Source organism: Lactuca saligna, chromosome 9, assembly GCF_052625555.1.
Source record: "Lactuca saligna cultivar CGN05327 chromosome 9, ASM5262555v1, whole genome shotgun sequence".
Classification (NCBI taxonomy): Eukaryota; Viridiplantae; Streptophyta; class Magnoliopsida; order Asterales; family Asteraceae; genus Lactuca; species Lactuca saligna.
The window spans coordinates 13,891,148-13,963,236 of NC_136425.1; the positions used below are offsets into that span (position 1 = coordinate 13,891,148).

Consider the following 72,089-nt stretch of genomic DNA (forward strand, 5'->3'; position numbering starts at 1 on the left):
AGGCTCACAACCTGTAGGTGTTTGTGAACTACATGTTCATTTGTGTACTCCATCCCTCTCATGGTTGCCTTAAGGACATGTATGGCTGAGGAATCCCCTTAGCAATAGTGTCCATCCCGATGATGATCCATAGGCTAGGTCCCTTGTGATATGTGTTTAGGGACGTAAAGTGAGGATAATGGGAACGGGTAATCAGGGTTATTGTTGGTTGATGAAATTAATAAATTTATTATTGGTCGATGAAATTAATAAATTTATTATTATTTGTGGGTTGAAACCCTATATGCTCACCAGACTCCCAAGTCTGACCCACTCAGCTTTTTATATTACAGGTGATGGACCCAGGGCATAGTTTGGATGATGAAGAGGGATTTTTGGATTATAGGTCAGTAGTTGTAAATAATTGTTGTAAGGCTTATGATGTATTGTTTATGCTTTTGGACTGTATTGGAACATGACATCCTAAGGTTTTGATATATAATGAAAATACATATTTCTTTAAGAAATGTTTTGATAAATTTTTATCATGTTTTTTTTTGGGGACAAATTCTGCAACATCTTTTAAAATGTGGGGATATCACAGTTGGTATCAGAGCATTAGTTTAAGATAACTAAAAATTTGTAGAATTTCTAGACTTAAACTTAGAATGCTAAGTGATGATTGTGAGATGAGTGTTTACCAGATTTAGACACGAGTACTAGTATATTTTAGGAAAAATGCCTAAAATTCTTTTATGTGCTAAATGCTATATGTTTGTCATATATGATATTATTTATTCGGATCTATGGTCTATTGTCGACCGGATCTGGAAACCTTATGTGTTCAGGATTCTAAGCGTATGACTACAATATTAGAACTAGCATGTAACGTTTCAGAGTGATAAGGAGAATTTAATATCTATCGTGGATAAAGATCTAAACTCACCTTATTTGGTGTATAGATTATGATGGCAAGAACTCGAAGTGGAGTTGGAAATGCAAACATAAATCAACAACCTCAACCCCAAGTGATGGAGCAGATGCCAATAGCATAAGCTGCACCATAACCAATCACAATGGCTAGAGTGCAAGGCATGATTCAAGCCATGATGGCTAAACAAAGGGAGGAAATGAGACAATTGTTGTTGAACAACAAGAATGAATCTCCAATGCCTGTTGAACAACCGGAATTAAATGACGGTCAGTCAGAGGAAGGAAATTATAGTAGTTCTGTTGGTCAAACTGAACTACTTATGGATAGGAGGAATAATCAAGAGGAAGGATTCGAGAGAAATGGATGCAAGTACAAATATTTTATGACTTTCAAGCCATCAACTTTCACTGGAAAAGAAGATCCCGTTGGAGTAATGGATTGGATCTCAGAAATGGAATTGGCCTTCATGAAATGTGGTTGTCAAGGCAAGTTACAAACCATATTTGCAGTGCGTCAGTTCAGAGGTGGTGTTGTTCACTGGTGGAACACTCTGAGGAAGACCCTAAGCCCTATTGAGTCATTGCAACTGACTTGGGTAGAGTTCTTGGTGCATTTCAAGCGCAAGTACTGCTCGGCCAAAATTGCTTGAGCTAGAGAACCAATTTCTGACATTAAAGAAGGGAAGTATGACCATCGATGAATACACCAATAACTTCACAGATAAAATGGATCTTGCTTTGCATATTGTCCCAGACGAGCTGACGAAAATCGACAAGTACGCAAAGGGACTTCCATGGGAGTATGCGGTGCCAGTGCGTTAGGCACTTACTCTGGAAGCAACTATCTGGGTTGTCAAGTCTGTTGAAGATATGATCAAGGGAAGAGCCACCAACAAGGTTAAAGTTTGTGAGAAGAGAAAGTTTGAAGGAACTTCAGGTTCCAACAAGAAGAACAAGTTCTCGAAGTATGGTTCGAGGAAATTCGGAGGAGGATTCGAAGCGAAATGGTGTGACAAGTGTAAGAAGAAACATGTTGGGAGATGTAGCAAGGAAGTCACTTGTTACAAATGTGGAAAGCCTAAGCATTATGCCAATGAATGCACCTTCAATAAGAAAGTTTGTTATGGGTGCAATGAAGAGGGGCACATTTTGACGGACTGTTCGAAGAAGAAAGAGGCAGTAAAGCCCAATCTTCCACCAAAAACAAAAATCAGAGCTTTCCAAATGAAATTCGAAGCCGCAAAGAATGCAACAGATGTCGCTTCAAGTACCTTTCTTGTAAATGGATTGTGTGCCAATTTATTGTTTGATTCCGAAGCGAATTACTCCTTTATGTCACATAAACTTGGTAAAAGACTAGCATTGCCTATATAAAAGCTTGATGATGCCCTAATTATAGAAGTTGCTAGTGGAAAATTCATACTTGTTGGCGATTATATTAAGAACATTGTCATCGACCTGAATGGAAACGAATTCCAAGAGAAGTTGTTACCCATTGAGTTAAATGGTTTCGACATCGTTCTGGGAATGGATTGGCTTAGCGCCAATGATGCTGAAATAATGTGCAAGAAAAAGATAGTAAGGGTAAACCCGCCTGGAAAAGAGTCATTTATGGTGTACAGAGACAAGCACAAAGTGAATTCTAGAATCATTTCCCTAATGAAAGCTAGAAAACTCTTATCTAAAGGATGCACCTTATACTTAGCATTCATGATCGATGCTAAGAAGGAGAAAAAGGATATACAAAGTATACCGGTGGTGTGTGACTATCCGGAAGTCTTTCCTGAAAATATTCATGGATTGCCCCCTGATAGACAAGTGGAGTTTAGAATAGACTTGTTACCGGGAACAACACCAATAGAAAAAGCATTATATTGATTAACACCAATAGAGATGAAGGAGCTTATGACATAACTTCAGGAATTATTGGACAACGATTTCATTAGACCTAGTTCATCATCCTGGGAAGCTCCGGTGTTATTCGTAAAGAAGAAAGATGGGAGCATGAGAATGTGCATAGATTACAGAGAGTTGAAAAAGGCAACAATAAAGAGCAAGTACCCATTGCCAAGGATTGATGACCTGTTTGATCAGTTACAAGGTTCGAGTTATTTATCGAAGATCGATCTTAGGTCAGGATATCATCAACTAAAGGTGAGCGAGAAGGATATTGAGAAGACTACGTTCATAATAAGATATGGACACTATGAATTTTTGGTTATGTCATTTGGACTAACCAATGCTCCAGCAACCTTCATGGATTTTATGAATAGGGTTTGTAAATTATTCCTTGATTTACTTGAAAAGCCAGGAAGAGCATGGCAAACACTTGCGAGCAGTGTTAGAAGTATTAAAGAAGGATAAATTGTATGCAATGTTCTCTAAATGTGATTTTTGGATTCAAGAAGTCCAATTTTTGGGTCATATGGTTAACCAAGAAGGGATTATTGTTGACCCAGCTAAGATTGAAGCTATAACAAAGTGGGAACAACCAAAGAGTCCTACAGAGATCCGAAGCTTTCTAGGATTAGCCGGATATTATCGAATATTTATCCAAGGCTTTTCTTCGATAGCTGCTCCATTGACAGCTTTGACCCACAATGGAGCTACTTATACTTGGAGTGGAAAGCAAAAGGAAGCCTTTGAGAAGTTAAAGAAGAAATTATGTGAAGCACTGATTCTTTCTTTTCCCGAAGGAATTAAAGACTTTGCAGTTTATAGTGATGCATCTGGAGTTGGGTTAGGTTGTGTTCTGACCCAAAGAGATAAGGTGATAGCATATGCATCGATGTAATTAAAAGAACATGAAAAGAACTACGTCACTCATGTTCTGGAGTTGGCAGCAGTAGTATTCACCCTAAAGATATGGAAGCATTATCTATATGACACAAAATGAAAACTTTTCACTGATCATAAGAGTCTTCAATATCTCTTTAATCAGAAAGAATTGAACATGAGGGAACGGCACTAGCTAGAGTTACTCAAGGACTACGAATGTGAGATACTTTACCACCCTGGTAAAGAAAATGTTGTCGATGATGCTCTTAGTCAGAGGGTAAACCTTGAAAAGAAAAGGGCAAGAGCGTTGAGAATTGAAGTTGTCTCGACAATTGTGCAAAGTATAAAGAAACCTCAGGAGGAAGATTCAGAGAAAAATGACCAAAAGGAAGAACGTTTGGGCAAAACGTTAGTGTTCGATACAAACAACCAAGGGTTGAAGGTATTCTGAGACATGATTTGGGTACCTAAAATAGGAGGAATAACAGATCTTCTGATGGACGAAGCTTACAAGACCATGTACTCAATTCATCCCGGCAGCACAAAAATGTATAGGGATCTGAAACCCTACTACTGGTGGCTAACAATGAAGCTCTATGTTGCAAAGTATGTGGCCGAGTGTTTGACATGTGCGAGGGTTAAAGCGCAACATCAGAAACCATATGGGAGTTTAGAACCTTTACCTGTACCCATGGGTAAATGGGAAGACATCACTATGGATTTTGTAACTAAACTGCCCAAAACAAAGAACATTCACGACATGATTTGAGTGGTCGTTGATCGATTCACAAAAAGTGCATATTTCATAGCCGCTAGTGAGAAGTGGTCTATGGAAAAGCTTGCAAAGGTTTACGTGAAAGAGATAGTGAAAGTTCATGGTGTTCCTTTAATGATTGTATCAGATCGTGATAGTCGTTTCACATCAAGATTTTGGAGAAGTATACAAGAGGAATTAGGTACAAAATTGTGTCTAAGTACATCTTACCATCCACAAACCGATGGTCAGATTGAACGAACGATTCAAACATTGGAGGATATGCTAAGAGCATGTACCCTGGAATTCCAAGGTAATTGGGATGAACATTTACCTTTGGTAGAATTTCCCTATAATAATAGTTTCCTTTCAAGCATCAAGGTGGCACCTTATCAAGCTTTGTATGGACAAATGTGTCGAACGTTGTTGTGTTGGATTGAAGCTGGGGAAAAGCAGTTTATAGGACCCGAGATAGTTCATCAGACTACTGAAAAGTTGAAAGTGATTAGGGAAAGGATGTTAGCAGCTCAGGATCATCAAAAGAGCTATCCTGACAAGAAAAGAAAATCGATAACATTCGAAGTTGGTGATTCGGTTTTACTTAAAGTCTCGTCGTGGAAGGGACTTATAAGATTTGGTAATAAGGGAAAGTTGAGTCCAAGATTTATTGGACCATTTAAAGTTCTTCAGAGGATTGGGAACCAAGCTTACAAGCTAGAATTACCATAATAACTAGATGGTATTCATAACACTTTCCATGTGTGTTATTTGATGAAGTTCACAAGAGATGTTCCCGACATAATTCCAATTTCCGAATTAAGGTTGGATGAAAGCAAGAGGTTAATTAAAGAATCGGAGGCAAACGTTGACCGTAAGACTATGAAGTTGCGATGCAAGATGGTAGATTTAGTGCTTGTGCGATGGAAACATACGAATGAGCCAAATCTCACATGGGAAACGGAGAGTGACATGATGAGTCGCTATCCGCATTTGTTTGATGATGTATGATTCCGGGGACGAAATCATCCTAAGGGTGAGAGAATTGTAACGCCCGTGTTTCTAGGCTAGGCACTAAAGATGATGTAATAGTCTAGGCCAACCTTTGTAACTTGTTTTGCAGTAATAAAGATTATTATTTGATTATTATGTGTTTTATGCTTAATTAATATAATTTAATGAGTTAAGGATAAAAATAAGCGTCAAAAATAAATGTTAGATAAAGCCGATAACTATGAAGAAAGTTTTAGTGGTTGAAATAAGGATTTCGTAGATATAAAGAATACCGAAATCTGAGTTATAACGAAGAAGTTATGACCTGTCAAAGTTTCGCGACAGAACTAGCATGACGCTGTGTGATGTAAAAAGTGAATTTACAAAAAAGTTATTTTTAGCCTTAGCAATCTAAACGAAAGTCGCAGTATTCATTAAACCAGGAGCATGCATAAAAAGAATATCCAAATTTGACTTCGTATGAGAAAGTTATGATTTTTCTAAGTTTCAGATAAGTAGTAGACAACTAAAAACTCGAATTTTAGATCTGCTAATTTTTAGCCGACACAACCTAAACGAGAATCGAAGGTCTCGTCAATAGTAGTGCAACGGTAAAAAGACAGACGAAAATGAATGTCAGATGAAGAAGTTATGAATTTTTAGCGGATTTTCCTGTTTCGGTATGTTAAAAATAATAATATTAAAAATAATGTCAAAATTAACCGACAAAGTCTAAACGAAAGTTGTAGAGTATAATATCACCTACGCGTGCATATAAAGAACCTCAAAAACAGAACTTGTATGCGAAAGTTATGAATTTTTGAAGGTTTCGGCACAAAAACCGAGAAAAACACAAAATCCGAGGAATTTCGCATGGCCAGGGTTCGGCCACATCGCCCTCACATGCAAGCCTGCCCCGTGTCCGATACTGGTGAGTCATTCGAAGTCGTGGCACGTCCAAAGCCAGTTGTCGATGTGTTTTCAACGCGTGTCGCCGACTCCTCGCATCTGAAGCGTGGCCTTGTTCGGATACGATGCGTGTCCTCGATAGGATTCGGTTCCCTTCAAATGATGTAGGTGGAAATTTTTGAATGAAGATGAAATGGATACATATAAACAATTGAAACTCACGTCAAAGTATCTAATATTAGGGAATTCGATTATAGGGATTTTTCCTAAGAACGTATTGTGGGACAAGTCTACCCTTTCATATTTAATATTCGAAGAGAAGAAATAAAACATATTCAAATAAAAAAGTCCTTGATAGGAAATTCAAACTTAAGTCTAGAGACTTTAGGGAATCAAGATGACACAAGAGCCTTGAATGGTATTTTGTCACTAGGTCTAATATCACGAAGTCTAAAAATGATACTTGTGTCATCTGCATTACATTAGATCATTCACATGAATTGCAACTTTTAATCGAATCAATATCGTGCCATTTCATCTTTGATCCAGGTGGAACAAGAGCAAAAACAACCCTCTAATGCTTTCTTTTTTTACTCTAAGTTGGCATAAGCCTATGATGCGTTCTTGTCTGACTCCAAGTTGGCAGAAGCCTCTAATGCGTTCTTGTCTGACTCCAAGTTGGAAGCAAAAAACACAAGGGATACAAAGATAACTAGGGGTAAAAGGAATTGAACATAGCATATCCTCATGAGAAACTTTCCGAATATATGAAGTTGTGGAGATTCAGGTTAAGCAACGATAATTCCTGGTTCACAAGTCACAACACATCAAAAGGATATTCATATAATAGTTGGTTCAAAAAACGTAAAGCTTATATAAGAACTGCACACACAAAAATAAGATCTAGATATAATATCGACACAAAGTTATCAATTATGTCTTTAATTATGTTAGGAATTTGAAAGGACATGAAACTATACTTGGATCACTTCTAACATGATAGGAGATATAGTAAATCAAATAGCACTGATTGAAAAGAAAATAGACAAACCGGGTAGCATTCCTTTAATTAAAAGATTGGTTGTTAATTATCTATATATTATAGTAACCAAAATCAAAATTTCCTAATAACATATTATTTATAGATTGATCGTATAATTGACAATGCTTGTAACCAATGTAGTGTACCAGTGAAAATTTGTCGGTAACATATTAAGTTTATAACTTACAAGGCATAATTCTTTGGTTGTTCAAAGTATATACTTAGAGAATCTTCATGTAGTTGAGTTAAAATATTTTGAACAATTAATGCATGAAGATAATCTTATATAATACAAATTAATGCTTAACTTTTAAATATTTTCTTATCTAGTTAAACTTCGAATGCAAACATCAATCCATATGGGTGGTGATGCTCATTATAGGAGGTAGATGGTGGTCGATGATGTGAAATAATTATGCACACGTTTTATCCAACTAATTTTAACCAACTATTAGTCCTAAGGCAGTGTACCTAGTCAAAAACAGAATAACACAAATAATCGGGTATCAAACACAAGAAACATAATGATTAGTTAGTTTTATCTACTAATTACATAAATTACTATTTAGTTATTTAATAAAAGAAATGGGTTTTTTCTTTATTTTTGCAAGACTATAAACTTAATTAATCAAATTAAAACTAATTATCAACTAATTAAATAAAAAGAAAAACTAAAAGCAAGAAACACAAAAGATGATTTTAACCAAGATAAATGAGACTTTCGTTTAGATTCGATATACTTGCTATTATGGATGATTTAATGGAAGTCCAATGGATTAATGCTTCGTTGGTTACAGATTCCTAAGATGACCAGGTTAATGCTCACTAACCTAATCATTTAGCAAATAAGTTCATTCATTTGGTGATCAGGCGGATACACTAACAAATTGACTAGTGTTCGGTTCAAGTTATATTGGACTTATAATGGATTGATCAATTTGGTTCATTAATTCAATTCAATATATGATCGGTCCTCATATATTAGCTACTACATTTACTTAGCCACTTTTCTATTTAACCTTAGGTTTTGGTCAAAACACTAATCCTACAATTTTGCAATTCACAATATCATAAGATTCAAGTTGATCAAGAATGTAAGGTCATGCAAACTTAATTATACTCAGCAGTAAACAGAAAAGTAGTTCTCCTAGGAAAATAGAGGCTCTTTAATAAGCTAAAATAATAAATAACCAACTTTGCCTAATCCAATCCATAAATTAACTCATAAATAAGCAAGAAATCTATTCTAAACGAAAGTTAGGGTATTTAGCCCATAACTTCAGCAAATAAACATGTAAAAACGAAATTCAACTTGTAAGCCATGATCAAACACAAGAAGAATAAGTAAATATAAGAAGTTTTGCCTCAAATATCTAAAATTCAAGTTTCTAATCGATCTTCTACAACTCCAAGCTTCCAAGTACGTTCATGGCCTCCAAAAGTCGACTAAAACTCCAGAAACAGTTGGTTTTCCAGAGGAATATGTCTTCTATACATACTTTTCTCGAAGTCAGTCCACCATGTCGTGGCAAGTCCACCATGACGTGGTCTTCGGGTTTTATCATGTAATCCGCAAGTCATCGAGATTCATCGGGAAAATTCAAAACGCCACGTCGTGGTAATGCCACCATGAGGTGGTAAGGAGACTTTTCTTCATTTTAGCCTTGATCCAAGTTCCTAGCTTCTAGCTTCCATTTTGCTCCCGATCATGTCTTTTGCTTCTACATCACAACATATAATAGATTAAGTAACTTTTGTTCTATAATGAGCACATATATATATATATATATATATATATATATATATATATATATCGATATGCACAAATCAAAATACCCCACACTTAATCTTTGTTTGCCCCCAAGCAAACAGATTTTTAACTTACCAATATTGCATAAAACAATCCATTTAAAACCTAGCCATTATCCCAAGACCGCAATGCATGTATTTGTGTCTATAATTCCTAAAAACTTTCCATTCCTAAATACTCACAATCCTTATGAACCTTCACCCCTTAGCTTATACGACACTCATTTTTGTAACCCTCCGTATCCATCCTCAGAAATCTTTCTTAACCCCAATGTATTTTTGGTTAAACTACCAAGCATACATATATTCTAGAAAGAATTAGAACTTTGATACCACAATGGAGCTCTTTGAATTCATCTCTTATTTGATATTTGCTTTTTAATTTCTTTGAATCCACCACCTTCTTGTTTGATTTTTAGTATCTTCAATTTTTGATTCCTCAAAATTTTTGATCTTTTGATTTTCATAATTTGATAGCTCCAAAATTCGTTCAACTTTTGTAATTTCTCTCTTTTTTTTTATCTCCTTTTTTCACTCAAATCCTACATGTTTATGCAAGGAGCTTAACTTCAACCTTTATTGGTTATAGGTATTAGTTTAAGTGCAATGACTACATAAGCTCTCCTAGATGAATTTTCAGATACACGGTGCAAAACTTGTTACATCGTACAAACTACCAGATTATCTTTCATATCTCATGACTTTTCACTAGGAACAGGAAGACACAAATACACTATAACATGTGTTGGCTCGGGTAAACATTTGGGCTCTCATCGGATCATCTCACACAATACTAGCAAAAAAATTAACTGCTATATTTTCCTAAATTAAACTATTATTTCAAGTTTATGTGAATGCATATTGTAAAAATTAGCAATTTTATGATAATGCAATTTTTGTCAAAAATCAAATGATTGTACTTTAATGTAATCAACCCCCTACCCCCACACTTATTTGATGCAATTTCCCTATTACATGCAATGCAAAACATAAAAGAAAAAGGAAGAAAAAAGAACTGACTCCCCCGGGATAGAAGTTGCAAGGTCGATCATGTTACTTGTGTGTCGAGTAGCTCCCCAATATGTGGAAATATAGAAGTTTTTTTACTGATATGGAACTTGTCTTTAAGAGTTGGACATTTTGTACTTCATTAGGTGTAGGAAAAGTACTCTGGAAATTGAACTTGAGACCGTCACCACGTCGTGGTTACGTAGACCACGTCGTGTTATGAATTCGAAAAATAGAATACGTACGTTGTAACGACACCACGTCGGGGTATGTGTAAAAAATGTGAAATTTCATTCCAATAGTAGATTTCTTTAATAAACTTTGGTCACTAATGATAATATAAACTTCTAAAAATGTGACTCTTCAGCTCTTATGATCAAATAAATGTTCTCTATGCTCAAATTCGTCTCTCTCGTTGTATTCTTAACCCCTCACTTAAATTCATCAAAGTCTCTCGAAATATACTTCTATCATGAAACTCGAACTTTTGGGAAATCTAGACACAATAAACGATAATAACATGGAAACAAACCAAACAAAGTACTTAAATCCTAAAATTACCATAATCCTAGAAAATAGAAAATTAAACAAACCAAGAAAAAAAACAAATAAAAGTGTCTTAAAAACCACTCAAACAACCAAAAATAAAAAGGATAATTCATTCGTCGTCATTTTCTCTTCCACCTCCAACGACTCCTCCATCTTGTTCCGCCCAAAGTTCATCCCAAGTTGGGATGTATGGGTAGGAAACCGGATACCCACTCGAACGTTGAATGTTCATATGTTGCATCATAATATCGACGTGTATATTGGTGTACTCAACGCCTCTTCCCAAATTATCTTGATATCAATGCATGGCAACATGGAAAGGATCCATCGGTAAGTCATCTTTGGTAGGAATCATGGGGGGTTCTTCTTCCACGTTGTTGGGTCTTTGTCTTACTCTCCTCCCTGATCGGTCTCTTTGATTGTCATTCGACATTAAGAAGTTTCCAAACCCATTGTCAACCCCTATATTGGCTTGTTTGAAAAGTAGGGGACTAAAAGTTTTACCCCTTTCCATAGTTAGCATAAAGGCTTCCCTTTTTGGAAAACCCCAAAATACTTGGCTAATCGAGTGATCAACATTCCACAATACAAAGGTGTCCCCCAACGATCCTTCCTTGCTCGGTTGGCTAGAAAATCAGCCATATGGCAAGGAATATACACAAGTACCCCCGGAGAAATAAGGCTCCACATATAGAAGACATCCAGACTTGGGACATTGTCCCCCTTCTGCCTTTGGTTGATAGTATTTTTAATTAACCAGTGCAAAAGGCAATGGATGGGAGACCATATATCACTTTTCTGAGCAGTTCCCGATTGATAGACCCCATTGGCGATTGTGGGCTAGTAATTGGTTTCCTTGAAATCTTCACTTAAATTGAGGCGTTGAGCAATAAATTCAATGTACTATTCAGTGTGCACTTCTGATGGTAAATAGAGCTCTGTCCTCAATGCAAAATCTGCCAAACTCAACTCCCTTCGTTCCTCTCCTAGACAAAAAAAGTGATATTTTTCTATCATGAAGTACTTTCTTCTTGTGGAAATAAACAGTAGCCAATAATTCCACACATAACTCCTTGTAAACAGGTTCTTGAATCCGGAAAAGTCATCTCCAACCCATGAAAACAAATTGGCCTTGCACCTCGTCAAAAGCCTTAGTTAAGTATGGTTCAAGCGAATCCGATAACCCGAATTCTTCCATCCAAGCCCAGTTAATTTCAGTCAGGATATGCACTTTTATTTCGATCAGCCAAGCTAACTTATCATTCCATTGAATTATAACTTTCAGTATGACAACATTTGGAAATGAATACCAAGGAAAGTCGGCATAACTTCCTTGGGCTTGATTCATGTGACCCCTACCCTACATGATATGTACAAGAAATAGATAACACCATTCCAAACAACCAATTTAGGATTAGGAAGAAAATCAGTTAAAATAATAAGCAAAAACAAGCACCACAACGAGTCCACGACATCTCATCGTGGTCGACGAACTGTCGTACAGTAAACAAAAAATCGAATGAATTTCAAGCTATCTTAACTCAAATCAAGTTCAAGGATTTGCTTAAGCTAACAAAATACATGTTTTAGTGAATGATTCATGGCAAAAATGACCATAATTAATTCCAAATCGAATCAAATTAGGACCCCTAAGTTACCAAATACTCTAAATTATAGTTCACATCAATGAATTCCTGCCATAGATGCAGTAATATGCAATTATTAGGACTTAAAAACATGTAAAAATCATACATTTTTCCTTTGAAAAACTTGAAATTAGAAGAAGAATGGAGTAGGAACTCGTAAGGTAGCAAACACGAAGTGATTGGAATGGAAGTAAAAAAGAGAAAGTAATATTTTTAGGTTAAAATCCCTAAAAATTGATTGTGTTTAAAAAGTCACCACGTCGTGGTTTAGGCACCACGTCGTGGTCTACGAGTGAAATTTGTTCTGTTGTAAACTCTAAAGATATCACGTCATGGTAAATAAAGTAATTTAATTCTGGATCAATTTTCATAAAAACTTCCACCCCATACTTATTCCATGCTTGTCCTCTCAACAAGATCCAAAAAGAAATTCAAAGAAGTGAGAAATCAACAAAATAAAATAAAATAATCAAATAAAAGAAAAGGAAAGAAAAATGAAAACTCTAAATCACAAGTTGCCTCCTGCAAACACTTCTTTTTGGAGAGTCGTGAGTCGGACTCCTTGCCGCTCTACCTTGTGGCGGCTACTGTCAATTTCATGATTTCTCTTTCATTTTCCTCAATTTGCATTGCTTCTTCGTAATGCTTTACTCTATGTCTATTAACCTTGAAAGTAGTGTCATCTCTTGCGATTAACTATATAGCTCAGTGTGGAAATATTTGCTTCAAAATAAACGGACTATTCCATCGTGTCTATGATTTCCCAGGAAAAATTTTCATTCTTGAGTTGAAAAGGAGAACTTTTTGCCCTTCTTGGATATCCTTACGCCCTCTCAACCTAGCATCATGCCATATCTTTGTTTTTTCCTGGTAGATCAAAGAGCTTGTGTAAGCTTCATTTCTTAATTCCTCTAGGGTATTTATTTGCATTAGACGATTGGTTCGTAATTCGGCCAACTCAAAATTGCAAGTCTTCAAAGCCCAATATGCCTTGTGTTCAATTTCAACCGGCAAATGAAAATTCTTTCCAAATAATAACCTATAAGGTGTAGTACCAATAGGTGTTTTAAAGGCAGTTCGAAATTCCCACAATGCATCATCTAGTTTTTCGAACCACTTCTTCTTGTTGCTACCAACCGATCATTCAAGAATCTTTTTTAACACCCAATTTTTGACTTCGGTTTGCCCACTTGTTTGCGGATTGTAGGGTGTTGAAAATATATGGTGTATACCATATTTTTGTAACACTTTGGCTAGTTGTTCATTTGCAAAGTGAGTTTCACGATCGCTTATTAGCGCCTTTGGCACACCGAAATTATAAAACAATATTTTTAAGAATTTCACTACCACACGAACATCATTTGTTGGTAAGGCTTGTACTTCCATCCATTTTGAGACATAGTCAACTGCCACTAGTATGTAATTATTCCCTCGAAAAGTCAAAAATGGTCCCATAAAATCGATACCCCAAACATCAAATACTTCACAAACTTGGATGTTATTTTAGGGCATCTCACTTCAGGAAGAAATGTTTCCCGATCATTGGCACGAGTCACATTCTTTAACAAATTTGGTGGCCAATAGAATTCCGAATCAAATACTTTCTTTGCCGTGTAATGTGCTCCGTGATGTCCTTCGGTGGGTCCGTTATGATACTGCTTCAAAATTTCCAAACTTTCTTTCTGGAATATACATCTTCTAATCACACCATCCGCACAGCTTCTAAAGAGATATGGTTCATCCCAAAAGTAGAATTTGACTTATGAAAATAATTTCTACTTTTGTTGATGAGTCAATCGATTTCAAAGATAATCACGAGCCAAATAGTTTGCTATATCAGCATACCATGGCTTCTCCCCTGTGATCACCATTAGATATTTTTCGGGAAATCGTCCCCAATATTGTGTTCTTCCAATTTTTCCATTTCCAGGTTTTCCAGTCTCAAGAGGTGATCAGCCACCACATTTTCCATACCCAGTTTATCCTAATCTCGATGTCAAATTATTGCAAGAGTAGTACCCATTGGATCAATGTTGGCTTAGCATCATGCTTAGCAAATAGATACTTAAGAACATAATGGTTAGTAAAGACAATAGTTTTGGACAAAACTAAATAAGGGAGGAATTTGTCAAAAGCATAAACAATAGCTAGAAGTTCTTTTTCGATGGTAGTATAATTTTCTTAGTTCGAGTTTAGTGTCTTACTTGCATAATATATAGGTAGAAAATGTTTATCAACCCTTCGTCCGAGGACCGCTCCTATCGTGAAATCACTAGCATCGCACATGAGCTCAAATAGGATGTTCCAATTTGAGGCGATCATGATCAAGATATTGGTTCATTTTTCTTTCAATAACTGAAAGGCTTCAAGACATTCGTTTGGGGATTTGAATGTGGCACCTTTCAAAAGAAGTTGGGTTAATGGCCTTGTAATTTTTGAAAAATCTTTTATAAATCGACGGTGAAATCCCGCATGGCCTAGAAAACTTCTTACCCCTTTTACGTTTGTTGGAGGTGACAAATTAGCTATAGTGTCAACCTTTGCACGGTCCACCTCTATCCCCGATTTGGAGACTTTATGTCCCAAGACAATCCCTTCTTTAACCATGAAATGGTACTTCTCCCAATTTAAGACCAAGTTGGTCTTTTCACATCTAACAAGCATCAAGTTGAGGTTAGACAAGCAATCATCAAAAGAAGACCCAGAAACAGAAAAATCGTCCATGAAGACTTCCATGAACTTTTCAACCATGTCGTGGAAAATAGTCATCGTGCATCTTTGGAATGTGTTTGATGTGTTGCATAACCCGAATGACATCCAACGATGAGCAAAATTCTCACTTGGGCAAGTGAACATGGTCTTTTTTGGTCTTAAGGATCAATATGGATCTGAAAATATCCTGAAAAACCACCTAAAAAGCAATAATAAAGTTGACCGGATAATATTCAGAGCATTTGATCAATAAAGGGTAAAGGAAAATGGTCTTTTCAAGTGGTATCTTTTAGCTCGTAATAATCGATGCACACATGCCAACCGGTTACCGTTTTCATAGTAATAACCTCGTTCTCTTTGTTTGTCACCACCGTCATGCCTCCTTTTTTAGGAACCACATGCACTAGACATACCCATTGGCTATTCGATATTGAGTAAATAATTTCGGCATTCAAGAGTTTAACTACCTCTTTCTTGACTACTTCTTGCATGTTCGGGTTTAATCTCATTTGGCGTTGCACCATTGGTTTAGCTTCCTTTTCCAAATTATTTTATGTGAACATTATGAGGGACTAATTCCCTTGATATCGTTGATCTTCCATGCGATGGCATTCTTTCGTTTCTTGAGTACTTCAACTAGGCTTTCCTTTTCTTGTTGTATGAGATCAACTGCTATGATGCCTGGCTTTTGTTCATTTTCTTCCAAGAATGCATATTTTAGATGTTCGGGCAAAGCTTTTAACTCGATTTTTGGTTTTTGTTCAGTGATCACGAGATGGGCATTTTGCCACGTCGTGGTGTCACAGTTTTTTTGTAAGGTCGAGTAAATTCAGAATACCACGGCATGGTGTTATTACCACGTCGTGGCAGGTCTTTAATTTCCTTTTCAGTTTATTGTACTCACTCTCTTCAAGTAGCTTCTCTAAATCTTGCAACTCATGTTCACCATCAAAATCACCTTCTTGTAGAACCATGTAACCCCTGTTTCCTTTTCCTTCCATCCTCAAGCTCTTTCTCCAAATTTTAATAAAACATATCTACCGAAAAAGCCATGTCATCACTTATTCTTGAATGTTTTATTGCTCTATTAACCCTAAAATTTACCGCTTCTTTTCCAACTTGAAGAGTGGGTTTGGATTCTCTTATATCTACCAAGGTGCGAGTGGTGCTCAAAAAGGTCCTTCCAAGAATAATTGGCACTTTATTGTCTTCCTCCATATCTAGAACAATGAAATCTGCGGGAAAAAAAAAAACTTGTCAATTTTAACTAATAAATCTTCACATATTTCTCTTGGAAAGGCCACCATTTTGTTTGTTAAGTGGATGGCCATGCGAATCGGTCTTGGTTCTAGGAGGTCAAGCTTCTTGAAGAATGAATAAGGTATTAAGTTGACACTTGCTCCTGAATCCGCTAGAGCATAACTTGTGACTAGATTTCTGAATTCACATGGAAGTGTTAAACTACCCAGATCACCCATCTTCTTTGGTAGCATGTTCAACATAACAACTGAGCAGGTCTCCTTTAGTATAAATTTAGACACCTCTCCCGTCTTCTTTAGGTTTGTTAAGAGATCCTTAAGGAACATCGTGTACTTTGGCATTTGAGTTAAGGCTTTAATAAACGGAATATTGATTTGAAGGGATTTGATATGCTCTAGGAACTTCTAGTAGACTTCATGTAACATCTCAATGGCGAGGTACTTCTAATTTCAGCCTTATAATTTAATTATGTTGCATTTCAGTCCCTAAGAAGAAGAAAGTGTTCGTTGGAAGCCCTAGTAACATTTTTGTAATTTGACTCGAATGGGATGTAATGTCCGTAGATCCGGGCTAGTCAATTTAGAGGCAATATGGGTCGAAAATGACTTTTCGACAAAAGATTATTAAGAATAAATAATCTCAACCAAGTTTTAGTATATGTTACAAGGTTCCCGTACATATAAAGAGCGTCAAAATCCGAGTTATAACGAAGAAGTTATGACCCGTCGAAGTTTCGTGACGGAACCGACACGATACCGGGAGGCGTAAATAGCGAATTTACGATAGAGCGAGATTTAGCCTTAGTGATCTAAACGAAATTCGTAGTATATGTTAAACCGATAGTGTGCATAAAAAGAACATCCACGTATGAGGAAGTTATGATTTTTCTAAGATTTAGCATAGCAGTGCACAACCCGAAATCTGAATTTTAGATCGGTCGATTTTTAGCCAAAATAATCTAAACGATAAATGAAGATATCGTTAATAGGAGTTAAACAATAAAAATACAGTCAAAAATGGAGCTCGTATGCGAAAGATATGGACGAAGCTGAGTCCCTACTCTTCGAGCGTTGCGAATTCGATACAGTTTTGTAAATCTGAGATAGAGTGATAATTAGCCAACGAGGTCTAAATTAAAGTTGAAGATCTCATTAATAGGAACTCAACGGTAAAAATACAGACAAAAACGGAGCTCATATGCGAAAGTTATGGACGAAGCTTAGTCTCTACTTTTCGAGCGCGGCGAATTCGATACAGTTTTGTAAATCCGAGATAGAATGAGAATTAGCCAACGAGGTCTAAATGAAAGTTGAAGATCTCATTAATAGGAACTCAACGGTAAAAAGACAGAAAAAAACGGAGCTCGTATGCAAAAGTTACGGACGAAGCTTGGAGACTACTTTACTATACAATTCCTATAAATAAGAGATGAACTCTTCATAATTTCCTCACACCTTCAAACCTTTCTTTCTCTCTCTAACCTCCCTAAACCCCTCCCAAGTCTAGGGAACCTCCCTATCACGAGAAGAAATCCCCGGAGAGCCCGACGGCTCCGAAAAGAAAAACTTTCGGCTCGGAAACGCTGCTCCAACGAAGTCCGGTTTTTAATAAAAACCCGTTGTAAGTGAGTTACGCCTATACTATATTTAATATAGCTTTTATTTAATTATAGTAACATTATTAGGACCTTAAAATAATTATTTGGGCTATTATTATGAGTTATATTGAGTGTTATTTAACGCTTATATAATAATAATAATAGCTAGACTATTAATTAGTCGCGATTAACGTTAAAACTAAACTCTAGTGGTATTAATACTAGGTTTTGGTCAAGGAAAAATTGTTTTAAGAAGTAACGAAGTGATGTCCGAGTGCTGAGTCACCACCTTACCAGGTGAGTGCATAGTTACTTTCAGCTTACACATAGATATGAAGTATTTTACATAAATTACGTGCTATGTGTGCATATTATCAGAATACTGTATATGTATTTTATATCTACAAAATGTGTTGGGTAAAACATGGGTAGATGTAATAGTTGTTGTGTGACAAAATAAAATAATGAGAGGCCTCGTTATAGATGTTATTGATGATTCAGTCATCTAGCGGAGTATAGATGACGACCAAGGACTATTCTAGACAGTGCAGTGGAACACTAGCAGGCTCGCAACCTGTAGGTGTTTATTTGAACTGTGTGTTTATTTGAACTGTGTGCTCACCAGATGTATTCCATCCCCCACATGGTTTCTTTAAGGACATTTATTGCTGAGGAATCCCCTTAGCAGTAGTATCCATCCCGATGATAGTCCTTAGACTAGGTCCCTTGTGTTAGATGTTTTAGGGACGTAAAGTGAGGATAACGGGAACGGGTAATCGGGTTTGTTTAGTTTGATAAAGTTAATAAACTTATTTATTGTGGGTTGAAAACCCTATGTGCTCACCAGGCTTCCAAGCCTGACCCACTCAGTTTCTTGTATTATAGGTAGTGGCGCATGAGTATAGATGTGATGTATTGGGATGAGAGATTAATGGATTTTAGGCCTATAAATACGGAATAATGTAGTAAGGCCTATATTGTATTATTTTTGCTTATGATCTATATCGTACATGACATCCCGAGTCTTTTTAATGAAATACATTTCTACGGAAAGGCTTTTGATAAATCTTTATCATATATTGTTTTGGGACAAATTCCGCAACACTTTTATTTAAAATATTACTCTGATTTTTAAACAAAGCATAAACAAAATCGGTCTTTTCTGGTCGTGAAAATGGGGATGTCACATGGGAGTACGTTGGGCATACATCAACATACGTTGGCGTACTTGCCAGGTTTGGAAACCCCTATTTTTAGGGTTTAGCTCATATATAAGCATCATTATAACCACATTTCCCCTCACCTCATCAGCCTCCATCCATCTTGAGACATTTTGCAACCCTAATTCACCTTGAGAAGCCATTTCTAGCCTAAAAATGTGTATTTGTGTGCTTAGAAGAAGAAGGAAGAAAGCCAAGCTCATCTTGAAAGAGTGAAGCACTTTGGATCTGGGACTTCTTCTTCATTTGCAACCATTCTAAGGTAAAAAGCTTTCAACTTTATATTTCAATCATATAGATCTAGAAATGGGGGTTTTAGTGATGCTTTTGGTCTCAAAATGTTATATCTTAAGCATGGCATGTTATTGATGTTTTAAGCTGTCCTTTCAGTCCCTTGGAAGCGTCCTAAGTCATAAAAATAAAGTCTTAATGGTTAGTTTTGCTCCATGCATCTTTTAGAAGGCCTTAATGGAATTTTTGGTTAGTTAAGTCATAAATTTGGAGAATTTATGACTCCTAGGAGGATTTTAGCCATGGATCTGAAGTTTGGACATAAGAGCTTAAGCCATTAAGCTCCTAATTCAATTTTTGGTCTTGCGAGGGTACACCCCGCGTACGAGGTCAACCACCCCGATAGTGGTCAACCTGCAAGGCTTCGTATACAACAAGTGTACCTCAGAAGTACGCCCCACGTATGTACCTTGAGCTGGCTTGGTCGAGTTGACTCGATTAGGTTAACTCGGTTGGGTTGACTCGGTTGACCTAGTTGGTTTGACTAGTTGACTTTGACTAAGTTTTACCTTGAGGGTATTTTGGGATTTTTATAGAAATTGGTCATTGGTGGGAATAAGTGTCATTTAGAAAGCTAAGATTCGGATTCGGGACCTCATCAACTTCTATTCAATTTGTGAGGTGAGTTTCATCACTATACCTACGGGTCGAAGGCACCAAGCCCAGCCCTTTGGATTTGATATCCATTTATGTATGCTATAGTGTTATAGTGATCTGTTAGATCGGTATCCTGGTATATAGGATGTCGTTATACCTAGTGATCAGTTGATTTGTCTGTTGTCTGCTGGTTGATTATATGTTTATCTATTATATATATATATATATATATATATATATATATGTGTGTGTGTGTGTGTGTGTGTGTGTGTGTGCACATATTTGGTTGGTGGTTGAAGGTTTACTGTTTTGTGCGTGAGCCAACAGATCGAGGGCATTCCAACCCGATGGTTGAGTAGGCCCAAGGGTATTCCATCCTGAGGATGATAGGACCCATTGTGTATTTACTCTAAGACAAAACTGTAAAATTGGTCCTTGTGGTTTGTAAAAAACTTTGGATAAGGTCCAAAAAGTTTTCAACTTGCATGGAAGGTCCAAAATTATGAATTTTCCATGATTTTAGTCCGAAAAAACTTATAAAGACGATTATACCCTTCTATTTTATTTTATTTTTTGTATTTTTTTATAATTATTCTAATACCATTTTAACTTAAAAAATAAAAAGAAAAAGAAATGTATCCCCCACCCACCCATACGTTCTCTCTCTCTCTCTCTCTCTCTCTCTCTCTCTCCCTCTCTCTCTCTCTCTCTCTCTCTCTCTCTTTTTCGTCTTCTCCAACACACGAACCTACAACTTGGAAATAGCATTCCATCATCAAAACTGCAAAACCCCACCCACATAATTCCTGGTATGTTCACATAATTCATCTCCAAATCATTTGTAAAGTCATGTAGAACTAGGATGAATCCAATTTCTTTCAAGAATAAGTTGTTTCAATTGAGTACACTACAACTTTTTGAAATCAACAAGAGAGTGGTGTAGAATGGGAAACAAACTATGATTGAGATCATCGTTTCTAAGAATTCGTGGCAAGATTGCTTCACGAAGGGGTTCAACTAATCATCTTCTCTGGGCGTTTGAAGATCTGGGTTTTCAATTTTTTTCTCGATTTGTTATGATTGTGTTCAGTTTAAAGCATCTTCCATTTGGGGTTTCCATAATTTCACAACAATAAGATGGTTTGCATAGAAATTAAGGTTTGGATTGACTCAAAATGTATCGAGATTTTGAAGGATACAACATTAAAAAGAGGGTTTAGTTGTGATTCCACTATTGCTCCATGTTTTCATCCTTCTGTTTTCGATCCCACCACCGCTATATGTCGGAGCTTCCTCCACCTCTACATGTCTGGAGCTATCGTCGGAGATGGAGAGTTCGTCAGTGGGTCTTGAATCTAGAGATGAAACCCTAGTAATAGTCAGAGAAGCACAACTCACTGGCACGAAGAGCGAAGAAGGGGAATTCGTCGATAGGTCTTTAATCGTCGAAGCTGGAGAAATTATATCTAAGGTTTAGCAAAACTGGATTTTTTTGCAAAGTTCTCTAATGAAAATACACTATTAGTGTGTGTGTGTGTGTGTGTGAGAGAGAGAGAGAGAGACATAAGAGAGATAGAGTTTTACCCATTTTCTTTATATTATTATTATTGAAATGTTAATAAAATGTAAAAAAAAAATGTAAAAGGAAATAAATAAGGGTATAACCATCTTTTCAAGTTTTTTTTAGACTAAAAACACGGAAATTTCTTGATTTCTGAACCTTCCATGCAAGTTAAAAGCATTTTGGACCCTATCAAATATTTTTTACAAACCATAAAGACCAATTTTACAATTTTGTCTTTACTCTAACCCAAACAAATTATATATCTTTTTCATTAAAATAAAAAAAAAATAAAAAAATAAAAAAAAAATCATGAAAATTAGTGTTATTTTCTTAGGACATCTCAAAAATGAAATAATCTATCTACCTCTACCTCTCTAATAAATGAATCCTTAAAATCCACTTGGCATCTTTCCAAAGCTTATAATTGACACGTGTCAACTTCCTACGTTACCAGGATTTCTTTTCCCGCTCAAAGTGAATAATCCCATAAAATCATAACAAAAAATTATCAACATAATCCCGATAAATCGGGAATTATCTTCTTTCAGATTTGACTTGGATAGCGGACCTTCCATGATTATCTTTGATCACATCTTTTTCTGCGATTAAAAATATTCTACTACCCACAAACCTTCCTGCATTAATTTTAATAGTTTAATCCTCGGGTTTAACCCTACCATTGATGATTTGGTTGTAGGATTTAAAATGGTCATTTAAGGTCGGTCTTGACACCCCCCTCTACTGGTGATGAAGGTTCCATATTTAAATTTCCATGTTAGTTGATTTAATTTGTCTAAGTTTGTTTTAATAAGTATTATTGAAATCGTCTTAATATATGTTTTTGCAACTAATTTCTAACTTTGGTGCATGTGTGATCCACACAGTGGATTTACGTTTTAAGGTTTCTACTGCTCATCTATTTTTTGATGCAGGATAAGTGTTTAATTTTATGTATCTATTGAGTTATACTCGTTGTTTCATTATTTCCATTAAATACTTGCATGATATCTTTGAAGGAAAGAAGATGATGAAATTGTGAAATTTGCATGAATTATATAACAATATAATGTTAATGGTGAACATAATTTTTTTTTCCAGCTATAAATCGTTTGCTAATGAAACCATTTTTGTGTTCATTTAAATTTCCAAATTAGGGTAGACGATTATGTGCATACGACATATATGCTGAGATTGGTTTCACCTTATATGTTTATAAAATATGTGAATATAGTCATTTTCTAAAACTCGACATAGAACTTTAAAGATCTTTCCTTTTCGTTTTTTTTTTTTTTCATTTAGGTTTGATGGGTTGAAAGACGATGAAAATGAAAAGTGGTTAATCTTTTTATAAGTTTTAAAATAGTTGTGATGATTTGGACCAACAATTGACATGGTTTTTATGATTCTTTATCCAGTCTTCTTTGTATATATTCAATTGATCATGAAGTACCTTATCTACAATTTGCTGATATGTTAACTGCAAGATAAAGATGAGTCAACTTTGAGTGGAGAACTTGGATACAAATTGAAGGGGACTAGATAATTCTTATGATTGTTAATGTCTTAACTCAATGGTGATGGCTCCAACTATTGAAGGTCCTATATTTGGTGCTTACAAGATTTGGACGTCTAGAAATTAACATCTATATTTATAATGAACATGACCTGGATACCATAATGAGCAGTTTGTTTTGTTGAACTTGGGTTATCATTTTCATCGTATTTGGTTCAAGGGTATTAGAGATTTGTGATTTTATATATCTTTTTTTTCATTTTATTGGAAAATTTAACAGAAAGTGGATTTGTGGTTTTTAATATGAGTTCTTTTTGTAGGTGATATTCTGAAGACAAATGGAAATAAAACTCATCCGATCGATGAGTTTGAATTCAAGAAAAATGGATTTATGAAATTCAGGTTAGTTGCATTATTTTGGTTTGAATTACTTAATTTATTCATTGATAACTTTCAAAAATACCATATTAGATCAGATATGTTTGTGAACTCCATCTGAGATGGTGATGTTGTAATAGGTCCACTATTTTTCCTATTATTTCATATTCCCGTTATTTGTTTTTGTTTTTTTCTTGAATCGTGAAGCTTTATTCTTTATTAAATTAAGAAACTTAAAGAAAGAGGTAAACTTTGATCGTGTACTTAGTTCCATTATTGCTTATGTTGTCAAATTAGCTTGCTAAATTAATTTGCCTATGTTGTTATGGTTACTTCGTGTGCCAAAAGCGAGTTCTGTCAAACACTCAAATTCACATTCTTTTGCTTTGTTCTTCCCAATTTTGAATTTATGATCAAAGTTTATATATATTTCTTGAAGTGTGACTTTTCCTAATTGGTTTTTTGGTAAAGAGGACAAAACCGTATGGGAATTTATTGAAATTTTATTTAATTTTTATGTCATAATTTATTAAATGGACCATTTATGTAATGTTGTTTTCCCACATGAACCAGTTTTGTAACCGTTTACTACCACAAGGACCCTTTATGTAATAAATTCCTATGGCAGGATGCATTTCGATAACAGTTTTTTAAATGATTATCTTTTTTATAATGGCAAAAGGGTTTAGAGAAAAACCTTCAATTAGTAACGAGTTGTAATATGTTACTTTTCCAATTTCAAGTATGTACAATGTAATATTCCAGTGAACTGTTCTCATTTGCATATTCTTTATAAAGACAACAAGATAACAATCTATAGCCGTTAATTTATTTTCCATGAAGACAACAAGATAATTTTATGCTTTTCCATGATTCACTATGTTTGATTTTTTCCGGATTATACAATATTATATTTCATTATATAACATTATAAGTTTTTTTCATTATTCTATATGTAAAGAACGCCGTTCTTATCTTCAAACCATTTTGTATATAAATTTAAAGCAACAATTATAAAGTTACTCACAAATTATCTAAATTTGAAAGTTAATATTGGTTTTAAAATCATTTATTAATAATTATGGTTTTAAAGTATCAATATTCTTTTACTTTGTTAACCGTGGTTTCCACGGGTTATAACCTAGTTAAGATATTTAACCCTCAATAAGCTAAAGTGCATCGCATAAAAGAACGCAAATTTTAACTAAATAAAAATGTTAAATTACTCACTAATTCTATCAAATATTCAATAATTTTTTAAAAAATAGTGAATACAGGAGTATAAAATCGTGAGCGGCAGGATTCGAACATGCGCGGGCAAAGCCCACATGATTTCTAGTCATGCCCGATAACCACTCCGGCACGCTCACATTGACGATGTTAATCTCATTTAACGATTACTAAACTGTGTTACTCTAAAATTATAAACAAGTAACAGAAAAAACGTGATATATACTTGCAAACGACTTTAATGCTGGTGGCCAGTGGGTGTGAACAACATGTTATCACACCCCAAAGTTGTCACCTCACCAGCCATGTCAATTGTGTTATAATACAAATTGGAGGAAATTGACAACATGTTATAACATAAAGTGGTGATGGTGTTCCAATATTATAAAATGGTGTTAAGAGGAGAGACATAGAAAGATAAATATGTGCAACCAATGAGAGGAAAGAAAGACTCCCATTACTTTAAAATTATAAACAAGTTACAGAAAAAACGTGATATATACTTGCAAACGACTTTAATGCTGGTGGCCAGTGGGTGTGAACAATATATTATCACACCCCAAAGTTGTCACCTCACCAGCCATGTCAAAATTGTGTTATAATACAAATTGGAGGAAATTGACAACATGTTATAACATAAAGTGGTGATGGTGTTCCAATGTTATAAGATGGTGTTAAGAGGAGAGACATAGAAAGATAAATATGTGCAACCAATGAAAGGAAAGAAAGACTCCCATTACAATATGGTATCACGATAACATCTCTTAACATAACACCAAATAATATTAGAAGAAGGGGACGGTATTCCTTGTGTTATGACACCGTTATTTGATGCCACATAGGCATAACACCTCTCCCCCGTTGCCCAGTCTATGCACCTTAAACGAGTCAATATCGTATGTAAGGTCCATATCCATTCTTTGGCTATTTTACAACATGACGAAATGATATGGATTAAAATCAGCCACATTACATTTGTTTTTTTACCTTATATTGGTTAAAACCATCTTATATTCATTTGCTTTCTTATTAGTGTTTAAAGAGAAGAGGGTAACACGAAAAGTGGGCAACATTTAAATCTTTGTTCATTTCAAAGTTAACCACAATATATAAAATAAACCATACAAGAAGAAGAAGAAGAAATGAAAAGTTTTCAAAATGAAGAAAGACTAATGAATCTCAATCACAAGAAGTAACAGAAAGAGCAACCCTTAAATCATTTGAAGTCCCACAAATATACATCCTATGAGTCTCAATCTCCCCCTGTTGATGACTCCATTGATTCCCACTCCCACTGCCACGTGGAGCATAGTAGCTACTATCCACTCTATCACGCAATGAGAACACAATCTCCCTTAACATGGGTTCGTGCCCATTCAATAAATTCCCCATGCTCAACACCTTCCTCCATGACTGGTTAGCCGAAGGCTGCACAAACATACCCGTTACAACATCTCTCTCGTTCCCCCTCACTTCTTGCTTCTTTCTCACTTCATGAGAAACCAACCCTACTTTCCCCATTTTTGGTGCGTATAAATTGTAGAATTCATTGAAAATGGTTTGTGAAAGTCGAGGCGCGTTTAGGAATTTGCGATGAAGGGAAGCTGCAAGTGTTAGCAGCTTCTCCACGTGTTCGAATACAACACAGAGCCGTTTTACATCTTGGATTATTTCCATATCACCCGGTAGCTTGTTTGCTGCCAATGCATAAAAATGACTATTTTACCCTTGTGTCTAAAAATTTTGTAAATGAGACATCATTACACTTTACACATTACCTTGCAAAGGCTTCAACGCAGAAGCAATGGTGAAGTATAATTGGTCGATTTTTATTGTCATGTTCTTTAACCCACCGAAGCTAGTCTGGTTAAGAGTGTCAGCTGCAGCTCTGAAAGCAGTACACACCATCTGCTCCAGTAACTGATGCGGTCTTACTGTTTCCAGATAATGAAGTATCTTTTTATAGATATTGGATGATGTATGTTAGTTTCATTGATCATGGAGGGTAAAAAAAAATGTAAATGTATAATGTAGTAGTACCTTTTCTCCTTCTCTAATTGGATCCATAAATGGTTTTTGTTCTGAAGCTGGTAGAGGAGGGGCATCATTCCAAATTTTGCGCCATGAATTTCCGGATTCTGACATTCTCTCTGAAAGTTTTCCTTGAGGTGGCCATTTGTCTCCTGAGGGCCCACAACTCTTATCATCTTCCCAATCTTTTGGAGAATGCCATCGAATGAAGTCTTCAAAAACAGCTTCTGGATTTGCTGCTTTAAATGCTGACATATCTTTTTTTTTTTTTTAAATAAAATCATCAAACAACAAAAAGTTAGGGAAATCATCAGAGAAAAAAAAAACCATTTTATGTGGTACCTGAAGATAAGATGTCCTTCTCCAACTGCCCAGAGAAGCTCTGACAAAAATTATACACAACTTTCAGCAAGGAGATTTATTTTGTATAATATCATATATATGTGAATGTGACAACGTACAAAAGAATTGCCCAAGACTTCAACTGCATGGAGCCTTTCTTCATGCATGTCTTCTGTCATAATTGGTGGATCCTATGATTTAAATAAAATAAAATAAAAAAAGACTGTCAATTTATTCATTGTGGAGATTAAAAAAAGAAAAAAGAAAGATAGCATGTGAAAATCAGATGAACCTGAGTAAATGGAGCATGCATGTTGTCATGTGATTTCAAAAGCATCAAGGATTCCACCACACCTGCTGATCCCCTCCTCTTACCCGATGTCATACAAGTTGGGGTGCTACAAAAGACATAACAAGAAAATGTAAAATAAAAAATAAAAAAGATGGGAACTAACATGCAACAAATGAAAAGAACTTCATATACCAATAATGGTGTACATTAATGTTCAATAAATAAATAAAAAAAACCAAGGAGCTCTCACTTGCTTATTTCACCTGTCACTTTCCTTCACTAAACCTTCTTCCTTTGCTCCTGATGGATAAGAAAAGTCTTCATTAGCCTGCACTTCAGACAAATAAACCATTAACACAAAATACAAATCACAATCTCTTATCTTACAAACAAAAAAAAATGTCAACCCACCTCAACACTAGGAGTATCACTACTGTTGTCACTGGTACTATCTTGTTCACGTTTTTTCTCAATACATATTGCAAGCTGTGAAGCAAATATTGAAAAAAAAAAAAAAAATGAAAGTTTATAAAAATAATGATATAAAAAAATAAGAACAAAACAATTACCATTTGCAGCTTTTGGTGAACTAAACAAGTTGATAGATCAATTGCAGCTTTGGTTGGCATTCGTGGCAATGGTTGTGACTCTTCCCAACACCAACGTACTTCTCTAATAAACTCTATCCATAGTACAGAAATGGCTGAACAACATAAATGATAAAATAACATCAAACTTTTTTAGTATTAATAAAAATATTTGATTCAGTATTTTAAATTTTCAAGATTATTATACCACGTATGTTGCAGTCTCCAAACCATAATGAGTGTAAACAAAATTGAGCAAACAGAGTTTCCAAAGGAGCCCCCTTAATAAGTCTAGAACTCTTGTGTCTCCCTTCACCTTCAGGTGAAATGAGTTCAGGTCCTGTAGTGTAATCAAAACATTTTATATTAATTTTTATTTTTAATCTTTTTCATTTTCTTTCTACAACATGTATTTTACTATTTACCATCATGACAAAGATCTTTAAGCACACGATCAAGAACTGTTGGTGGAGGAATTACTGCAGATGACCTCAATTTGTCGGATCCTGATGTTTCAACTGTACAAACAGAAAAGTCAGGATTCAGGAAACACACACACAGAGAAAGAGACAGATAAGTATCAGACCTGACACGAAATCTTCCATGAATTTAACATCCAAGGACATGGCTAATGCATCAATCAGAAGGCGAAGTTGTGAAGCAAATCCAACCATGTTTCCAGTATAATCACCAGTGCTATAAGACAGAATTGTGTCATTTCAATTTCATACAAACATATGTTGAAACTTTAAATTTAACAAACATAATTCCAATTCCTTACAGATAAGAAGAGAATTCGGGAACAATGAACCAATTTTGAGCATCATGAATAGAAGCATTTTCAAGTTCAGCCATCTCCATGGAGCTTTCCACCATTTTCTCTCCCCACATAGCAACCAGTTCAAAAGCTGCACACATTCTATGCAATTATAAGTAACCAAAAAAAAAAAAAAATAGTTACATTTCCCCATTATACACAAATATATTATTTTACCTTTTACAGGGTCTTCTGCAGTGTACCACTCGCTCCAAGGACAATCATCATCCCATTGTAGTTTGTTTCTATTATCACCTCCATTATCACCTCCAGATTCAGTAATCTCAGACTCAGAATTTAGCACTTCATTGTCTTCATCATAAGGAAGAGTCTTGTATGTTAATTTCATGGTGAAATGGACTTTGAAGAAATGTGTCGAAAGGTCTGATGATGAAAAGGCCTACAGCATTTATGATTCAGTTAGAGAATATTCTTTAAAGAAAACAGAATGAGGGAAGTGACTTACAAATTTAGATACAAACAGCTCATATAATCCCTCCAAATGCATGAGTTTTACAGGAACTTGAGTGGAAATAAGATCTCCTTCAAATCTTCGAGTAAATACTGTTCCCATGTTTTGGATACCAATATAAGCTTTTCTAGAAGGATCATGCACTGGGACAAATGCTGGCCACAAACTAAAATTGTTCCATTGTTCAACAATCAGAAATTCAGAACTCAAATGTAATGTAATTAAAAGAAAAAAGAATAAGTGAATCCCACCTAGAACAATTTGAGAAGGCTATAGCAACTGCACTTAGAAGCTTGCTAGCCTCTGGTGAATCAAGAATAACACCACTGGCACTTTGGGGTGCAATTACCTGTTTACAATTGAAAACATAAGTGCCTTTATATTTAATTATTTAACAGTATGATATGAACATTAAGATGATGAGCCAAAGATACCATGAATTCTTTCACACCAAAAGACAATTGCAGCTCATGTAAACTGGAACTCCAATCTACAGCCTTTCCTGATTGATATAATGCAACAACGAATATGATGATATTTGCAAAGAGTGCATGGTGAAATTGAAAGTGAAACCTGGAGAGGTGTTTAAAGTATACCAGCATTACTGATTTCAAAGTAGTACTCCATGCAATAGTTTTTCATGGCATATTTCAGCTCGGATTTCACTTTATACAAATTCTTCAGCTCTCCCAATGAAACAGCTCCCTTTTCCTATAGAAAGAGTGTACAAAAGATATATCAATGGTGATTGATTTTCTTTCCAAGATGCAATTAACAAATAATTAAACTTTGTATTGAATACTGGTATAATGTTTCCATCCATTAGTAAAACAAATATGCATACCAACAAGTTTTTGGGACCACTTGACAGCCATTGTCGACAAACAGCCTCAATTTCAGAAATAAACCTACAAATAACAAATTTAGTAAAATTAATGATGATGTGTATATAAAGCTCTATTGGATATGAATATGCATTAAAGTATTAGGAGAGATATATGTAATACCTTTCCCATGAAGAGGCTAGGGTAAAGTCATCAAAATGTTCAAACTGCATGGTAATAAACAATCAAGGAAAAGTTATTTCTACTTGGAAGGACTCTCTGAAAATGTTCTTTATAATACACTTTCTTACTTTGCTTCAAATATTTAAAAGAATGCACAGATAACTATCCAGCCTAATATATCAAACACAAACTAACCAAATTTGTAATCCTTTGAGCATGAATTTGAACACTTCCCATCAATAAAATTTGATATAAAACATCAAAGTTGCTTATATGGTTTTTATAAAACATCACTGACACACTTCATTATCCCTTTCCTTGTTTCCAATAAGAAACAACAGATAACTATGCTTTGATTCTTTATGTCAGACAGATACTTTCCAAAAGAAAATTTGATTTTGATAGCACTTTACTACGTAGATTCTTCTTCTATATGTAGTTAATAACAGTGCATAACGTAACCCTTGATTTTTATTCTCAGAACTTCACAATCCGATAATTTTTTAGTATATTGGCCAGTTTAGTCACCAGAATCGAAGTGTACCTCTTCTTCTTCTTCGATGTCGTCTTCCTTCTCATGCTTTTTCTTGCTCGATGATGCCATTAAATGCCTAAGATCAACGTCCTGTTGTAATTACACAGCGACATCAAACAAGATTATGTTAAAATTAAAATCAAACAAATCCCAAATCACATTCTAACGACCAAGATATCAAAACAACGAGGTGAGCATAAATAGATCATAGAAACTGACCTAATTATAAAACGCATGGATTAGTAGATTAGCAATTCAACATGTAAAACCAGTAATATGAATGGATGAAAAACCTAGTGAATTACGATTCAACTCCAACGAGTAGTAAATTACGAATAAACTCCCACTAGAGATAGTTGATGATGATGAAAACGATCAACGGGAAGAGAGACGAGATCTGGTGTTTGACATAAAGGTGCAAAATTAACGTCCGTTTTGGGTTTTGGTCGACACCCAAATTTTCTGTAAAAAAATAAAAATAATCGTGAGCGGCAGGATTCGAACCTGCGCGGGCAAAGCCCACATGATTTCTAGTCATGCCCGATAACCACTCCGGCACGCTCACATTGATGTGACATTTTTCAACAAAACAAATTATTAAATTACTTTTACTGATGCATGGTGTAAAATAACAACCTATTTTGTCCAATTTTCGTAATAAATAGTAGGTTGCTTGCTTTACTTGCTAGTTTTCTTTTATTGTTTGTTTGATGATAACTAATTTCTTGATCGAAATCTTTTTTTCCTTTTACATGATCAAAGACTAATATATTTAGTTGTTTATGGTCTCCGGTCTTAAAGGAAATTTGATCAAAGTTTAAGGTTTATAGAAATCCTCTCATATGGCTAAGCCCTAGGAATATTTGATGAAAAATATCTTTGTCTTTTAATTTTGTTTTGGAACTCTCAAATTGCCGTGTTTTGTACCATGAGGTGTTTGAGAGTTATTGTGTTTTTGCTAATATATTTTGATTTTCTTGAACAATATTGAATAGATATGTATGTAAAAAGAGTTTTGTAGAATGACCTTGTTTTAGTAAAAAAATAATAATAAACTAACTAGAAATGAGGCCCGTGCGTTGCACGGGTCGGATCTTTTCTTATTGGTTTTAGCGGGTCACGAAAGTAGGATGCTATAATGTCATTCAAATACAATACAGCTGAATAGATTGAAGAGTATAATGTCCTAATGTAAAAAAATGAAAGTAATCAAATAAATTAGTGCACGTTGTTGCTTTTTGTATTTAACATTTTTAGCTGATAGTAAAAACATTTCGAGTCGAAATCCTATTCCTCATAACTTGAATAAAGTCACCTAAAAAAACATATTTTCTATTATTATCGTATTGATATTTTCGTTGGATGCAATTGTGCATACTAATAAAAAGGTTACAATATCTACTTTTATCCATCAAGAATATGTTATTAAAAAAACGAAATTTTTGGGATTATTTTTCCCAATTGCCATTTTTTTAAATCAAAGCTAATGTTGTTGGTTTTGTCAACTTGAAGCCCACACGGCAGAAATAACTACAGCAAAAACAATAATTATTTAGGGAAAATTATAGAATATAAAGGACAATGCCTATACCGGTATCAAAATTTAAGTACATTGTTATTTTTGTAGAGACATGTAAGTACGTTATTGTTTCATTAATTACCACATTATAGATTGTCTTGAGTTTTAGAAGCTTCTTGGGCGGTATATAACTGACAACAAAACTCTGCTAACTACTCCTATGTGTAAACTGTAAAAAATTACATACATAATATTTATAATCATCATAAGAATTTGAAAAACATAATGAAAAATACCAATATTGTATACTATATCCATGAAGGGTGGTTGTGTGTTTGACATGAGGTTATTTATCATCATACGAATCCATCTGAGAATATAAAAGAAAATATAACAACAAATTATCATCATGAATATTGTATGATATGATTTAAGAAAATGACTTCCAAATGTGCTTTTTACCTCAACATGAGTTATAGCTATATTATGGTTTTCTGTTTGTTAAAGTAAAAAAAAGATATAAACTTTATCATAGGCCCAAGATTTAAAAGAAAATGTCTGAGAGGGGTATTTGTATAATTTACTGTACTTGGTAGACTGTTTTTTTGACATTTTGTTTGGCATTGAGGGATAACAAGTACTTAAATGGATTTACGAAAAGAGTGTCGATATTAAATGCGACATTATATATAAAAAAAGTTGAAGAATCAATTGAATGACATGAATTAGAGGGTGTTTTGGATTGCTTGTTTAAAATGTTTATTAGCTTAATGCGGGATAATACCAGTAATATTTATTTCGGTGTGGTGTCATAAATTTTAACTTATTAGAAACTTCTTATAAATAGGGAAAGCTAAATTACAATTTTTTATGCAAAATATCCATAACAAATCCATAAATCATCAACTACAAACGGATTTTGTTGAAAAGATTTGGAATCAATTTGGAGACGAAGAAAATGAGTATTAATATTGTAATATTGGTTTTGTGATTCATGTTTTTGTTTTTGTGATGTTTTAATATTTAAATATTCAATAAAGTAAAATAAATTTCATATTTATTATTTTGTTATTTTATATTTAAAATATTATTATATTTGTAAATTATTAAATTTATGTTTCTTTATTATTGAGTATTTAATATTTAATATTTAATATATATGTCAAAATAAATAAAATAACTGTTGATGTAGCAATGATGATTATTTTAGAAAGATGAGTGATGTGGTATTGATGTAGAAGTAATTATAAAACCTGATGTGACATGTTTGAAATATAAATAATATTTTATTGATGTGGATGGTTTAAAAATTAAAATTAACAATGTTCATTAGTTTATTCTAAAATTAGATATTTCTTTAGAAAGAATCTATTATAATTAAAAACTCCTCAATATCGTTCAACTACTAACACTCATTTACTTGGATTTAAAATTATGAAATTGTTCCTTCTATTTCATTCTCCCAATTAAAGGTTTAAAAGCTCAACCTAAAAATAGCAATTGTTACAACACTAATGTTGAGATAATTACAAAGCTTTACATGACACAAATAAAAAGTTAATAACATTATACTGATATAGACGGTCTATTAGGTATTAGGTATGTATTCAACTTGCATGACGATTTAAAATAGGTTCGAAAGAACACTTTGCTTCGTATATTAGTTTTCTATAATACAATTATAAAATATAAAAATAGTTACTATGAACAAATGAACAATAACAAGTGTTCATTACATTATAATCCACCAACTTTTCAACTTTTCAATGTATATCGGCAATTTACCAAGACAATATTATATTACAAAAAATTACTAGGTTAAAGTCAAGTCGTAAACTTAGTGTGTTTTTGATGATATGTTTTTGGAACCAATTATCTTAATAGCTTTTGATTTGATATGTTTAGTTTTAAGTATCAAAACGTTTAACAAAGTTGATTACAATACATACATATGAAATCAAGGTCATTGCACACGTTCATGGTCCGCAATGGCAGTCCCGATCAACGGAAGTACGACAATCGCCGTGAGCAAAAGATCAAGTAAATGTAAAAGAGTTAATTAGCTAATATAGTGTAACTTTATATAAATTAAATAAAAGTTTGTTATAAAATAAATTTTTCAAAAGTCTCAATTTATACATGGTTATTTAAAAAAAATCTATTGTTAACAAATTATAAGAAAATAAAAAAATCTATTGTTAACATAAATTAAAAAAAAAAAAAAATTATTGTTAACAAATTAAAAGAAAATAAAAAAATCTATTGTTAACAAATTATAAGTCTTATAAATTATGATAATAATAAAAATTAAAAATGGTTTTTACTTGATCAAGGGTTAACCTTAACTTAACCCCACTAAACGACGACAAAAACCGGTTTAGTTAATGGCGTTCCACGGGCTAAAGCTAAGGTCTTCTGTCCTCCACCGCCTTCCTCCAACTCTACAATCACCCGTTAAAAAATGAAACCTTTCTCTCCTCTCCTCCACTGTTGAGAATTCTCTAGAACTGACTGCCAACGACTCCTACAAAGCAAAGAACAAACAACAGCATCCGTTTCACAAGAGAATCTCCTGCTCCAAGTTACCTTCAATCGGTAAGTTTACTTTCCTAATATCTCTTTCTTTGCTTGCAGTTCAAAATCACGATCGGATCGAATCATACCTTGTTAATTAATGGCGATTCACTTGACCAATAGCCAGAAAAACCTAGGGTTAGGGTTTAGTTCTTTCTATGTTATAGTCGCTGCTTGTTTGTTTCCCGATCTAGTATTTTCGCAAATTGTATTGTTGATTTTCGTTTCCATGGGGTTTTGTGGCGCTTTCAGCAGCTTTTTACTTCATATGCTACCTAAGAAGCGACCTGCTGAAGTAATAAAGCTAGACGACGATAGCAGTAGTGATAATAAAACTGATAATTTGCATAAAAAGCCTCGGGTCGGTTGTTTGATCTCTTCTTGTTCATCGATAAATTCCAGAACGACCATCACCGGGACGGCGGATTGTGATCAGAAGAAAAGCAGCGGTGGTGGGGAATCTAATAGCAACAGCAGCAATAGCGTGGCAGTAGAGGATAATAATAGCGCGAGTAATATGGGATTTGAAGATGGGAATTTGCAGGAGATCGATGAAGATCTCCATAGCAGACAGCTTGCTGTGTATGGTCGTGAGACTATGAGGCGGCTCTTTGCATCTAATGTGCTGATTTCTGGGATGCAAGGACTTGGTGCTGAGATAGGTAAAATTGATGGTTTTAGACTGTAATTTCTTGATGTTTCTTCAATTTGAGATCTGCTATATCAATGGCTTCATATTGATATTCACTCATTGCAGCGAAAAATCTTATACTTGCTGGAGTCAAGTCTGTGACTTTACATGATGAAGGTGCAGTGGAACTTTGGGATCTGTCCAGTAATTTTCTTTTTTCAGAAAACGATGTTGGCAAGAATAGAGCTCTAGCCTCTGTCCAGAAGCTTCAGGAGCTCAACAATGCTGTACTCGTCTCCACCTTGCCTACAAAGTTGACTAAAGAACAACTTTCCAACTTTCAGGTACCCATTTGTGATATTATTCCACTTGCAAACATATCAGTTTATCACATAACTTCTAATATATAAAATAACAAGGGTATTTTGGTATTTTTATGATTCTTCAGGCTGTGGTCTTTACCGATATAGATTTAAAGACAGCTATTGAGTTTGATGATTACTGCCACAACCATCAGCCTCCTATTGCTTTCATCAAGACCGAAGTCAGAGGGCTTTTTGGTAACATTTTCTGCGATTTTGGCCCCGAGTTTACTGTAGTTGATGTTGATGGTGAAGAACCACATACTGGCATCATTGCATCCATCAGTAACGATAACCCTGCGTTAATAACATGTGTTGATGATGAAAGACTCGGATTCCAAGATGGAGATCTTGTTATATTCTCTGAAATTCATGGAATGACAGAACTTAACGATGGAAAGCCAAGGAAAGTTAAAAGCTGCAGGCCATATTCATTCTTTCTTGAAGAAGACACAACTAACTTCGGGACATATGTGAAAGGTGGTATTGTGACTCAAGTCAAACAGTCAAAGGTTCTCAATTTCAAGCCTTTAAAAGAAGCACTTGGAAACCCAGGGGAGTTTCTATTGAGTGACTTTTCTAAATTCGATCGCCCTCCTCTTTTGCATTTAGCATTCCAAGCACTCGATAAATTCGTATCTGAATCGGGTCGGTTCCCGGTTTCCGGGTCGGAAGACGATGCACGGAAATTGATTGATATTGCTGGCAACATGAATGAAAGCTTGGGAGATGGAAAACTAGAAGATATAAATCCGAAACTTTTGCGGGATTTTGCATACGGGTCCCGGGCAGTTCTCAATCCAATGGCTGCCATGTTTGGTGGGATAGTCGGACAAGAGGTTGTGAAAGCATGTTCCGGAAAGTTCCATCCACTTTACCAATTCTTTTACTTTGATTCCATCGAGTCACTTCCTACTGAGCCTTTAGAACCCGAAGACTACAAACCTTTAAACAGTCGTTACGATGCTCAAATATCAGTATTCGGAGCTAAATTCCAGAAAAAACTAGAAGACACTCGATCTTTCCTTGTGGGGTCTGGCGCGTTAGGTTGCGAATTCTTGAAAAATCTAGCCTTGATGGGTGTTTCATGTGGCTCTAAAGGGAAACTAACAGTCACAGATGATGATGTCATCGAGAAAAGCAATCTCAGCAGACAGTTTCTGTTTCGTGACTGGAACATTGGACAAGCGAAATCAACGGTTGCTGCTTCTGCAGCTTCATTGATCAACCCTCGTCTTCAGATCGAAGCTTTACAGAATCGTGTGGGACCCGAAACCGAGAATGTGTTTGACGATACTTTCTGGGAGAATTTGAATGTTGTTGTGAACGCATTGGACAACGTGAACGCTAGGCTTTATGTTGATCAAAGATGCTTATATTTCCAGAAGCCGCTTCTCGAGTCTGGAACACTCGGTGCTAAATGCAACACGCAGATGGTTATCCCTCATTTGACCGAAAACTACGGTGCTTCCCGGGACCCGCCCGAGAAACAAGCGCCTATGTGTACCGTGCATTCGTTCCCGCATAACATTGACCATTGTTTGACTTGGGCTCGGTCGGAATTCGAAGGATTACTTGAGAAAACACCATCGGAAGTTAACGCGTATCTTTCTAATCCGGGGGAATATACATCCGGAATGAGGAATGCCGGTGACGCCCAGGCTAGGGATAATCTAGAACGGGTTCTTGAGTGTCTCGATAGGGAAAAATGTGAATCGTTTCAAGATTGCATCACTTGGGCTCGTTTGAAGTAATTCCCTTCCATTACATTCCGTTCTTTCCTTTCGTATTATTATTATATAATCGTATGTTTAACTTTATTAATCTGTTTTTTAGGTTTGAAGATTACTTTTGTAACCGTATGAAACAACTGATCTTTACATTCCCGGAAGATGCTGCGACCAGTACCGGAGCACCGTTTTGGTCAGCCCCGAAGCGATTCCCGCGTCCATTGGAATTCTCTGTTTCCGACCCGAGTCATCTTCATTTTGTGTTGTCGGGTGCCATTCTTCGAGCGGAGACATTCGGGATTCCAATTCCGGAGTGGGCCAAGAATCCCAAGAAATTAGCCGAAGCTGTTGAAAAGGTTATTGTCCCGGACTTTCAACCAAAACAAGGTGTCAGAATAGAAACCGATGAAAATGCCACCACTTTATCAGCTGCATCTGTTGACGATTCTGCAGTTATCGATCAGTTAATCAAGAATATAGAACGTGCCAGAAAGTCTCTTCCTTCCGATTATACCATGAAGCCTATTCAGTTTGAAAAGGTATGTATATATATATATATCCAATCTTTTTGTATGATATAATGGATTGATTGTTTGACTTTGACAAATTTGATTGAATTTTTGAAGGATGATGACACGAATTACCACATGGACTTCATAGCTGGACTAGCAAACATGAGAGCAAGAAACTACAGCATCCCGGAAGTTGACAAACTGCGAGCCAAATTCATAGCTGGCAGAATCATCCCAGCAATCGCCACGTCAACCGCCATGGCAACCGGTTTAGTCTGCCTCGAGCTTTACAAAGTCATCGACGGGGGCCACAAGGTGGAAGACTACCGCAACACGTTTGCCAACCTGGCACTCCCGTTGTTCTCCATGGCAGAGCCGGTCCCACCAAAGGTGATGAAGCACCAAGACCTGACGTGGACAGTGTGGGACAGGTGGACGATCAAGGGCAATCCTACTTTAAGGGAACTCATCAAATGGCTTGCTGACAAGGGACTTGATGCTTATAGCATTTCGTGTGGGAGTTGCTTGTTGTACAACAGTATGTTTCCTAGGCATAAAGACAGGATGGATAAGAAGGTGGTGGATCTGGCGAGAGATGTGGCAAAGATGGAGATTCCGGAGTATCGCCGCCACCTGGATCTGATGGTGGCGTGTGAAGATGAGGAGGAAAATGACATTGATATCCCTCAGGTATCTGTATACTTTCGTTGACCACTGAATCAACATTTAGGGTTTACACCATTTGGTTGTGGGAATAATTTGAAGATGGTTGTGTAAGTGTAACATCTGTATGATTGCTGTTTTATATATACATTTGTTGGGATGAAGTGACATTGTTGAATAGACAGACATCTGTTTCAAATACTCATCAACTATGCCATGTAAGAGTTAAATTAATCGTGCTTCTGCAATAAATTTCTTTTATATCTTCTGTCACTTTGTGGTTTTCAATATTTCTTGTTTTACATTCAAGTGGCCCATTACCATAAATTGGGCTTCCTCGGCCCATTATAAGCAACCCCACTTTGTGACTTTGATATTGTTATATTCACTTATTCAAAGTTATTCTGTAAACTGTAAAGAAAGCATTGGTCCCCAATGTCATCTTATGAGCTACTCCTACAAACACATGGAGCTTTTCAGAAACCAACATTTCCTGTTTTTTACCTTTTGCTTTTATTACTCGCTTGTTTCCTTTCATATGGATTAACTAGAACACAAATAAATTTTTGTATTTATTAAGTATTTATATCCAAGCTGATTGTCACATATATTCAACTGAAAAACTGATGTATCCGTCGATCATAATGGATAGCATCAATAACTTGTAACGATGCAAATAAATAAACAGAAAGGATATAATTTGGAAACTATAATTAGAATTAGGTTAAATGAATATAATATTATACTTATTGGGAGATTATTTAAAAGGAGAAAATAATAGATAAAGGAGCTGAAAAAGAGAGGGACCATGATACCATAAGTATGTTTTGCAAGCAAAGCTTAATTGAAGTATGTGATGTAACTGTCAATGTCAGAATACTTGGCATGTGAGTCCACCCACCCTCCCCTACTCCCACCAAAGGCTTAATTTCCATCGACTAATACTTTAATCCGTATTTATTCTTGTCTGCCTTATTTTTATTAACCACCAATAAATAAACAAAAAAGGATAAACATAAAAATATAAAAAAAGACGGAGTTATTTAACATAGTCACTTTGATTCATACCACAAAATCACCATTGATTTCATAAGAAGGTAATTGTCAAATACTTACTTTTATAATGTAACATATTTTCCTGACATAAAATACTTTTATGGTACTTCATTTCGTGAAATGACTGGCCACGTAAAAAAATCTCACCTTATATTACGAAATTTGTTTTGCTGCTAAAGTTGCTATGTTTTTTCATATGTAATTTCTCTCTTTGGTATCCTTTAATCTTCAAACATGCTATAATCTTTATCCTCGCTATCTTTAAATCTCTAAACACATTTTTCTCAATCAAAATGATTTCATCTAACGAATATTTAGAATAGATCTTCGTACTACAAAGTGGTGAGAGACATCAATTACATTATGGAGTACATGTGGATAGAGGTGATGGATTATGACATGGATTTTCCTTTTGATACAGGTTGGTTGATTTGCGAGAAAGTTGTTGGAAAATGAGCTTTTCCCATTTTGAAGACAATTCTTGAACCTTATACATTATCTAAAGGCAAAATGTTTATACATTTGTGTTGGTATATTGAATGTCTAAAGTAGACTTATATATATGTTGTATGTGATATTAATCACCAAACTATGAAAGTTGAAAGAGTTAGATAAGAGGTTAAGTAACTTTTAAACAATCCAACATAAGTACATAAGTAAGATAGTGAAAAGAAAATGAGTTTATATATATTTGTTTTGTAAGACTTAGAACAAAAGGGATCTCTTTGCAAGTAAGAGGGAGCAAATGTGAACCAAAATTAGCTTTGATTAACTGAACTTGTATGTGTTTTAGTGTCAAATTAACAAATAAAATGGATAAAAATAATAAAAATAACAAGTCAATGCTACAATATACTAAGGGATAGTATAGAGTAAGTAGGGTCGAATCATTAAAATACGATAATTATTGTTTAACCATATTTTCACACGACACTCTATATGTTGTAAAAATGGGGAGCTTTGTTAACATCGATTTAAATTTCATAAATAAACTAACTAGAGAATAAAATTCAAAAATTAAAAGACATTTCCGATTTCAAATTTTATTCAAGTACTAGGTTGTTAGATGTAATATGTCATCAATTCATGTTTAGTCTAGGTTGATAATTAAGTTATTAATATGCTCTAATATCTCCTGTTGACAAAAGTATTTTACTCAATATATGATCTTTAAGTAAAACTTCATTTAGTTGATCTAGTCTAAATAAGGTCTTGAATAAAGTCACTAATTGCCTTTAAGTTCATGCAATCAATACCAACAATGCTCAATACTCCTCATATGCTCGACAATGTAAAATCATCTAATATTTATTTTGATTAATTTAAAATGAAGTGTTTGTCAATAATTCCATATCATAAAACATATACGAATTTCACAATTTGCTTAACAAGAATGACAAGAAATGGTGGGATGTCACGTCCACCAAGCAAATTACACAATGTGTTTTGCAAATAAAACGTAATATAATAGTAAAAATGGGTATCGATCCTCGGGGTAATGGTTGTATTCAATTAACAATGTAACCCAATAGAACTAGATTAATAAAACTAACTACAATTAAACTAAAGATTGGGGGGGGGGGGGGGGGGGTATGATTGCTTGAAAACTAAAAGACATGAATAACCAAAAAGCTTACAATTAAGCAGGATGGTGAGATTCTAAAATATTGGAGATAATTGGTCAACCAAGGAACTTCAACACTATGAACATTTGTGTGTTTATCATTAGGATTCAATATGAAGTTTATTATTCATCCTAAATTGGTTATACCAATCATGAAGCATAATATACCAAGATTCATCATAGGTAGTATGGAGGTTGGGGAAGCCCACAACCCAACTTCTTAATCAAAATCAAGGATTCCGTTGAAGCAATTGAACCCAAGAAAGTTGATTAGACCTGCAAAACCCAGTGACGAAACTCACCTCAACTGTTGAATCTCACTGCAAAACCCTAGCTGCTTCCCTAAAGAATCCCCGAGCTATCAATATAAAAATAGCACCCAATAAATATTTGGGTTCCAATCCATGACCATAAGTCCAATAATCCATACTTGGGGTAAAATGGTAATTTTACCCCTCACCTAGTTTGGCCCAAAGCTAAGGCTCAAACTCAATATCCAAAGGCCCAAAACAAAATAATAAACCAAGGCCCACTTATGGCCCAATTTTCCAAATTGGTCCCAAACCCCTTTATGGGCCTTACCCTAAAGCCCAACAAATTTTCCTAGTCCAAACTCTTAGCCCAAAAGCTTGATTCCAGGTGGCCCACTAAGGCCCAAAGCAACAACCCCAAGGAAATGACCCAACCAAGGCCCAAAAAGTTGTGAAGCCCATTAGACTGAGTATGCGAGGCGTACTCAGTTGTACGCTAAGCGTACACACAACTTGGGTTGTACACCGCACGTCTTGACTCCCCATCTCTTAGATCTCTCAGGTAGACATGGAAGCTTCGTCCTCAATGCCCCTTCTCTTGGCAATAAAAGTAAGTTGACTCCTTCGGAACAACACACGAAACTACCTCAGACTTTGCCTTTCTCTTATGGTCAAAATTTTCGACCATGACATGCCTTTCGTTGCAATTACCTATGTCTATGAGTGTTTGGAAGGCAGATCTATCAATCAACTTTGCTTCTCCAGTGCGCCAAATCATTGTTGATTCAGCAGCAACAAGCAAATAAATTGATCGATAAGGGTTATGTTGTGGTCTATCATATATACTCTCTTACAAACTCACTATATGAATTGGGAATCGATTGAAGAACCCAGTCAAATAGCCAGCTTCTTACAGACAACAAATCCCAACATTCTTAACCTGTCAACATGCAGCTTCATCTCTAAGACGTGTGCACACACTGACTTTCCTTCTTCATGTTTACTTGCCAAAAGGGATTGAGTGAGCTTGAACTTTTCAAGCCTTTGAACTTGTGGGTCAGGGAGAATAATAAGAGGAGGTGGAAGAAATGAAGCATGATCTCTTGTTCCTCGATCGAATTGTGGAATATCATCCTCATGTGGAAAGCTTGTTCCAAGGGATTTGGGAACACCATAGTTGTCATAATTTGACATCTACAAAATGGGAGAAAATTCAAGTTAGTTGATTGATTGAGTCCTTAATAAAACACCCAAATGAGATATTAAGGCTAGGACCCAACACAATTTTCTACAATTTGGAAGAGGGATGCCGTAATCCAAATTGCAGAACATTTGAAGGTAAGTGAATGACGATTCACTGATTTTCCACCATGAAAAATGAAAAAGAGATTAAGTTTTAAATGTATTGAAAACTCCTAGATCCTTTGAGATTCATTGAACTTTTCAATGGCATGTTTAAATCTTGATGTGCCCCTCAATTTGTGACTGGGATGCCGAGGATCACAAAATAAGGTGTGAATAACCACACAAATATACATGGTGCCCCCAATGTTACAGTTACCTATTCGATGTGCCGGTTATGAAAACCCGAAATTTTCATTCGTACAAACTCTAAAGTGAATCACTTCAGTTAAAGGTCAATTACCTTTCTAATAATTGTTACCAATTTAAAAGTCCGTTTGAGTATTTTTAATAATTATTCTCGAAACGAACGGGTATAAAGGAATTAAATTCTAGAACATAGGGGTAACAATGGAACAATCAACGCCTTGGATTAGTGTTCATGGCCAAACTAAGTGAGTTTGGACCGTGAACTCCCTTAGGGTCGAAAACTCATTGGCTTAAATGGGAGTTTACTCCCCAAACTCTCTATTTCCAACTTCCACCCTCAAGTTTACTCCCCATTCTCTCTCAACTATCATCTCGTCTTTCACCCGATCTCCCGAAAATGTAAGTGTTTCTCAACTTGATTTGTTGTTATAACATAACACCTAGTGTTTATACATCATTTCATCCATTCATTTTTGTATTTTTCTTAGATCTTCAAAACACCAAGAACACTAAGAACACACACTAGTGTTCTTGGACCTTAAACACCAAATCAAGCTTCTATCTTGTAAGTACACTTGCCCTAGATTCTTGTATGCTTAATATGCACTTGATAACACTTGAAAATCATCAAATAACAAAAGAAAAAAGGAGTTTACGGCCAATGATGTTCTTGTGCCGTAAACCCCTTTTAAAGTGGTAAAATGGACATTAGTCCCTTCCTAAGCCTTGGATGCCAACCTTGAACCTTCCTAGAAGTGTTTAAAACCTTAAACAACAATCAAAACATGTCCCTAAGAGATTTTACAGCCGTGAACACGTAAGAATATGGTCATTTGGCCGCAAACTCCACAAGGTGGTCTTATTATGCCCCTAATGCTTTCCTAAGGCTTAGACTTGATCATTTGATGCCCAATCATGACTTGTAAGACCTCAAAACACAATTTGGCATTTAGTAACATGAGTTTACGGCCATAAACTCATGGGGAAATGGTCATGGGCCATAAACTCCATAAAGGGGTGGTTCATGGGCCATAAACTCCATTGACATGCCATACAACCCTTGGATGCAACCCTGTGGTACCTATAGCACTTGAATCAAAGTGTTTCCATGACCTAGGGTGTCTTAACTTGATTAATTAGTTATTAATTGACTAATTAGATACATATATGCTTATTATATGATAACTAGGACCATTTTGTGTGTTCAAGTCCTCACTTGACACCTAGCACCTTGTCCGACACTTCCGAACAAACCACTCATTACAGGTGAGTTCATACCCCTTAATTAACCTTTGAAATGCTTTTAAATGTTTTAAATACTTTATGGGGGGAATACAAGTTGAACCATTTTAGTTATTAGATCAATCACATGTGATTAATAACTAACATGCAAATGGATTTTTCATGCTTTAAACTGTTTTACCAAATAGATGACTTAAAATTGTTTATCAAACCATTTTACATGTCAAACTCTTTATCAAATTCAATTTTGTATACTAAACCTTTACTTTACAAATTTTAAAATTATATATTGTTAAAACCATGTCTATTACATATATAGTTATATAAATAAGGTTTGAAGGACTTAGGAGAGATAACCCACTTTACTTCCTGTCCTTGTTTGGTTGTGGTCTTAAAGTAACCGGTTGTTTGTCCGAGTGTCATTGAATCCATACTTATATATTATGTATATATGTATAGATATAAAGAATTTTATCTCAGTTCAGTACATTCAGTCATTCAACAAGTTTACTAATAAACTATAATCGGTATAGTTTAGAGTTATACTACTTACTACTTCTAGTTCAATGAAGCATACAAGAGTCAGTTCATTCATGAGTCATTACTTATTACTATGAGAACATATACAACTATAATAGAATGAGAACATATACAACTATACTAGAATGAGAACATATATAATGATACTATGATGAGTAACAATACATTACATATACAAGAATATGTTAACATAAATGTGATCCACTGTATCGGAGCATGCCTTCATTGTCATGGCCCAAGTTGTAGCCAGAATCTCCTGGAGGGAGAGCGTGAGTTTGCGTATAGATCTATACTGGATTGACTATCCTACACCTTGCTGCTAGCTACAGCCGGACCTGCAGGTCTGCGGGTGCCAAACGTCATACCTTTTTACGACTTACAATGTCTTTTCCGTCGATAGTATGGTACAATTAATCATATAATACATTGATATAAACCCGGTTTAAGGTAGTTAGTACAGCAGTAGTTCCTATAATACAACACTACAATACTACATTAATTTACCCTTTACATTTATTTGGTGATCATTTCACTTGAACATTAATGTACAAACTATATTTTGATAATGATAGTTACACTTGGGAAACTTACACACTTTTACAAGAAACAAACATACAGAACAGTTGTGCCTTGGTAGAAGGCTACATTTAGTAGAAAATATAGGATTTTCTAGGAGTTACAAACTTTTACAAACACTTACAAACATTCACATACTTTTACTATGAACGTTTACAAACTCGTACTTCAAACAACGGTTCAAACATTTTCATACAAACATAGACACTAAATACTTATGAACTCACCAGCTTTAATGTTGATAAACTTTTTTAAAATAACTTGCATTCTTAGGTCATCAGTAAACAGGTACCGATGCCAGCTTTTGAGAAGATGGAGCACATTCAAGACTCATCTTACATTTTGCTTAATGTTTTGGTGTCATATATACTACAGAACACACTTGTATTAAAATTATATATTTAATGCAATGGATGATGTTGTTTACTTGTTTACTATTATACTGTGTTGTGATACTGTACATCACGTCCTTGTTTCCGTCGTTCTCGGTTTTGGGGTGTGACACCGATTAACCACACACGCTCCATCAAACTATGACAAACATCGAGTCACCCTTTGCCACCTTTGCTTAGAGCCCATTTAGTGTGCCAGTTAACCACACACGTCCTTCACCCCAGAACGTTTCCGTCGTTCTCGGTTTTGGGGTGTGACACCGATTAACCACACACGCTCCATCAAACTATGACAAACATCGAGTCACCCTTTGCCACCTTTGCTTAGAGCCCATTTAGTGTGCCAGTTAACCACACACGCTCCACTAACGTCTTCGCAAGGGTGCAAAGTGTAATTTCATGGAATTGCATCAAATTCACTTTTGCTTAAAGTAACTAAGATTGGGAATTTTGTAAAACATTTAGTTACTTCATAATTCATTATACTTTTAATGGAAAGGGTTTGCCCTATCCTACCCATTCGGCTAACGACCCTCCACCAATTAAGGAAGCGGTGGGTGAGAACGGACACCTATTAAACGGCCATTTTATAGGCCATAACCTTATACCCCCTTATAGATCGGCTTCGTGAATGAGGCCTACTAACGGTAAGACTAGCATTTAAGTTACACATATATAATATTAGAATTTTTATTTTATATATAGTATAAGGGTGTATTTTACACTTTTAAAATACTAGGTTGTCTAATTTAATAAATTACACTTTTAATTTAATTAAATGTAAACCATATCCCTATGGATTTGTTAACTCTCCTTTAATTATACACTTAATTAATTTAATAAAACCACAAGGGTGTAATTTGAACATTTCAAAACTTAGGGTTTTAGAATTTAATGTTTCAAAATTAAACTTTTTAATCAAAATTTTAAATTTCAAAACTTGAGGGTATGTTCTGAACTTTTTTCAAAATATTAGGGTTTGAAATTTAAATATTTCAAAATTAAACTTTTATTCAAAAATTTGAATTCCAAAACTTGAGGACAAGTTTTGAAACCTTTCAAAACTATCTAGATCAAAATACAAATAAAGCAATTAAACAATTAATTGGTGATTTTCTAGTTTTGAACTAATCCAATTTCATGAAAGATAATTGACCAAATAATTTAAATAATTTAACATTTATCAAATAAGGTAACAAGTATCTAATTAGATGACCAAGATCTTTTATTTTGACAAAGATAATCATAAGGAATCAATAAAATTTGTATTTTATTAATTTGAAACAATTATGGCAATTATTGTAAGTCTAAATAGGCAAAAAATCTGAAAATCCGTCTGTCTGACAGCCAGATTCGCCGAGTCACCATATGGACTCGACGAGTCCACATTGGGACTAGACGAGTTTGCCAGGCAAATGGCCAAAAACTCGACTTTGCAATCAAGAATGAAACACTAAGCATCAATACAATAGAAACCAATCAAGGCTCTGATATCACTGATGAGTTTTATGAAAAAGAACATCCTATGTGCTCATACAAACCCTAATGCTTGGATCTAGGTTTCTCCATTGAATATGCAATAATCATCCAAAGCCATCAACCCTAGATCTAGCATATGTATATCGAAATTAACATGTAAGAATAGATCTAGATGAATACCTCTTATAGAATGGTTTGAATCTTGTGTCCTTGGAGCTTTAAGTCACAAATGTCACTCCTCTAATGGTTTCCAAGATGATGATATTGGAAAGATGAGAGGAGCACCAAAACCATCCAAGATCTCTACCAGAAGACGTAGCCACATTTTTAGGATCCTTAGGGGTCTATTTATACTTGTGTAGGTTGCTTAGGTTTCAGGAGAAACCTTAATTCTCTGCTTAGGCCTTAAGCAACCCATGGAATCTTTCTAGAAGGCCCTTGGACGAAAATCATATGGGCTTCCCATAGATTTCGTCAAACTGCCTTCCCTTTAGGAATCCATAGCCCACAATGCAATTATATTATAATTACAATATTAGTCCCCAAGTCTAATTAATCTCTTTTAGGCACAAAATTAATTTCTTAATTAATTCTTGTCCAATATTAATTAAACTCTATGATTTCTCTATTAATATATTATTCATATAATATATTAATAAACCATAATTAACCTGTTTCTTCATAAATCATCCTATATAGTTGTTTTGATGAAGACAACCCAAAAAGACCATGCACAACCGGGTCAAATACTTACCAAATATAATTACGGGCTTAGACACTAATCCAACACGGACTACATTTAGAAACAACTTAGCGCAAACTATGTTTAATTCTCGGATTACTACACGTTGATCAATTTTTTTGTTATGTTTATGATTTACTATGAATGAATTTTTGCTACCTTTGTTATTTTCAATAATAAAGTTTTATTTATTTTTATAGGTTATATTTCTTATATATATATATATATATATATATATATATATATATATATATATATATATATATATATATATATATATATATTGTTGGCTATTTTTGTATTGCACACATTTCATTTATTTTTTATGTTTATAACAATAGGTGTGATGGGAAAAAAAACAAAAACTATCGCAACTGGACTATTATTGAAGATGCCAAGCTTGTGGACGCATTGGTAAATATGGTGAACATGTGAGGATTTAAAGCCGATAATGATTTTAAATCCACTCGTTACGTAACAACTAAACCAACTGTTTTGGATTCTTATTTACTGGTACAATATTAAAAGTTTTATATATTTTATGACTTTTAACTGGTTATATTATATTTTTATGTGTTAATGTTTTATGATACACAATAGGCTCATAAAGAGGCACGAAAATGGAGAAATAAGATTTTCCTCATTATGAGAATTTATGTATCATTTTTGAAAATGATAGAGCTCAAGGAAATAAAACCAATGATTTTGTTAAAATAGAAGAAGATGCGAATAATGAAAAACAATCTAAATAAGAAGAAGACGGTTTTGAAGAACAAACCATAGAAATTGAAGAATCTCTAAAAGTTGGCTCCAAAAAAAAGAAAAAGTAGAGTTTACGTTGTTATTAAGGGAATAACTATTGCGGGTAATATCATTGGAGAAAAACTTGAAAAAACAGCAAATAACATGAATCAAGCAATACTAGGAGAAACAGAAGTACAAAAAAAAGTTTCAATGGTGATTCTTGAAATTTCAAAAATGAATACTTTGGATAAGTACAAAGTAAGTAGGAAAATAATATGTTATCCGAAGACCATATTAAGCTTTTGGAATTTGGAAGGAGGAAGACCAGGAGGATTTTGTGAGGTTAAAGTTAAAAGATTGATATGATTATGAACTAGGTATTTAGACAACATTTTACGTAGTTTGTGGTTAACTTTTTAATTTAATATTGAGAATAATGAATGACTTCGCTGCTTTATATTATTATATATAATCATTTTATTTCAATTAAAAAAATATATTTATTATTTGTAGGTGTTCAACAAAATACATGTTACTTATTTTTTTAACTTATATTTTGTAGAATAGTTCAATAAAAGATGTTGTAATTAAATAAAACTTTCTTATTTATTAACAAAATATAAAGGGTATTTTTGTCATATTATAAAAATTATTTTCTAATTCCCTTGTAAAATCAGCAAACCAAACAAAAAACATATTTCATTCTTTGTCCTCCAAACACATTTCAATTTTTAATACATTTAGATTCAAATTCCTTTAGATTCCAATTCTTTTGACTGAATTCATTCATTAAAAAAAAAATTCTACTAAACAAACACCCCTAAAAAAAGAACATTACAGATAATTAAAAAAGACGTGAAATCCACCCGATTCATCCGTAAAATATCTAATAATAGAGAATCTATTGCCTATTGGCATCATATTTATATCGAATGAAACAAGTGTTGCATTGTTGTGAGCAAATATTAATGGCGTTTGACTTTCTTTTATAAACCGCATAGGGTTACGGTTGATTATGTTATGGGGTGGCATTATGTGATCTTAACAAAGTCAATATTAACGTTCAACATGTCCATATGTCTAACCTTTTTAGAGTTTATCTTTTATACTAATTAGATCGCCACTTACTTTATAGTTTTCTTATCAACAATATATCAAAAAAGTACTTTCTTATCAACAATATATCAAAAAAGTACAATATTCATTAAAAAAAATTCCAGCAAAACTTTTAGTATTATTAAAATTATTTATACTATGTTATAGAATCTTAATCTTTGTTTCAGTTTTTTAATGGCAAATCGCCTCAAAGTTGAAATTGTAGAATTCGAATTTTGATGAACTTTATTTGAGAATGTTCCAAACAAATGATCACTATTATACCTTCTTGATAGTGATTTTATGTGTTTCAATTTCAATACAGAAAATGTTATTTATAACTAGAATCAAGAATACATATTATAAAGATTCATTGGTTTGAAGGTGGATTCCACTACCGGTTATAACCACATATGGTATGAATTATCAAATCAGTCACTTTGGATCAGCTTATAACACATATGGTATGAATTATCGAATCGCTCACTTTGGATCAGATAACACTGTGAATGTCAATCCGAACATGGAATCCAATCACATAAAGGCTAAAGGTTCAAGATATGTACACTTCTTACACCCAAGTTGATTGTAATTGACACTTAAGGTTATAATAAAATTAATAATATTCAAATAATATATTTACTTTAATAATCATTTTTTTGTTGCATTGTTTTGACAAAGGAAAAAAACTATCTTCGACCTTAAATTTTGAGAAATCTAAAGTCCCAAACATTACAATATCGTTTATTAATCAAGTTTAGGTGCACACAAAACACATTTTTTAAGTCATTATCATTCATCACAATTCACATATATTTTGTAATAAATGAGGGAAGACAAAGGGGGGCAAAAAGAAAAAAGGTGTCCAAATCGAAACGAACATACACATGCCCCATTTAACCCAAGGAAGGCCCCAAACCCAAATCCAATTTCATCACTCCACTTCGTATAAAATACTGTAGAGGAGAAGACATTGCCAATTGCCAACAACATCTTCACATCTACAAAAATTTACAAAACCCTTGATCGATCCTTCATTGCAATCGTTGCATCTACTGCCATTCTACATTCAATTCGGATGGAATCGGCATAAATACCCCAATATCTCTTGTTTTGAGTGGAAAATTTTTGTGTGTTTTCTGTGATTTTTGACGATTGGGATCTTACCTGAGATGTGGAGATCTCGGCGGAAATTTAGCCGTGATAATGATAGCATTGATGGTTCACTCCGTAGATCGTCTTCAAATCTCAACTTCATTCATCGATCCTTCAAAGACGTTGAGAAGCTGTTCGCTGATGATGGTAGTAATGGTTTTAACAAAACCCTAGATCAATGCTCAACCACCGCCAATGCCACCGCCACAGCTAGAAGACTCTCGATCTTCCACCGAGTTCACCTCGCAACTAAATTTGCGCGCGCTTTCTCCACTAGACAGATCACGAATCCGGAGAAATCTCCACCGGAATCAAATACTACGCCGTCGGAGGTAAAATTGGGCAAATCTGACCGCGTGATTTCCATTCCAGGAGCGGAAAAGCGAGTGGTGGTATACATGACGAGCCTCCGTGTGGTCCGGCCGACATTCGAGGCTTGCCGCACCGTTCAATCGATCTTACGAGGGTTCCGTGTCTCGATTGACGAGCGTGATTTGTCGATGGACTCCCGGTTCCTCGACGAATTACAGAACATAATGGCGGAAGGCGGTGAGGACGAGTTTGAAAAAACCAAACTAACCCTACCTAGGGTTTTCATCGGCGGTAGGTATGTCGGAGGTGCCGAGGAGGTGAGGCAGCTGCATGAGACCGGCGAGCTAAAGAAGTTCGTGGAGGGCTTGCCGGCGGTTACTCCCGGTGTATGCGAGTTTTGCGGCGACTTCAGATTTATCCTCTGCGACGAGTGCAGCGGAAGCCACAAGTGCTACACAGATAAAGGTGGCTTTAGGAGTTGTACTTTGTGCAATGAGAATGGTTTGATCAGGTGCACATCTTGTTTGGGTCGTTAGATCATGAAATGATCCATTTATTATATTATTAGATCATATCAACATAGATTAGTGAGAGGGTTTATTTTATTAATGACCAGTAGAGAGACCTAATTGAAAAAAGTTAGTGGGATTTATTATAGTTTGTTACTTTGCTTCACAATTTTGTATTTTTCTAAATATATTTTTAGGGTTTCTGTTTTAGAGTTTACCAAACGGTCGTTGTATAAATGTTTACCGGTAATAATCGTATCTTTTGCTAAACTATTGGATTATATTTTATTTGTAGATTCATCACAAACTCATAACTTGTTACAAAAATACGTATTAAAAATCATGAAAATTATACTGAAGCTGTTAAAAAAAATTCATGAATTTATTTAATTTTGAGACATATTTCTATTATATCCATTACCACGTGTCATAACATTATAATAAAAGTAAAAAATAAAAACCCTTTCATTACAAGCATAAAAAGGATATTAAGAGCGTTAGTTCTTACAATATAACACATTTTTATACAATCTTGATTGAGGTAAAATAATTCAAAGGAGACAAATGTCATCTGTAAATCATCCTGCTCCCACTTTACAATAATGTATGAAACATGGGAATTCACCTAAACTCTGATATTTATGGATCCAACAAATTTCTACATAACTAGTCTCTATGAATTAACCAAAAGTCCCACCTAACCTTTTTATATATATTAACCAGATTTTTCACGTAACTTCGTGTTATAATAGTATAAACATATTAAACGAAAACATTATTCATAACAGAGCTATACCGAGTCATTTGCTTTTATGTGTAACTTAAAAAGCTTAATTTTTTTGGCCCCCAAAATGTCTTTTGGTTGGTCTAAGATTGCCCCTAGATTTAATCGAGCTTCAACCTCCAATAATGAGCTGAGACCCTAGGCTATGTGTAATGAAGAATGGTTTATTGACCAAAGAAATAATGGAACGAAAACATTAATGGAAAGAAAGTAAAATTCTTATACAAGTTTCTCCTATTTCATTTAAAAAAAATTGATGATATGAGATTGTGTATGTACTAATCATATTTGATAATCATTTCTATTAATGAAATATTTGCTCCCCGTTGAATATTCTTATTTTAGAGTTATTAATAGTCAATGAATTGTGTATGCTAGCTATGAGTTAATATGAAGTTAGGTTGGATTTTTTAGAATGTTGGACCATTTTACCCCTTCTATAGGTGTGGATGGTGGATGAATATGTTTACTACACCTAACAAAAAACTAGTACTATAAACTTTTCTTTAGACCTCTTCGAAATCCCCGCTAAACACACCTCATCCGATGAAGGATTGAATGCGGTATGAAAAGATGTCTAATATCACGAGGGCATGTGTTTGGTTGCATGAAAAAGATATTAAAAAGCTTGGTGAACATGTAAGGGGTTATTATTAACATATATAGAGGTCTCGCAGAAAATGGAAGATAAGAAGAATTGGATAGACGAGAAGATATGCAAAGGCGATGAATTAATCAACGAGGAAGTAAAAGCCACAAAACTATGGACGCGTAATAAAAAACCCAAGTTACTAAACTAACTTCATTTCTACGCGACATTGAGAGTGATATATGCCTAAAATAGAAATGTGTCGATTGATATACTTTCAAAAACATAGAACAAAAAGTAAGAGGCTATTTAATTTCTCAAAAAAAAAAAAATCACAAAAGTATAAGTTACAAAACGGAATATGTCTAAATGGGATGTGTTCTCCAAGCTAATTGTGCAATCGATTATAAATATGGTCTACAATAATCGGAGGTGAACACTTAATGGTCACAAATCAAATTAATGTTCATATTTCGAGAAGAAAACAAACAAAACTCCACATTCCCTCACATATATGTGAGCCTGGTGTGATGCCTCCGTGGCATGCACACATGTCATTTTAAAACACTTGGGGATATAATCGCTGCATACCTTAATGCAATAAATATAATATCTCTAACACTCCATGGTAATGAGTAAGACTTCTCTTCTTCATCTGGATTTATCGGGACTTCATCAACATGGAATGGTTTGTTTGTCGTCCCATACACCCTTACATTATTGATAGGATCCTCAACACGGATCCTTCTTGGGGCCAAGGGGGGCCATGGCCCCTATGATTTAATACTTACTTATACCTTTATATTTATAATATATGTAATATGTAATTTAGTTGTTAACAAAAATCCATTTGAGGCCTCTCCGTTTGGATAGACTTAGTGATAATATCTATAAATGTGCGATTTAGTTAAAAAGAAATCATCAAAAGATTAATTAACTAAGAAATTAAGCAATCCATTAACAGAATCTCTGGTAGAAAGTCAAAAACAATCTTCTTTCATAGGAAACAAAATATTTTAGAAAACTACATAACTCTATAAAATACCAAAACACTAATCTAATTTACAATATTTTCAACTCAATCTTTGATAAAATATTAGCCACCAAAAAAAGTATATTTGTTGTTGGAAAAAATCTCATAAAATCTCATCGAAAGTAAAACAACCCTATTGGATCGATCATTTCCTTCGCCGATGCCACACTGCATGTCTATACACTATGTGCTCTCTTTATGTCGTCTCTATTGGTTCCTGAGTGCTTAACTCTTAGCACTTCCACTGTATGCTCTCCATATGTCTCTAAGGTGTTGCTTCATCTATATCTCCTTCGGCTCGCTTCATCCCTTTAGTGTCCTCGCTTGGTAATTCTTTGAATACTTTAACTTTTAACGTTATCCTTTCTTTTAGCTAGGTAATAAAGTCGCACAGGAAAAAGTAAGAAAATAAAACACAGTGCCCAATGCAACCTAGGAACTTGTTAATATAATTAAAAAATGGGTCGGCTAAAAAGATACCACATTTTATCATAGAGACACCCTAGTTAATTTTTTAAATATTTTTATTGGTTGAAATTGCATTGTTTTCCGAAAAAGATGATTATGAGTAGTTGATTAAAGGTTTACTTTTTATAAAAATAATAATAGGGTGTCTAAGGGGTGTCTTATTAGTAGCATCCTTAAAAAACATAATTAAAACAATGACAAATGATTCAATACTAAAGGTTGTGATCAGTTTTAAATAGTATTAAGGATTTGTTATTTATATTTTTTATATTCACTAATTCACATAAATATTTAAATGATCTCTACTATAATGTTATTGGTGTGAATATATAAGAAATCCATCATCTAATAATTTATAATTACTACTTCTTTGTTCTTTTGTTGACAAGTATAAATGATATTACAATCAACTTATGTTAATTAGGTTGTTAGTTGCTAAAATGTGATCACCAACTCTTTTTCACACTATTTTTTAGATCTTTATTTATACGTATAATATGTTAAAGAATGTGTCGTATTAAAAATAAGGATTCATAATATTAATAGTTAATACAAATTCGTTTATATGGATTTGATTTGAGATTTTGATTCCGACCCCCTGGTGAGTTTCGCCCATGGCGCATATATGCATGAACGTGGGAAGTGCATTTCTTCGTCAAGAAAACTGGTATGTGTGCACCTTTTTTTTTTTTGGAAAAATAACTCTTGAGGGTAATTAACTGTTGCGTTTGTTCTCATTTGGTTCCTTTTTTTTTTTACTCAATATACCATCAAACTTGTTGTTTGTGTTCACCATAAGCTTTTTACCGGCTTTTGACCTGTGATAGTCGGTCAAAGGGTTATGGTGAACACAAACAACAAGTTCGATGACATATTGAGTACAAAAAAAATAGGAAAGAGACCAAATGAGAACAAATGAGAAAAAAATGCAACAGTTGGTTACCCTCTTGATTCATTTTCCTTTTACTAATTTACAACAAATTTCACGTCATCTCCTTCAGATATTAATGACTTTATGAGATTCGTTCTTGCTTCTCTTCAAAACTTAACCCGCGAAAGAACATTATTCATACATGTACAAATTTGTAATGCACTTGAATATTTATTAGGGGAATATTGGCTAAGCAGGTGCATTTCATTACTACATTTACATTTCCAATCAAATGATTTATCGTATCATGGATTCTAGACAAGTCTACAAACGAGTGGAATCACAAGTGCTGTGATTTTTAAGTTTACTTAGCTTTAAGATCGAATTAATGGGATAATATACAACATCAATATGTACAAAATCATACAGCTTTTACAGACACATCAATATAATATTGTTGGGTTATGAGTAAAACAATAATCCTATGGTGCACATGCAAACCCTAATACTTTAGATCTAGGTTTTTCTAATTGTATATTCAATAATCATCAAAGCTTGTAAACCCTAAATCTTGCATACCAAAATCGAAATCAACAAAAATAAACATGTAATAATGTTACCTTTCAATTAAAGCTTGAAGATCCTTGACTTTGAGAGCTTAGTATCACGAATGTAATATCTCTAATCGATCACAAACACTAAAACCAATTGGAGAATGTTAGAGAGAGAGGAGGAGGGATATTTTCGGCTCTAGGGATCCTTCTAGGATTTCTGGTAGCCGAAAATTGGATGCCAATAGGTTCAATATATTAGTGAGGAATTAGGGTTTCAGTCAAATACCTAATCCGGTTGCTTAACCCCTATAAAAACCTTCCAGAACCCTAGCCTTGGACGAAATCCTTATGGGTTCCCATAAGATTTCGTCTACCTCTCACCCAAGAGGTCCTCATCCCATTATGCAATTATCTCATAATTACAATATCAGTCCCTTTAATTCAATTAACCTCTTTTGAACATAAAATTAATTCTAAATTAATTCTTGACCAATGTTAATTAAATAATATGATTTCTCCTTTAAGATATTATTCGCATTATATATTAATAAATCATATTTATCCTCTTTCTTAATTATTCATCCAATCAATTTGCTTTGGTGAAGGCAACCCAAAAGGACCATGCTATAATCGGGTCAAGTAAATACCAAATATAATTATAGGCTTAGACACATAATCCAACAAATATACCTTGAGGTAAACGTTTATGCTGATAAATATATCTCTCATACACAATCATATCCTTTTGCAGAGAGGTGTTGGCAGCTAATCACAGTAAGCATAACATAGACCTTGTTTTAATGAAGTTACCTCTGTGAAACGCTCTTCATATACGTTATGGCCAAAGAAGGTTGCAGTCTTTGATAATTTTGCAACTTTCATTTTATTGATCTTTTCGAGAAAAATGACTCGGTATGGTAACCAACTATTGAGTTTGTTCTCATCTGGTCACTTTTTTTTTGTACTCAATTGTAACGACCCAAAATTTAAGACCAAAAAATTTCTTTTAATAAATCATTACTTAAAGTAAAGTCATCATCCCAAAACATAATATGAGTATAAGTTTTCAAAACACATATTCATTATCAGAGTAAACATTCCCAGACTGTCTAATCTATGGTGTGTGCTATGCGATCATTCGAGCTCTTCCCTCCGCTACCGGAAGTACCTGAAACCAAAACTGAAAATCGTAAGCACGAAGCTTAGTGAGTTCCCTACCCTACCACATACCATGCATAACCACATATTGCACATACTGGGCCACGCCCGCTATCTTGGGCCTTGCCCCCTACCTCGGGCCTCGCCCGATACAACGGCCCCGCCGCTCCAGGCCCCGCCTGGCTTCGAGCCCCGCTCGGATACAGATCTGTTTTACTTAGGCCTCGCCTGTCACAGGGCCTTGCCCACCAAAAATAATAACACATAAACATTTCACAACACATAACTAAACACATGCAACTGGTTCTGTCCTAAGGCCTCGCCTATCCTGGGCCTCGCCCATGTCCTGCTATTGATGAGTCATGGAACCCCGTCCACCCTCCTAATGATAGTGAGGTACGGGCCTAGACCACTCTCACTCCTATTCTAGTTTGGGCCTCGCCCCTATTCTGCTACTAATAAGATATGGAACCGCATCCACACTCTGCTATTGGTGAGATACGGGACCTCGCCCACACTCACCTCCCTACCAGGTACCTACATGTATCACACAGACAACAAGTATAAACTATCATATAAACAATTCTTTGGGCACCCACCCGTTATTACTGGACCTCGTCCTGAAAATCATACTAGCATACTGTGCCTAGGGCTAACCCCCTGGTCTTCTACTCATAACTACATGGGTCGGCATTGTGGCCTTAGACCCATTCACAACAAAGGGAAACTCACTTGCACTGGATGAACTTGCTGATGATCTCACTAGCTGCTGCCCGACAACTCCCGGAACTCCTGCTCCTCCTTGCTCCTCGAACTATCAATATCAATGCAACACTGAATCTAACTGTCCCCCGAAAGACAACCAAGTCAACCCTGGTCCAAGTCAAAGTCCTGGTCAAGTTCAACCTTCCAGGTCAACCCTACTCGCCGAGTCACCCTACTGACTCGCCGAGTTCATAATGTTCAGATTCCTTCCATTCGCGACTCGACTCGCCGAGTCAGTCCATGACTCGCCGAGTCTACCGATTTCTGAGTCCAGACCTGTCCAACTCACTGAGTCTCCACCCGACTCACTGATTCGAGTCTCAACTCGAAGGGTTTGGGGTTTCGCGACCTGACTCGCCGAGTCCAAGAACAGACTCGCCGAGTACAAGGCAATCTTCATACGACTCGACGAGTTGTTCATCCCACTCGTCGAGTTTCTCCACAACTTCATGCTACTCGCCGAGTCCACTCAAAGGACTCGCCGAGTCCCTTCAGATCTCCTTACATGCAGAGGACATTTGAGTCATGCATGAACTCCAAACTGTAGATCCACCCTTCCCAAGCCTTTTCCCCACGTAAAGTTGCAAACTTTACGTGTAGAGAAGGAGATCTAGGCAAAATATGCTATAAACTAGGGCTTAAGGCAAAAAGGCTCCATGATCCACTCAAGGGCTGATACTTTACGGAATTCTAGACCAAAATAAGCATGGATCTGAGGTAGCAACCTCAGGTCTGAACCTCTAGCTCAAAGGTTACTCTTAAGCCAAGAATGCCCAAAACACACACAAAGATCTAGGTGCAAATGAGGGGAGATAGTAGCTTGTTACCTCCAAGATGAACACCACTGAAGTAGATCTCAGATCTACACCTCCTCCTTGAAGCAACCTACTTGCCCTTCAAGTTCCTTTCCCCAAAGTTCCTTCCTCCAAGCTTTAACTCTCAAAATGATGGAAGCTCTCACGAAATCAAGGGTGCACTGGCTCTCTAGGGTGATATGGGGGCTGAGGGAGGGACATAATACCCTTTAAATAGGATACAACTCCCGTGATTAGGGTTTTCCTCGTTCAGACCAGACTCGCCGAGTCACCTTGGCCGACTCGCCTAGTCGTTCGCTTACTCCTTGACCCGGATCCCACTCGGACTCGCCGAGTCTACCCTTAAATTAGGGCTTTTCTTTCCTTTCTTGGCCTTCGAAACTTTGGGTGTTACATCAATATACCATCGAACTTGTTGTTTGTGTTCACCATAACCCTTTGACCGACTATCACAGGTCAAAAGTCAGTCAAAAGGGTTATGGTGAACACAAACAACAAGTTTGATGATATATCGAGTACAAAAAAAATTAAAAGGACCAACTGAAAACAAGTGCAACGGTTAGTTAGCCTCAAAAGTCATTTCCCCTTTTTTTTGCGAATGCATTCTATATGATCGACTTAATGCCCTAAGTCGCTTTTTTTTAAGAAAAAATCTCTCACGAAAAAGTTCGCAGAGTTTGCGGAAAAATATGAGTTCGCAAAAGATTCTAACCATATACATATACATATATATATATATATATATATATATATATATATATATATATATATATATATATATATTCTTTTAGCTTTATTTTATTATTTGATTTGATTTTTAATAATATTAATTTTAATTGTTCCACTCTAATTTCAAAGATGATCACTCACAAAAACACTTTCAATTGCATTCATTGTATTTTGGGACATGATTTCCATGTCCAAAATGTGTTTTAATCATGCTCTTTAAAATTTGGACGTAGGTTCTCATTTCAGACTAGGCGTGAGCAAATCCAAACTATGTTGCTTAGGAACAGAATATATGATTAGGTTTGGTTTTCGATTCCTCCATATCCATAAATTCGTTTCTCGGTTTTTTGGTTTTGGTTCGGTTCTTTGTGATTCCAAACCCTAACAACTAGGAATTGGCAAAATACTTGTTGGAACCGAATCGAAACAGAGCCAGAACTAAATATATAATTTGTTTCCGTTGATCATATCCACATTTTAGACAAAATTTGCACCATGTTTGGCCATGCGGTATGGTTCCTTTTTCATGCGTAGGAATCCTATTTAGATCTTATGTGGAGGAGATGTTAACTAATGAAAACCGCCCCTAATAGCTGTAGTGGTGGTGTGGATTGAAGCTAGTCACGAGTTCTTACACCTAATAAAAACATTTCTCTCTATCTCTTTCTTCTGTTTCTCTCCTTATCTCTCTTGTTCACGAGTGAAACCATCCCCAAACAATAGTATATGTGTTGCGATGATTTATGATGATGATGTGGAATCATTTTTCACCCGTAAATAATGTAACATCCCAAAATCACTGTAAATTTTTTCATTTGAAAATACAGCCCAGAACATCATTGTTTACAAACCATTGTTTCAAAAGTAGAAATCATAAAATAGAGTATCGCAGAAAATCATATCAAATCAAATCAAGGAAGATGTGCCCGATCACGCCCTTACAGTGTCCCGATCATCTAGAGTACATGAAACATAAACTAAAACCATAAGCCCAACATTTAATGAGATTCCTCAAGATACCACACACAATACATAAATAGACATATACAATGTATGTTGGGCCCACAACCTCTTGGTTAGATTGCCACAACACTAGGTCCACAACCTTCTAGTTGGATTACCCTGAACCACAACCTCCCGGTTGGATTGTCCTGGCCCACAATCTCCCGATTGGATTGCCTCAGTCTGTTTTTCTACCGCACAAAGCAGTGGCCTCAACCCACTGAACACACACACACACACACACACACACATATATATATATATATATATATATATATATATATATATATATATATATACAAATAAATATCTAACACAGTTAATCATACAAATCTAACAGATCACTATAGCATATCAATATCCTTCAAACCAGGATACCTAATCTATCGGGACGATATTGGTACCTTCGACCCCCAAGTATAATGAGGAAGAACTCACCTCACAATTAGACGAGAATAGGAAAAATTCACAACGCCATGAACGACTCCAAAAACTGGCTCAACGATCACATAACCAATACCAAGGACATAATCTTAATTAACAGCTCAAAATACCCAAAATACCCCTAGGTCAAAACTTTGGTCAAAGGTCAAAGTCAACGAGTCAACTCAACTGAGTTCGCGAGGACTACTCAGCTTGTACGTTGGGCGTACACAATCCTCGACTGGGATTGAGTCGTTGACCCCGTACGCACGACATATGCACTAGAGTCCCTTTTCCTTAATAAGAGCTTAATGCATTAAGCTCTTACGTTCTAATTATAGATCCAAAGCCAAATTACCACTAAGAGCCATAAAGTTTCCAACTTTATTACTTTGCATGTCCATTAAGTGCTTAATACCAATAATTCTAACTTCTTAATCCCTAAAGACATTATAGAGCATGCATGGGGAAGAACTAAGCATCAAGATCTCATTTTTATGACTTAAGACTCCTAAATGGATTTGAAAGGACAACTTATTTGGTTAAGAGCATGGCATGCTCAAGAATCACCAAGGTTGGGACCAAAAATGCCTAAATGAAGGAATAAATAGATCTATAAGAAAAGATGATCAAGCTAGGAGCTTTTTATCTTCTCGAGGTTGCTAGCAAGGTAGGAATCCTAGATCCAAAGTCCTTCCACCACTTTCCTTTTCTTCAAGAATACTACCGAAACACACAAATGAGCTCGATGTGCACTCCCCATGATTAGGGTTAGCTAGAGGGACGATTTTTAGATGGAGGCTGATTAGGGTGAATATCTTGGGGCCATAAAGGAGATTATATAGGGTGCAAACCCTCAAAATTAGGGTTTTCATCTGAACAACATACACGCCCTGTGCATACTGAGTACGCCAGTGTATGCGTGCAAACCCGCGTTCCTCATGCATGAGTACGCCATGCATACACCCCAAGTACGCACGACATACAAACCAGGAATGCAAATTTAATGAGTTAAGGGTTAGAAATAAACATTCTCGGAATGGGTGTTACAAATAAGATGTGAACGTACCTCATAGTTTTACTACTTAACATACATAATCATGACTAATGAAGTCTAACTACTGAAAAGTGAAAACACGTAATGATTACCAATTTGAAACATAAACTATATTCATTTCAGACAAGTTCTTTTGATTTCGAACAATGATTTTTATTTCAAACTAACAATTTTCAGTTTTAAACTTGATAAAATGTAACAAAGATGTACAAACAAGTAAGAACATACTCAATGCATCTAAATCTCTTCAAACATCCGAATAGATGCCACTTTGATTTAAGAGAGTCCAAAATGTTATTACGAGCAACAATTCAGATTTTGTCAAAGAGGAGAAGCATTAAAAAATTGGGTATCCATGGAATCTCCGATTCGATAAAACTATTTGAAATAGATTGTTAATTTTGTACAATATATAAAAATTGATTAGTTTATGTGATCTTTTATTTAACAAATGTCAAATCTGTGAATATCCTAATATAAAACCAATAAGAGTGATGGGGTGTAATCCATTCCAAATTGGACCGGTCAAAATTCCATTTAGTAGATTAAGCACATGTGAGAGGTCCATGTGCCTCTTCATATTTATATTTTATATTTTCTGGTTGGAAGCAAAGATATATAAACGTTGACGGTCTTATCGTAAAATTTAGGCAACGTTAAATTTACTTTTAGTTATTAAAAAAAAAAAGTGTTATTAAAGTTAATGTTAGTGAGTAATGTTATAAATGTAAAAAAAATAAATAAAGGAGTATGTTACCTAAAATACGTTAAATTAATAATAACCAAATATTTTATTTGACTATATATTTAAATCATAAGAGCTTAAAATACATTTAACTTATAGTCAGTGACGAATCTAAAACCAAAATCTACGTGGTTCCTTATATAAATAAATTTGAAAAAAGCATGAAATATATATTTTTGACAAAAATAAGGTAGTTCTTTATGTGTTTTTATGTATAATTCTTCTATTAAAAAAGAAAAAAGGTAGATCCTAGGACCCACCTTATGTATGAGTGGTTACGCTCCTGCTTACAGTCTTACGCATAATTAACATAAAGTTGTCAACTTTTAAATACTGATAGTAACAACTAACTATCCAGTTAAAAAAATCTTTAAATTTCAATTTCTTTGTAAAATAAGTATTAAAAATTATATCTAATTGATAATGTTACCATATTTAAAGTTATTTTCTATATAACTTTACAGTTAATTCAAAAAGAAAAACATTGCAAATTAATGGAAAAAAAATATATACAAAGTAGTAATTTTTACTAAAATGAGTTAAAATTTTAAAACCAACTATAAATTAAAATTAATGGTGTTGTCATAACTTTCCTAAGTGGCAACGTTGGACAAACTTTGTGTATTGTTCCTTCCAATTGAATATTTTGTAGGTTGATGCACGTGGTGGTTGATGGTGGGGTTAATTTATGGCATATTTCTGTATTAAGATTAATATTTTTTTTTTCATGGCTAATCCGAAATATCTGATCTTTAACGAGACTAATCGCATAGACTGATCTTTAACGAGACTAATCGCATAGAGCATGAAGACAAATTCCGACATATCACATAATTGGATAACTTGATAAAATCATCAGAACATTCATAATGATGAGTATAATAGGAGACTTGAATGAGATGACAAGTCCATGTATCATTCAATGGATGAAACTCAGTCATTGTGAGATACCACCTTGACATTCAATAGATTTAGAGTTCAATGACCATTGAACTCTTCAATGAGAAAAATGGAAGTTTTAATTCTTAAATATTTAGTATAAATTACATTTTGTATCATTCTATTGAACTTTGTAGAATGATGATGTGACAATCCATTAAACTCTATAGAGTTCAATGCATTGTGGATACCTTAAACAATATTGATGGTTAATGAAGTGGAATAGTATTCTTTTTAATAGTAACTACAAAAATATATAATGTAATATAACTTATGTTCACAATTCCAAAATGCTAGATATATGATCAATCGTTTTAACATAGTCATTAATTTAAGAATGAATACAAAAATGTTGGTTAACCTAACTAAAACTACCATACGCATTTTCAAGTTGATGAATAACATTATATTATATTATCCATTACATCCCATTAGGACCCTTGATGATACTCACCCCCTTAAAACATCCTAAACTAGAAATTATGATGCGTGCACAAGAAAGCAGTAAACATTGGCGCTACTAGAAAGAATATGGTGGAGAACAACCCATGTTAAAGTCTTAACGAGAAAACCACCACATTATACGTCCCAAACTTTTTTTCCCCTAACCACATAAATAATCCACGTGGTTTTTCAGATTTACGTATTTCATCTCCGACTTTTTTATTTTATTTTATTTTTATTGTTGATGCAGATGGTCAGGCCCGGTTTAGGGCAAGGGCAAAGTGGGCATTGAAACAGGGCCCTAGTTTTTAGGGACCCATTTTTTAAGAGTATATTCAATTTTAGTTTGATCCAAATGTAAAGCAGTCGAGAATCACATACGGGTGAAGGCACAACAAGCAAGCATCATCACAACAGTCAGTAGAAGGTTTTAACGATCACGTTAAAAAAATGATTAGGCATCAACGACAGCAACTCAGGGACGACTCACTGACACAACAAGGGCCAATTGAGGGTACTCCACTCCTAATCAAGTAATGCTCTAATTCGATTATCTCAAAATTATGTCAATTTGTATCAAAGAAGTTCAAGTCAATTTTGACTCACAAATGGAATCCATATTTGATTTGTTAAATTGTAATCTTCAGTTAGTGGCTCAATGGATCTGTGCTCTAATTCGATTATAAGAAGAATCAAATAAATGGAATAAATGTCAACTAATACCTGATGAATAGAATAAGAGATTATTAGTTTATCAAATTCACTGAAATCAGTTAAATACTTTATCCTTGTTAGTCTAAAATAAAGGTTAATGAATGAATAATGTTATTTTGATAAGTGATCACTAGAAATCTTAAATCATAATGTTATGAATGAATAATGACTCAAAATCAAAGTTAATGTATGGTCTGTGTTAGTTAAGGACTGAAAATCTGAAACAAAATGTTATTCTGAAATATGATTCAATCAGATTATAGAATTTTGAATGAATGAATAATGATTCTAAAATATATTATTAAAAACAGCAATTATTAAATCTGATTCAATCAGATTATAGAATTTTGAATGAATGAATAATGATTCTAAAATATATTATTAAAAACAGCAATTATGTTACTTGTATAAACTTTATCTTCGTTTTTAAAAAAAATTAGTTTATAATTTAATTCGTTACACGTTAACGCCTAAGGGATTTTTTTTTTCTGGTTTGTCCCGGACATTTGAATCCTCTGGACCGGCCTTGCAGATGCGTGCTTGGTCACTGATTATGTAAAATATCTTTTATTCATTTTTTAATTTTTTTAATGTTTTTCTTAGATATATATATATATATATATATACACACACACACACACACACACACACACAAAGCAGCAACGATAAATATCTGTTTTGACAAATAATTTCTTACGAGTAAATAATTATTAATTATTATGTAATAAAAAATTACAATTTTAATATAAAATATTTATATTTATATCTTATATTTATATTGCCTATTTATTCTATTGATGTAAATTAATTAATATTTATCTGTAGTTTAAGAAATACAAATTAATTTATATATATGAATTTAATATTTTAAAATTCTCATTTTGCTACAAATTGGATTTTTTAATTACTTTTCTTAATTCAAGTCTTTAAACTTTTGATAATTATTAATGAATTATTTATGCATTATACATCTTAAAAATCCAGATATGACTATATATATATATATATATATATATATATATATATATATATATATATATATATATATATATAGGGTAAAGTGAATATACCTAACAACCTTATATAAGCTTAGGTACCTAACTTCATCAAACTACGTCATTTTACATTAAATTTTCATTGCAATCATCCAAGGTCCTTAAAGTTCATCCCTAAACTTGATTTACTTCAAAAAATTTTGGAAATTCATCATTATATTTCTCCTACATTCTTTCATTTGTAGCAGTAGGATATGAAGCCCATCAGGTGGTACTCGATAGAAAGACGTTGTGTAAAAGAAAGATATTGTTGAAAATCCAAACATTTTGGAAGTAATCAAGTTATGGGGTTGAAGTTTAAGAACCTTATGCAATTACAATGTAAATATGATACATATCGATGTAGTATTATGGAGTTAGGTACCTAAGCTTATATAAGGTTGTTAGGTATATTCACTTTACCGATATATATATATATATATATATATATATATATATATATATATATATATATATATATATATATTATTTATGTATACTTTGTTACTTCTAAGATTTTTAGAAATTTCATCATTGTCTTCCTGTTACATATAGTTTCATTTACAACTATAATATATATGGCTAGTAGGTGTCTATGTAAAAGAAAGGTAATGGTGAAATTTCGAAAAATCTTGGAAGTAAATCAAGTTAAGAATTGAATTTTATGAACTTTCAACGATTACAATGCATTTATGATACAAAAACAACTTAGTATGGTGAATTTGTGTACTTAAATTTATATAACTTGTAGGGTATATCACTTTCCCATATATATATATATATATATATATATATATATATATATATATATATATATATATATATATATATATATATATATATAGAGAGAGAGAGAGAGAGAGAGAGAGAGAGATAATTTTTTTAGAACTTAAAGATTTACGAGAACGTAAGAACTTCTAATCACTACATCATTATTCAAAATTAAAAACACTTTTAGACTCAAATACTAGCAACTACAACAGACCCATGTTCCAAAAAAAGATTTGACAATTTTTTTTAGAACTATGCATATGTGCACAGCTAAACATGCATGCATGCATGCATATTTTCGGTTTCTATGTTATTTTGACGTTTTCAAGTTGTAATTCTCTTAAATGTTTTTATTAGAGTCTCTTGTTTTGTTTATTTTAAAAAATATTGAAAAAAACACAAATATGCATTTATATATATATATATATATATATATATATATATATATATATATATATATATATATATATATATATATATATATATATGCACATTTAAAAAAAATCGTCAAATTTTTTTATATTTATTTTTTTATTTTTTTAGCTTAGATATGACTTAGTTGCTGTTTTTGAAGACTAATGATGGTCTTGATTTTGAAAAATAATGAACGGTTTAGGAGTTCTTAAGTTTTCGTAAATCTTTAAGCTCTAGAACACAACTTAACTATTCGTCACTCCATACACCTACACTCATCTTCTATCTTAGCTATTCGTCACAGTCGGTGTTAATGGCGGAATCCGTCAGACTTGACGCCTTCGTCTTGCCAATTTTTCCATCTCTTTCTCTTCATACCTCGTAGCTCAACTGACGCGTTTATTGGTCTGTATCGCTTCGTGGTGCCACCATATCTTCCTTCGTTGACAATAAAAGCAATGATAATAACGGAGGCAATATGCTCATCTTCTACACTAATGATGCTCAGATCTTGTTTCTAAGTTAATCAACACAATCACCTCTAAATATTCATCTTTATTTATGTATGTGTGTATTTATTTGTTAGATGGACTTAGAAAGTCAAAGCTTTTATAGTACTTTAAATATGGATGAACTTGGTCAAAAATAATTAGCAAAAATTAATTTTAAAAACAATGAAAAAACATATGTAAGTTGTGCTGATCTTGTTTCTAAGTTAATCAACACAATCACTAATAACTACATCTAAATATTCATCTTTATTTTATTTATGTATGTGTGTGTTTATGTGTCAGATGACTTAGAAAGTCAAAGCTTTTATGGTACTTTAATTATGGATCATAGATTAATTGTAAAAATAATGAAAAAACATATGTAATTTGTGTTGACCTGGGAAATCTTTTAATTTACTGAAAATCTTTTTCAAATGTCTTTCAATGTGATCGGTTTGGCGGAAAATTTAATGTAAATGTTGTCAAAACGTTTACATGTTAAGAATATAAATATCGTAGTCAGTTTCAAATTCACTTTTGTAATCGAATAGTGTGATGTAAAAGTTGGAATACTTATTAAGTTTCATGAAAATTCTAATTAATGGTGTTAGAAAACAGAGTTGGGATGTTGATGTTAATTGTGGCTGATGGGAATAGAGGAAAAGGTAACGCAGTGTATTACAGGTAAAGGAATGAGTCGTCAACGAGGTAGAATGGGAGGGAAGTGGGTGTGATGTTATTTTATTTTATTTAAATCAACAATATAAAATATATTATAATGTATATAAGAGTCATTTACATGGGTCAAACGACCAACCACACAAGAAATTGAAATTGCACCAACCGTCTTCATCAACAAGAAAAAGTAATGGGTGAAACATGTGAATATGGAAAACCATAAGGGCCATTTATGTAATTTAATCTTATATTTATGATGAATTAATAAAATTTCTATTAAAATGGTACCGATAGTTAATGCAATACTAAGTTATTAATGAATAATTCTTACACTTTTAGACCAACTTATTGTATGTATTTATGAATAAGTAGAATATTGTTGAAAAATGATTATACTTTTCATCATGTTTTAAATCGTATTCAGTGATAATATTTACTTACAAAAAGATTAACTAAATAATAATAACACAAATCTCATTAGTAAACATAGAAATTTTTTTATATCAGTATTTCAACACATAATTAAATTTGTGAGGTTTTGTAACAATGACCACTATGTTGTTTTTCAAAATTTGAAAAATTCCCCATTATAATTTTAAAAATTTAAAGTTAAGATTACAAATTAAGTTTAAAATTTTCTTGGTTAAGAGCTGCGATTCATGTACACATGTAAATCTCTATTTGTAACAATTTAAAGTTCGATGGTTCACTTGGTAATTAATTAATGGATAGGATAAACAAATAAACCATCAAAACACCTTCGAAAGCATTTAACGAAATCACTACTTTTGTCCGGTGGATTAGTTACAACTGAAAACTGAAATCGATTGGTTTGGTACTTTGGTTTGGTTTTCGGTTTTATAAATATAAAAACCGAAATTTTCAGTTTTTGATTTGATTTTGATCAGAAACTGCATTTCACTCTTAAATTGTGCAGGACATCAATTATAAAATTAATATATGGTAATTCTAATAATATAGATAGTAATAAAAATAAGTTCTTAAATCCAATAGACACATTAATATCAAATATATTTGGATAGGACCCAAAATAGCTAACTCTAATATGGTTGAGATTTGGAAACATATGGGAAATTATTAGGGTCAAAATCCTGAAGGTCAAACACATCAGTTCCTCCATTGCCAGGTTGTTGCTGCACTTGCATGTTGAGTAATCCCCTCAACCATTGTCTCTCCATTGTTTTCTCAGCAATTTGGGCTAATTAATTACATAAACAAAGGAGCTTAATAATAATGTCGACGTATTACAAAAATTACGTTGTGATAAATAAATATATCTAAATGATAGGAATTGAATACCTTCTTTCTTATGGTTTAAATCAATATGAAAATGCAATTGCTGGGCCAACAGTTGGTTCTCAATCCTCAAATGGGATAGAAGTTGACTTTCATGTTCAATCTGAGGTTGGAGGGTAGCTATAGTGTTCTGTAACGGTAGTAATTAGTAAACCATAGTTTTGAAAGTAATTAATTAGTAAGGATATATACCTCATTTAATATATACAAGTCTTTGTGGTTAATTTTTCAAAGACAGCTTAACTTTCTCATATAGCTTTTCGCTAATATTTATTTAGCAAAGTCTTGTTAAAAACCATTTTTCAAATAGTTAACTTCTGCAAAAGTTTTTTTTTTTTTTTAGAAATTAAAAATAATTTATTTATTATCTACCTTAAACATATATCTTTTAAAATCACCTTCATGTAATTTGGTATTTCTAAATATGTCTAATATTTCCGAAATAACATTAATTGAAATTAAAGATTAAATAAATATAAATATTACAACACATATATTTGAAAAATGTGTTTGAGATTTTAGTTTGAACTTTAGGACAGATTTTTAAATCAAATGATTTATTGGTTTATAGTGGTGAGAAAGAGTTTTTTTAATATATATATATATATATATATATATATATATATATATATATATATATATATATATATATATTTGTCTTTTAGAGACCAAAATATTATAATGAGTTTTGAAAAGTTACAAATCTCAACTTATTGAAATCACGTATCATTTTTAAAGGGTTGATATGAAATTATTTTAAAAATCATTTTCATATTACAAACTATATTTTTTTTAATTTATTGACTTTTCAAAAACTTAATAAGTCAATAAGTTGTTTTTAGATGAATCCTAAACGCCTCGAAAAATAGGTGTAAAGCAACAATATGACCAACACGTTATATATTCATTTTGAAAGTTTTGAATATTAGTTTTTAATTAAATAAATTTCTATAAATTATATTAGATTTTATTTTAAACATATTTAAATAAATCAACTAATGAATAAATAATAGAATTCTACTATCTAAAAGTAATAATGGTTTAAAAATGAATGTATTAAATGTATATATCAAAATGTACAAAATTCAAAAGAAAATAAATGGTTGGAATTTATCAAACCTGTATAAGATGAAAAAATACATAATGATATATATATATAAAATGAATAACTCAACAAGATGCATACCTCCAAGTCTTTTCGATTTTTCTCTAATTCATGCATTTTGTTTATCATTTTGTCATGAGACTTCTTTGCAGCATAACGATTTGAGATGATCCTACGTAGATCATGACATTGAAATAATGACATTAGATACAATTTAAATTTCACATAGTTAGTTTACTGTAATTAATTAAGATATAACGATTGATTACGATATTCTTATTTACCTTCTCATGGCTTTCTTGTCCATGTTGGGGTCTAATGTACCCATCCGTATTTCATGTTCGATGGCTGCATCAAGAGCAGCACTGCTGCTCCTAACACTTGTGCGCGTTGCACCAACATTGCTAGTTTGACCCGAAAACATGACTGGTTGTGATTTCATTATTGGACTCAAAGTGTTGTCATCATTAAGAGTCATCTCGTATGCATTTTTCATCTTCTTAGGCATTATCTGTTTGAGATGTTGCTTTTTCCTTCTCATGTTACATTTTTATAATCTCTAATGGCTAAGTAATAAATTGAGTTTGGTGGGAACATTTTTGTAATTACATAGTTAAATATTGAGATTTATTATATATATTCTATAATAAATGTAATGTTGACTAAAGAAAAAGTTTAAGAAAAATATTTGATGTTAATTAAATTATATATTAATTATTTTGAAGGATAATATATTTACAAAAATTGTAGACAAAAATAATATAATCAATAATATACAATGCATGCATAGAAACTTTGTGAAAATTTTACCGATTATTTTGTTATTATTAAAGAACATTATTAGTGATTATTTGCAAAAAGAAGTACTTTGGATTATGGATTATCTACCTAAATTGATTCCATATAACATTCAAGATATATAAATTTTATGCAAATATTTATGTTGAATATGGAAGCGAATATACAATATGTGTGGATGGTATGATCGTGAGAAGTGAGTTATAAGACAAGAATGAAAGGATAATAGTTGTATAGCCTTGGAAATAGTTAGACAATACTTGTTGTTTTGTCTTTGATATTGATGATAT

The 72,089-nt window shown here is 34.0% G+C and overlaps 3 protein-coding genes, 1 long non-coding RNA gene and 2 other non-coding genes across 7 annotated transcripts; 3 read left to right on the top strand and 3 right to left on the bottom strand.

Moving 5' to 3' along the window:
• Window positions 1-22,245: 22,245 nt before the first annotated feature.
• LOC145018108 (uncharacterized) lies at window positions 22,246-23,790 on the top strand. The gene is made up of 3 exons (XR_013666831.1): window positions 22,246-22,391; window positions 23,054-23,372; window positions 23,472-23,790. It is a non-coding gene; the product is annotated as an uncharacterized LOC145018108 (long non-coding RNA).
• Window positions 23,791-24,817: 1,027 nt separating this feature from the next.
• Window positions 24,818-24,899, bottom strand: TRNAS-AGA (transfer RNA serine (anticodon AGA)). The gene has a single exon. It is a non-coding gene; the product is annotated as a tRNA-Ser (tRNA).
• A 923-nt stretch (window positions 24,900-25,822) lies between these two features.
• On the bottom strand, window positions 25,823-31,309 carry LOC145014511 (Rab3 GTPase-activating protein catalytic protein). Of its 2 annotated transcripts, none has more exons than XM_078972895.1 (22): window positions 31,136-31,309; window positions 30,852-30,932; window positions 30,308-30,351; window positions 30,145-30,208; window positions 29,897-30,011; window positions 29,735-29,802; window positions 29,552-29,649; window positions 29,295-29,466; window positions 29,006-29,228; window positions 28,793-28,919; window positions 28,598-28,707; window positions 28,437-28,529; window positions 28,220-28,351; window positions 27,994-28,127; window positions 27,836-27,910; window positions 27,688-27,752; window positions 27,425-27,530; window positions 27,252-27,323; window positions 27,133-27,172; window positions 26,800-27,047; window positions 26,538-26,715; window positions 25,823-26,456 (listed from the first exon to the last, which is right to left on the bottom strand). In XM_078972895.1, exons 2-22 carry the CDS (start codon window positions 30,909-30,911, stop codon window positions 25,939-25,941), a joined length of 2,742 nt encoding a protein of 913 aa, XP_078829021.1. In that variant the 5' UTR covers window positions 30,912-30,932; window positions 31,136-31,309; the 3' UTR covers window positions 25,823-25,938. The 2 variants fall into 2 exon arrangements, with proteins under 2 accessions (XP_078829021.1, XP_078829020.1); XM_078972894.1 differs by having other exon boundaries at window positions 31,062-31,309.
• Window positions 31,310-31,325: 16 nt separating this feature from the next.
• TRNAS-AGA (transfer RNA serine (anticodon AGA)) lies at window positions 31,326-31,407 on the bottom strand. The gene has a single exon. It is a non-coding gene; the product is annotated as a tRNA-Ser (tRNA).
• Window positions 31,408-35,020: 3,613 nt separating this feature from the next.
• Window positions 35,021-39,106, top strand: LOC145014510 (ubiquitin-activating enzyme E1 2-like). The gene is made up of 5 exons (XM_078972893.1): window positions 35,021-35,597; window positions 35,693-35,910; window positions 36,015-37,678; window positions 37,765-38,197; window positions 38,285-39,106. The coding sequence occupies exons 1-5, from the start codon at window positions 35,036-35,038 to the stop codon at window positions 38,879-38,881; spliced, it is 3,474 nt and encodes a 1,157-aa protein (XP_078829019.1). The 5' UTR covers window positions 35,021-35,035; the 3' UTR covers window positions 38,882-39,106.
• An 11,905-nt stretch (window positions 39,107-51,011) lies between these two features.
• On the top strand, window positions 51,012-52,371 carry LOC145018593 (uncharacterized protein At5g39865-like). Its single transcript, XM_078976471.1, has one exon. The coding sequence runs from the start codon at window positions 51,298-51,300 to the stop codon at window positions 52,126-52,128; it is 831 nt and encodes a 276-aa protein (XP_078832597.1). The 5' UTR covers window positions 51,012-51,297; the 3' UTR covers window positions 52,129-52,371.
• The last annotated feature ends 19,718 nt before the right edge of the window (window positions 52,372-72,089 follow it).

Excerpts from the sequence above, each read along its gene's own strand:
- LOC145014511 (XM_078972895.1), bottom strand. The coding sequence starts at position 30,911 with ATGGCATCATCGAGCAAGAAAAAGCATGAGAAGGAAGACGACATCGAA. Across the intron at positions 27,911-27,993 it reads TTCACCAAAAGCTGCAAATG|CTTGCAATATGTATTGAGAA; the intron begins GTAATTGTTTTG and ends TTTGCTTCACAG. Across the intron at positions 26,457-26,537 it reads TGCGTTGAAGCCTTTGCAAG|CAAACAAGCTACCGGGTGAT; the intron begins GTAATGTGTAAA and ends ATGCATTGGCAG.
- LOC145018593 (XM_078976471.1), top strand. The coding sequence starts at position 51,298 with ATGTGGAGATCTCGGCGGAAATTTAGCCGTGATAATGATAGCATTGAT.
- LOC145014510 (XM_078972893.1), top strand. The coding sequence starts at position 35,036 with ATGGCGATTCACTTGACCAATAGCCAGAAAAACCTAGGGTTAGGGTTT. Across the intron at positions 35,598-35,692 it reads AGGACTTGGTGCTGAGATAG|CGAAAAATCTTATACTTGCT; the intron begins GTAAAATTGATG and ends CACTCATTGCAG. Across the intron at positions 35,911-36,014 it reads AACAACTTTCCAACTTTCAG|GCTGTGGTCTTTACCGATAT; the intron begins GTACCCATTTGT and ends ATGATTCTTCAG.